General features: G+C 34.9%; 2 protein-coding genes and 4 non-coding genes across 6 annotated transcripts; 3 read left to right on the plus strand and 3 right to left on the minus strand.

Moving 5' to 3' along the window:
- The first annotated feature begins 20,872 nt into the window (after positions 1 to 20,872).
- Positions 20,873 to 20,946, plus strand: TRNAI-AAU (transfer RNA isoleucine (anticodon AAU)). Its single transcript has one exon. It is a non-coding gene; the product is annotated as a tRNA-Ile (tRNA).
- Positions 20,947 to 29,188: 8,242 nt separating this feature from the next.
- TRNAI-AAU (transfer RNA isoleucine (anticodon AAU)) lies at positions 29,189 to 29,262 on the minus strand. Its single transcript has one exon. It is a non-coding gene; the product is annotated as a tRNA-Ile (tRNA).
- A 3,600-nt stretch (positions 29,263 to 32,862) lies between these two features.
- On the minus strand, positions 32,863 to 33,492 carry LOC131805350 (cuticle protein 16.5-like). The gene is made up of 2 exons (XM_059128453.1): positions 33,368 to 33,492; positions 32,863 to 33,249 (listed from the first exon to the last, which is right to left on the minus strand). Exons 1-2 carry the CDS (start codon positions 33,371 to 33,373, stop codon positions 32,962 to 32,964), a joined length of 294 nt encoding a protein of 97 aa, XP_058984436.1. The 5' UTR covers positions 33,374 to 33,492; the 3' UTR covers positions 32,863 to 32,961.
- Positions 33,493 to 45,371: 11,879 nt separating this feature from the next.
- LOC101890094 (vitelline membrane protein Vm26Ab) lies at positions 45,372 to 45,925 on the plus strand. Its single transcript, XM_005185245.4, has 2 exons — positions 45,372 to 45,488; positions 45,557 to 45,925. The coding sequence occupies exons 1-2, from the start codon at positions 45,483 to 45,485 to the stop codon at positions 45,800 to 45,802; spliced, it is 252 nt and encodes an 83-aa protein (XP_005185302.1). The 5' UTR covers positions 45,372 to 45,482; the 3' UTR covers positions 45,803 to 45,925.
- An 8,984-nt stretch (positions 45,926 to 54,909) lies between these two features.
- TRNAV-AAC (transfer RNA valine (anticodon AAC)) lies at positions 54,910 to 54,982 on the plus strand. Its single transcript has one exon. It is a non-coding gene; the product is annotated as a tRNA-Val (tRNA).
- A 285-nt stretch (positions 54,983 to 55,267) lies between these two features.
- Positions 55,268 to 55,354, minus strand: TRNASTOP-UCA (transfer RNA opal suppressor (anticodon UCA)). The gene has a single exon. It is a non-coding gene; the product is annotated as a tRNA-Sec (tRNA).
- Positions 55,355 to 72,089: the final 16,735 nt, after the last annotated feature.

A 72,089-nucleotide genomic window follows, 5' to 3' on the forward strand; every position in this document is an offset into this window, starting at 1 on the left:
TACTAACATTTTGTAACTCCTCGAAATACTCATGACAGAGCCTATATAGTATATATATTCTGGATCAGTAGTAGTAGCGATGACAGTCTTTCTGTTGTGATCACGCTATCTTTCGAACAAATTGAGATGGTGACTAAAATTTTTCACACATGTGTATTTAAATTCGTAGTGTCCGGGTCTATGATATACCCGGTGACGATTGCTTCAACGACCAAGCCATCTCCGTAGAGACGACAGTACTACCGACGCTTGCCAAACCTGTAGTTCTGGGGATGGGTTTCCTGCTGAAGAGAGGTCTGGATATCGTCTTAGACGGGAAGGTCGTCCCCAAGGCAGCGATTGTCGATCTGCATTACCTAAACAGCATGTCAGAAAGGAAGTTGTTGTCCCGAAAGGAGAACAAGCTACCCGAGAATCAAGCAATACCTCACCGACGAGCCTATGAGATCTACAACGGTTTCCGTACCAGAGCTCGACGATCCTTTCGAAATCGGTGTCCCCGGTGGCAAGTTTATCGAAGAGCCAGGTGGCAACTGATTCAGCAATTAAACTTCTATGGAGAAATATGAAAAACGAAAAACGACCGAGACTGTCCATCACCGTGAATCATCCCTTTCCCAAGCAGGCGGGGATGTAACGTGATGATTTCATCACGTAGTGATAATAACAACAACGCCAACAACAAGAATTAAAGAAGTGCGACGTTAACAGCACCAACCAACCTCAACTACTATGTTCGCACAACAACTGCCACGCAACCACGGCCATAGCCTGCCCACAATACGGCAACAAAACCACCGCACTCGTTGGGCGCGTAGTGAACAAATTAGTTTTCGGTAGTATGACGTTCACAGTATAAGGCTAAGAATTCTCAATGACTTGGTAGCACCGGTCACATATAGTGTTCGATTTGTGGTACGAAAAGATGCTTGCCAACGTGTAGCTAGTGATTTTCTAAATGATCTATTCCTCCGACTAACAAAAGAGTTAGCTGGGAATACTTGTTTCAAAACTCTTATTAAGTTAAATGGTCGGTAATTCATTTACGCAGGGGGGTCGGCTCTTTGTTCCGTAGGAGTTACGGCTCGCTGTTCCGTCTCGTAGTCAAACATTGGTAGTGGAGTAGACATAGTTATAAACCCGATCCGAATCACTAAACCCGAGCTGTCGAACCCGAACGATTTTCGATACATCTACGAAGACCTAGACTTCGGTTGCCGAACTTACCCTCAATGAGCTGCCGAACCCAAATGTGTTTCGATCCATCTACAAAGCTCAATGTATCGGTTGCCGAATCCACCCTCCAAAAGCTGCCGAATCCAAACGAATCTCAATCCGCCTACGAAGACATGGGCAGCTGTTACCGAGGATTTTCCCTGTGAATTCCTAGCTTTTATACGATAGGTCTCTAATCTGCCCCAAAGCCCTGTACATTTTACCTAGCTAACCTCGATTGTTCACCGCTCGTTAGCCCGATGAAGTTCCCGATTAGCTCTACATCGACAACATCCCGAACGCCGACGTGACCGAGCGCAAACATCGTAATTCCTGACAACAGTCAAACCGTCGACCATAAGTTCCCTATTACCTTTAAATCGTCAACCCCCTGCATCAGCCGAATACGAACATCGTATTTCCTGATAACAGTCAACCGACAACAACGAATTCCCTATTACTTCAAATCGGCAACGCTAGCGATGTGGTGTCCGTTGGAATTGCAATTTTCGAATTTCGAAAAAAGGAAAGTTGTGCTGAATTGTGCTAGGTTTGTGCTCAATTGTGCCGAAATTCTTTTTTCGAAATTCGAAAAAATTTTTGAGATATTCGAAAAAAGATTTTTTTTCGAAAAAATCTGAGAGAATTGCAATTTTCGAATTTCGAAAAAATTAAAGTTGTGCTGAGTCGTACTCGGTTTGTGCCCATTTGTGCCGCTAAAATTTTTTCGATATCTCTTACCAATTTCGAAAAAAAACGATAATTTCGAAAGTATGTCAGAATTGCAATTTTCGAATTTCGAAAAAATTAAAGTTGTGCTGGGTCGCGCTTGATTTGTGCTAACTTGTGCCGTTTATTTTTTCTCAATATTTTCAACCGCTTTCAAGATATGGCAATTTCGAAAAAACCAGTATTTTTCAGTAAAATTGCTGTAATTTTTGTAAAAAATCAAATATCGAGATGCGGTAAATTGTGCTGAGTTGTGCTCACTTAGCACAATTTTTCGTCCATACATAACGAATTTCCACCTTTACTCGTTACTCGCTAAAAATTAAAAAAATGAATAACTTTTGTAATATGTGGAATTTTTGAAATCTGCAAGTTGTGCTGAATTGTGCTCACCTAGCACAATTTTTCGTCCAAACATTGGAAATTTGTATCTCTACTCGTTACTCGTTAAAATCGTAAAAATCAAAATCGCATATTTAGAAACAAGATATCGAAAAACTAAAAGTTGTGCTGATTTGTGCTAACCTAGCACAATTTTTCGTCCATACATTGAAAATTTGTATTTCCACTCGTTACTAGTTAAAATTGGAAAAAATACATATATAACGAAAAATTGCTGTAATTTTTGTAAAAATTCAAATATCGAGATGCGGTAAATTGTGCTGAGTTGTGCTCACTTAGCACAATTTTTCGTCCACACATAACGAATTTCCACCTCTACTCGTTACTCGCTAAAAATTAAAAAATGAATAACTTTTGTAATATGTGGAATTTTTGAAATCTGCAAGTTGTGCTGAATTGTGCTCACCTAACACAATTTTTCGTCCATACATTGGAAATTTGTATCTCTACTCGTTACTCGTTAAAATCGTAAAAATCAAAATCGCATTTTTAGAAACAAGATATCAAAAAACTAAAAGTTGTGCTGATTTGTGCTAACCTAGCACAATTCAGCACAATTTACCGCATCTCGATATTTGAATTTTTACAAAAATTACAGCAATTTTTCGTTATATATGTATTTTTTCCAATTTTAACTAGTAACGAGTGGAAATACAAATTTTCAATGAATGGACGAAAAATTGTGCTAGATTAGCACAAATCAGCACAACTTTTAGTTTTTCGATATCTTGTTTCTAAATATGCGATTTTGATTTTTACGATTTTAACGAGTAACGAGTAGAGATACAAATTTCCAATGTATGGACGAAAAATTGTGCTAGGTGAGCACAATTCAGCACAACTTGCAGATTTCAAAAATTCCACATATTACAAAAGTTATTCATTTTTTTAATTTTTAGCGAGTAACGAGTAAAGGTGGAAATTCGTTATGTATTGACGAAAAATTGTGCTAAGTGAGCACAACTCAGCACAATTTACCGCATCTCGATATTTGAATTTTTACAAAAATTACAGCAATTTTTCGTTATATATGTATTTTTTCCAATTTTAACTAGTAACGAGTGGAAATACAAATTTTCAATGTATGGACGAAAAATTGTGCTAGGTTAGCACAAATCAGCACAACTTTTAGTTTTTCGATATCTTGTTTCTAAATATGCGATTTTGATTTTTACGATTTTAACGAGTAACGAGTAGAGATACAAATTTCCAATGTATGGACGAAAAATTGTGCTAGGTGAGCACAATTCAGCACAACTTGCAGATTTCAAAAATTCCACATATTACAAAAGTTATTCATTTTTTTAATTTTTAGCGAGTAACGAGTAAAGGTGGAAATTCGTTATGTATGGACGAAAAATTGTGCTAAGTGAGCACAACTCAGCACAATTTACCGCATCTCGATATTTGATTTTTTACAAAAATTACAGCAATTTTACTGAAAAATACTGGTTTTTTCGAAATTGCCATATCTTGAAAACGGTTGAAAATATTGAGAAAAAATAAACGGCACAAGTTAGCACAAATCAAGCGCGACCCAGCACAACTTTAATTTTTTCGAAATTCGAAAATTGCAATTCTGACATACTTTCGAAATTATCGTTTTTTTTAAATTGGTAAGAGATATCGAAAAAAATTTAGCGGCACAAATGGGCACAAACCGAGTACGACTCAGCACAACTTTAATTTTTTCGAAATTCGAAAATTGCAATTCTCTCAGATTTTTTCGAAAAAAAATCTTTTTTCGAATATCTCAAAAATTTTTTCGAATTTCGAAAAAAGAATTTCGGCACAATTGAGCACAAACCTAGCACAATTCAGCACAACTTTCCTTTTTTCGAAATTCGAAAATTGCAATTCCAACGGACACCACATACGCTAGCGTCACCCGAACGCACCATAGTAATTGTCGACCTTCCCCCACCAATCAACATCCGACGACCATCTACGAGTATCCGATTCCCTTCGAACCTTCGGCTATCACACTTCACATAAACCACCCTAGTACCTGTTTTGAACAACCCGACCTCATCTTTCCCGATTGCCTACGAGTCGTTCACCTTCTTGCCTATGAGACGGGTAAAAGTCGAATTCCCGATCATCAATTAATCAACATCACTTTGAATTCCCGAATACGTCTTCATATAGGCCCCATATAACAGTTTTATTTTAAGCCGTATTTTGCCAAATTCCTTCCAAATGGGGGAGGATATAAAAATTTGCCCCTGCCGAGCTTAGTTAATTTTTTACATTTAGACATTTTTTAGCCTAAACAAACGACACATCTACTAAAAAATATAATTTTTATACCCTCCACTATAGTATGGAGTTCCGTTTGTAACACTTTGAAAATGGGCCAAGTAAGTCCACGATTTGGTATTGCCCCCATATAACGGTACCTCCCGATATTCGGTATTTAGATGATTTTAGCGACATTATTCACCGATATTGTTTCAAATTTGGTATTTGAAGTTCGTAATGGATACTACAGCCTAAGACAGAAAATTGTCTGTGCAGGTTCGCGTAAGGGTACCTCCCGATATTCGGTATTTTGATGATTTTAGCTACATTATTCACCGATTTTTTTCAGTTTTGCATTTGCATATTGTAATGGCTTATGACAAAAATTACCTATGTAGTTCCATGTCGTTGGATAGACCCTAATATAACAGCTAAATTCGGTATTTTAAAAGAAATTTTAACAGATATTATTTTTTTTTTTTCTGAGAATTGACAATATCTTTCCAAATGGTGGAGGGTATTCAAAGTTCGGCCCGGACAAACTTACAGCTTTTTTACTTGTACAGGAATATTTTAGTTATGTAAGATCTAAAATGGTTATGTCCCAAAGTTACAGACCAATCGCACAGAGTGAGTTTACGTTCTATACTATAATGTAGGGCATTCGAAACAGCAACAAAAATGTATAATTACGGTTACGACACAATGAAAATATGTAAAACAAATTGATGAATTATACACGCACATAAAAAATAAGTCATTAATAACAAGAAACACTTCCGAACATTGGAAAACATAATGATAGTTACATGCAATCAAAGGCGTTTTTTAATAGAAAAATACCCAAATTATTTTAAGTAGTCTTCGAGTTATTAAAATTTGACAGATTGAAATGGTTTTTGCCTTAAATTGCGAAATTGAAACAATCAAAATTTAAATAATATTTTTCCTATAAATATGTCCCGCAGTTTTAAGTTTTCTCCATACTGCAGCTAGGTTGCGATTATGCCAGTCAAGTGTTACAATTTACCAACTATAAATGATATAAATCATTCAATAAGTATTAACATTTTAATAGAATAAAACAACAATGGCACCGAATCTCCGCCAGTGACAGCATTCATTGATAACAAAAGTCCATATATTTTTATTTCAATATTGCAGTTATGTTTTTTTTTTCACGCTGGCTTATAATTGAAAACAATGGCATTTTAATCAGATTTCAGAGTGAAATAATAAATTATCTGCTTACAATGATGAAGATTCGTGTTAAAAAGATTGCAAAATTACATTTTTAATGAAAGTTTGAACAACAACAACAGCAGCAGCCATGGTCATATCCTTGGCCCGTCCCCATCGAACTGAATGAAATTGTTTTATTTTACCAACAATTAATTGCATGTCTATTTGTTGCAACTTATAGTTCACATGACCGCTTGCCTGTTGCCGTTATTGTCCTTTTTAATACAAATGATTTAATGCAGTTGAACATTCAACAAAATGTTAATAAATTATGATATATTGTTTTAATGCAAACTCACAATGAAGTTATGAACTTATGTGGAGAATATATGATTTATATTTGAGAAGGTCTCGCGTTCACTCCCAAAGTGAGCTCTTAATTATTAATTTGCTTCGGGGTAGCGTAACCGGTGAAAATTTCTGAAAAATAGTTGTGGATATCGTTTGAAAATTAGCCACAAAACTAGCAAAGCAAATAAAAAATGGAAAATTGCCCCTTAAGTGGCCTGTCACCCTGCCTGATTGGTGGTTTCGGGCGAATTAGTCTTATGTGACCTAATGTCTGGCCACATGAAGGTTACATTGTTAATGTTTTATGGAGTTGTGTTACGACTCCCTGTTTCATTTATTTCGTCATTCTTCCAATAAAGCTTTCTTCAAATCTTTTTTCCAAGATATTGTATGCTGGCGGATTTTTCCATCGAGATAGCTCCATAAATTTTCTATGCGGTTTATGTCTGGACTCTGGGCTGGTGTATACATGACGTGGGGACAATTATATAGCAGCCACGGCCGCACTTTATAAGCCTTGTGTTTCGGATCATTGTCTTGATAAAAATAATAATCTTCGCTGAGGTGAATCTTCCAGGTTCAGAGGCTAAGAATGAACCCCACACCATTACTGACCCACCACCGTGCTTCACTGTATGCTTCATATTTTTGGCAAGGAGCGCTTTCTTTGCCTTTCTGCAAAAGGTCGAATTTGTTCCCGTCCATGAACAGCATATTCTTCCAAAATGAAAAATTTTTTTATATGTGCTCGTTGGCAAATCGCAATCTTAATTCTTGATTTCGATTGCTGATTAGAGGTTTATATCTAGCTCTTCTTCCATTGTAATTCGATACTTCTTATTACTCAAGGTAAATATTTTACTATTTGCCATTTATTTACTTATTTTCTACGCATCCATCTGTTTGAACCATTTTAGGATGTAATTTCAGATAGGGTAAGTGTACCAGTAGTCGGCACTTTTAGGATTTTCAATTTTTCAATCTTTCAAAATTCTGAGTGAAATCTTTTAATTGCAGAAAAATAAAGTCGTTAAGATTTCAAATTTTGCTTAGTTTTCGAAATTATAAACAACAAATAAAAAAGCTGTAAGTTCGACCGGGCCGAACTTTTAATACCCTCCACCATTTGGTACAAATTTGGCAATTTCCAAAAAATAAAACCCGTTAAAAATTTTGTTAAAATCTTAAAAATACCTAATGTTTATACGACGACGTGGGCCTGCATAGGCAACTTTTGTCATAGATTATTACAATATTTAAATGCGAAACTTGAAGAAAAATCTGTTTATAATGTAGCTAAAATCGTCAAAATACCGAATATGGGGGGTACCGTTATATGGGGGCTATACGAAGACGTGGACTTGCACAGACAATTTTCTGGCATGGACTGAAGTATCCATTACGAACTTCACATACGAAATTTGAAACAATCCCGGTAAATAACGTCGCTAAAATCATTAAAATACCAAATATCGGGGGGTACCGTTATATGAGGGCTATATGAAGACGTGGACCTACATGACCCATTTTCTGTTTTATGCTGCAGTATCTATTACGAACTTCAAATACCAAATTTGGAACAATTCCGCTAAATAATGTCGCTAAAATCATCAAAATACCGAATATCGGGGGTTACGGTATATGGGCGCTATATGCAGACGTATACCTACATGGCTCATTTTTTGACTTAGGATGTAGTATCCATTACGAACTTCAAATACCAAATTTGAAACGATTCCGGTAAACAATGTCGCTAAAATCATCAAATAACCGAATATCGGGGGGTACCGTTATATGGGGCCTACAGGAAGACGTGAACCTGCAGAGATAATTTTCTGTTTTAGGCTGTAGTATCTATTACGAACTTCAAATGCCAAATTTGAAATAATTCCGGTGAATAATGTCGCTAAAATCATCAAAATACCGAATATCGGGAGGAACCGTTATATGGAGGCTATATGATAACTTGGACCTACATGGCCCATTTACGAACTTAACCTGCCTACTGGCGAAATATACATGTGTGCAAAATTTTAGCCTTCTATCTCAATTTGTTCGAAAGATAGTGTGATTACAACAGACAGACAAACAGACAGACAGACAGACAGACGGACATGGCTAAATCGTCTTAGAATTTTACGCTGATCAAGAATATATATACTTCGTTGGGTCTGACATGAATATTTCGAGGAGTTACAAACGGAATGACAAAATTAATATACCCTCCATAGTATGGTGGAGGGTATAAAAATTGAATTTGTTTTTATTAAATTGGCAAAATTTGCAATTTTACTAAAATAGTAGTTTTTTGCCAGTAGTCGGCATATGGTATTTCTGTAAAAAAATATATTATTTTGTATATTTTTATACCCTACAACACTATGTGTTGTGGGTATTATAAGTTTGATTGGGCCAGAATTTATGTAACACCTCGCAATATTGGTTTCCCATATAGGAAAGTATATATGGATCTTCCTAACTCGCCGAGCTGAGTCGATCTAGCTATGTATGTCCGTCCGTCCGTCTGTCCATGTTAATTTGTAATCACGCTACAGGTCGCAATTATGGCCCGATCCTCACGAAATTTCGCACGAAGGTGGGGTTAGGGTCAGAATAGAAGCCTATTTCTTTTGGAGATGATCGCCAAATGTTTAGGGGTTAAAATGGACCAAATAGTGAAAAAATATCGGATTTTGCAGTAGCTATACAGGTCGCAATTATAGACCAATCGACGCGGAATTTCGCATGTAGCTAGAGTTTAGGGCGGGGAAGAAGCCTACCAATTTGGGTGGTCATCGGATAATATTTAGCGGGTAAAATAGACCATATCTTTTTTGTTGAAAAAATTTAAAATTTTTCATTAAACTACGAATATTTTAAATCCCTTCGAAATCACAGAGCCATGACAAGGTTACTTCTGATCTTTACATTGATGTTAACATCCAACAAATCGGATATATAGCAAAATATGTGCGATATATATGTATATCAAAGAAGATATCCTTGAAAGATCTTATATATGTCGAGAACGGCTGAACTGATTTCGACAGTTCTCATTCATTCAGAATGGCCTCTTGACAGGAAAGAAAAAACGTCTAAAAAATCGCATAAAAATATCTCTCTAAACATGAAAATATTGATTTTGTAACATTTTTCATTTTTTTTCAATTTTGTCATATTTTCATTTTGAATGAAACATTTGGTAATATTTCTACAGCTAACAAAACTAAGTAGTTAGGATATCAGGATATCATATACAGATCGCATTTATGGCCCGATTCTTAAGAAATTTGGCATGGGGATAAGATGAGGGTCAGAATAGAAGCCTACTCTTTTTAGAGACCATATATTTAGGGGTTGAAATGGACCACAAATCTGCAAAATTGTCAGCAGGTCGTAATTATCGCCCGATCCTCACGCACATTTGAATGGGGGTTACCGGACATTGCAAAAGCCAATCAGTTTTGGATGGCCATCCAAAAATATTCAATGTGTAAAGGAGTTTGCCAACTTTGTAGACAAAATACGAAAATGTCCATTCCAGTGACTTTTTGGAGAATTGACAAATACAGGAGAGACGCACTTCTGACTATTTCGTTAACGCTGATTTTGTTGAAGAATATAGTCAAATGTCTGTATCTCATATAGATGCGTTTCAGTCAAAAACCAATAATAAATGTTAATCTTTTGCCATTTCTGAGAGATTATAGGTCTTTGGGAAATATTGGTTCCAGATCTAGGAAGACCATTTAAGTGCAACATCTACCAATAAATTAGAAATGAGCAAATTAGTTTAAGTTGCTATTATTCGGAAATTAGAGAACGAAACCTGATGGTTTCCTTTTATTATTTGTCACAATATCTTGTGAAATTCTTTCGAGTATCTCGCCTATATAAACTGTATCGTTTAGTGTTTTAGGGTATTCAACGGTCGGCCCCACTCGACTGTAGCCTTTGCTTACTTGTTTTATTTCAAATAGTATAAAACAATGCTATATTACTAATTCACAGAATTTGAAATTTATTTATTTTTAAAATAGTGTTTTATTTAATTACCATTCATATGGTTAACTTTAGTAAGGTATGGATTTTCAATTAAAATAAAAATGAAATGAAATAAAAAGAAGAAAAAAGTACCTTTCTTATATTTGGAATTTGTGAATTTTTCTTTTTCCTTTAGATAGCCAACATTTTTTTTTTCAAAAATGCCACCACTATCTAAAACGTCAAATAGCTTATTTAAAAAATTTATTTAATTTAAAAAAGTTGGCTGGCAACTGCCGACTCAAAACCATTTTTTATTTGAGTAGTGTTTGAATTATTTTTTAAAATTTTTCTCAAGTTTTGGTGAAATTGGTCAAAAATGATATTTTTCTAATAACCGGTACCCCCTGCCGACTACTGACAAATCTCTTTTTTTCTGTTCCTAATGTCGGAATTAAATAATATTACAAAAAAATGCTTGATTTGTATGTTTTAAAGTTATAAAATGATCTTTAGACTGTTATTTACTATTATAAAATATATCTGATTCCAAAAGTATTAAATTTAATTTACTTAAATCGATTTTTAAGTTGACGCCACCACTAAATTTTTCTTTTCAAACAAGTACTATCGCACGCGTTGGAAGACACTCACTGACGAGAACCGTTATTCTCTCGTAATAAATGATCGGAACCCAATTTGTTTACAGAAAGAGAGCACAGAACACTGTTGACGGTTTGTTTTGCATTTATTTCATTATTTGGTCTATTAACTTTGTCATTCCGTTTATAACTCCTCGAAGTACTCATGTCAGTCAAAACAAAGTATATATATTCTGGATCAGCGTAAAATTCTAAGTCGATTTAGTGATGTCCGTCTGTCTGTCAGTTATAATCACGCTATCTTTTGAACGAATTGAGATAGAAGGCTACAATTTTGCACACATGTTAATTTTTCTAGTAGGGAGGTTAAGTTCGAAAATGGGCTATGTAGGTTCACGTTTTATATAACCCCCATATAACGGTACCTCCAGATATTCGGAATATTGATGATTTTAGTGACATTATTCACCGGAATTGTTTTAAATTTGGTATTCGATGTTCGTAGTGGATACTACAGCCTATGACAGAAAATTGTCTGTGTCCCCACATAACGGTACCTCCCGATATTCGGTATTTTGATGATTTTAGCTACATTATTCACCGATTTTTTTTGTTAAGTTTCGCATTTGAATATTGTAATGGCTTATGACAAAAGTTATCTATACAGGTCAATGTCGTCGTATAGACCCTAATGTTAAAGCTCTATTCGGTATTTTTAAGATTTTTAAAGAATTTTATTGTTTTTGAGAGTTGCCAAATTCGTTCCAAATGGTGTTGGGTATTCAAAGTTCGGCCCGGCCGAACTTACAGCTTTTTTACTTGTAATTTTTATTTTATGTCACTTTTAATAAAAATATCTTCACACTCCGCAACAACAAATGAACAATATGTCAATTTTTTATAGCCACACCAGATACTCAACAAAATTTCCCGTTATGCTAAGAAACACAACAAAACAAGCAGTATTTAACAACTTATCTGTGCAAAATATGATTAAAAAATACATTAATATGATCACTTTTAAAACAGGTTCATGATCTCTTTAGGACTTATTTTTTAGACTTATGTGATCGCAATAGGAAATATGAGAAAAATCATTACATTTTACAGGCCTCAATGATTAATTTCTGATTCTCACACATTTTGTTATTGTATATTAAATTGAACTCTTTTTACTCGTTATGGGGAGTCATTTTAGAATCGCTTTTGGATCTATAAGAGAGTTAATCACTTTTTGATTGCCAAAATGACTCGAAGAAGACTCAGCAAAGTGATTTTCTCAAATTTTGCTGGGACAAGTTACATTTAAATAAGAGCAAGTTGAGTTTAGGGTGTATGTCCAACACCGGCAACGCAATCCATATTTTGTTAAACTTTTATAATAATAGAGGGTGTCTATTCTGATTAAAGTTATTTAAGATTTTTTATTTAATTCAGTTTTAATTCATAATACTAAAATACAAAAAATATTAACAAAAAAGAATAACAAAAACAATTGAAAATTAATTTAATTTATGAATGACAAAAAGAATAACAAAAGCATATAAAAAATATATATTTAACTTAAATTAAGTGCGCCTTCTTTTTTTGGGGGTGTGTCCTCATCCTCGGAGCTATCGGACTTCTCAGAAGCACTCACCTCCAATTCTTGAGAGGGTTGAGATAAATCAATTAATTCCTAAATCCAGGAATTCCTCAACTGGATTTTTCTGATTAGCGTTGCACCACATCAAGAATATAAATTTCTGTATATAACCGTTGAAAAATATTTTTCTACGGTAATATGCAGAAAGTGATATAGGCGTGGTGCCCGTTTCGGGATCCACAAAATGATCTGAATGGTTGATTTTTTGATGGATGTACCCCTCCTCATCCAAGGTATCATAAGCCTACAAAAAAGATAATATTTATTATAATACAAAATCGGAAATAATTACAGAACCGGATCATATATATTTTTTAGTGAGGGGCTGCAAGGTTTGTTTCGAACGGTCTTCAACGGGAACAATAAAAGATGTATTTCCCATCAACAGCATAGCCGCGGTGATACTTCCTCTTTTCAATTTTGGAGTCGTCGATCTCGAGAATTCACCAGGGCCGCCTATTTGCAAATGCGTCTGGAATTAACTGAAGACCACAACTTCTCTACAGAAGTTTTTCCAGTCCACCCCAGTCCGCTTAAAATTGTTTTATCTCGCGGTATGGCTTTAAGATAAAGCTAAAGACAATCATTTGACAAATATGGAGATGTGAGTTGTCAAAAAAGTTCATTTTCTTAAGGAACGTTTCAGATTACATCTCCCAGATCGACGGCCCCAAAGCTTCTTTTGACGCCTAAAAATAAATATTATTAGACCCTTGAAACATATAAAATATGATTTACTTACCTCCAAATCCACCCATCACAATAATTAACATACGAACACAACTACATGCAATGTCCGCGATTGCATTTCAATTTGCCAGCATTAGGAATTAGTCTCCACTCTTGTAATTGACGAAGGGCGACTTCTGATAAACCTCCACTACGTTTAAAATTAAAAATTTCGTAGATTTCAAAAAGTTCAACGCGATCCATTACAATGCAACATTGAATTAAAAAGGTGGTTAATTTTTATCGGCACTTTTTTTAGATATTCCCTTTCCTACTACATTCGTAGAAATTCTTTGTATCTTGATTCCCTTTCTATTCAGTTTAATCATTAAACGAAATTTTTGGGCAACACCGAATTCAAAACAAAGCAAATTAGGAACTGTGTGGGTCAAACTTTAAATCCGATATATAAACTTGGCTTTACTCAAACTGCTTTCATAAGTAACGACTTTAAAGCCAATATCTTCGGAAGCACAAGAGATATAAATACACATTTTGTAATGCAAAAATATAAAAAAGAAGATAAACGGGCCAAGCATTTAATACCTTCCAGGAAGAACAAAAAATCAGCTGAAAATGCTGCTATAATTTAAAAAATTCCGAATATCTGTAGGTTATATGGGGCTATACGAAAACGTGGGCCACTACAGCCAACTATCTGCCAGAGAAGATGGTAACTACTACGAACTCCTAACACCAAGTTTAAGATAATTCTGTTGAAGAACGTAGACATATGGTCCTGTACGTTGAAGATGTAGTCCTGTTTGGGCAATTTTCTGCCATAGGAGGTAGTGTCCTTTACAAACTCCAAATTTCTCGCAATTTCTGTAAAACAGCTCTGGGAACAAAAACGGACAATTTACAGCAAATTTGAGTTAAAATAGTGACTAAAACAACCAAAACCAATTATATTGGCCGTAAAGTTTTGCTTTTCTTGACTTAGAAATATGAACTTACCTCTGATCATTTTCAATAGACAATACTATTCTGCACTACGCTGGTCCACTTACAGCTGTATCGATAGGCTGAGTTGTTTAATAAAACTTTTAGAACTGAAGATCGAAGGAATTGTGGGTAGAGGGTATAAAAACGGCAAAATAAAATTTTCTGACTAAGGATAGGCAAAGTTGATCAACCGATCAGTGTTTACTTAGAAGTTGTTATGTTATTTGACGGTGTATTATTAAATTCGTGTGAGGTTAAATGGTTATTTTGCGACATTGCTGATTTGCGAAATATACATGTAGCTGTAGTCTAAAGCTCTAAGCAAGTGTACATTTTCAAACGATATTCCTGATTTACGGTATGAAGAGTCTGTAGAACTAATTAAACATATATATATTTTTTACTAATATCGTTAACGGTGAATTAAATTGCTTTATCAATGGTGATGTAAGCCAAACAAATATATGTATGTTTCATTTTTTAAATCAATTGAATGCAAAAAAGAGATTGCGCATTTCTTTGCCCGCAGTGGATAAGCCATTTCCTGTTTACTTGTATCCTTGATTTTAACAATTTTGTCCTGGTTGAGGCAAAAGTTAACAGGCTCTCGCATCGAAAATGTCGCCGTTAGCAGCTATTTTCAATTTTTTTCGTTTATTATCTCTTTTCATATTAATGCTGATTCCCACCTGTTTTTTAAAGAGGTAGACGCCAGTCTACTACGTTGCAACTTTTTGTAAACTTGAAATTGCTTATGTTGTCTAATAATCCATAAAGTTTTGCTTTTTGATGAACATGCAAAAATGTGTGGAAATTGTTGGTTAAAAAGCTGGACTCGTTCAATATCAAACAATTTAATTTTCAAAATTGTGTTCAGTTAAATCTTGAATTGGGTCAATATCTTCTGAAATATTTTCTTCATGTTCTCGGTTTCAGATTTTTATCTTTTTTTGCGAAGTAAAATTCTCTGTCTCTATTTTACATTTTATGATCACTGGATTTTATAAATGGTCCATAAAGGTAGGTGAAATTTTGGTTAAGACCCTACATAATGGTACCTCTGAAATTGCACCGAATTGTTCGATATTTGGTATTTGGAGTTCGTGATGGGTACTACCACCTATGACAGAAAATACATAACTGTACCAGTATTTACGCAATATTAGCCACATTTTTCATTTCAAAATTAGATCTTGGAGTTCGCAATGGTTACTATTCCTATGACAGAAAATTGTCTTACAGATCCATGTCTTCGCATAACCTTCATATAATTGTCCCTCTTCTGGATTTTAGCCACATCTTTTCCCCAAAATTGTTTGTTAGGTGGTATTTGATGTTGACAATAGGTGCTATAAGAAAATCAACTTAAATCTGGCGGTACAGTTTTTTGCCTTGTCGTTGTTGTATTTGCGATGACAGAAGTCTGAAGTAAAATATTTAAGTGTTTGTCCATTTTACTAATTCTTTATATTTGAATTGGAAATATGAACTTACTTTTGATTACCTTTACTATAAAGCTCTTTTCTGCACTAGGCCTTACACTGTATCGACAGGCTAAATTGTCCGAAAAAAGACTAACTTCAGCTCGTAACAATTTTGCGGGTCTTTCCCCGCTGATTTTTGTTATGAACTCTTTCTGGAAATAGGTTATCAAAAATTTATTTTAATATTCATAGTTAGATTGTTAAGTAGTTATCTAGATTTCCATACCTACTAATAATTTGTGTTGACAATAGTTACTTTAAGAATTTTATCTATACAGCCTCGCATTTTTGTATAGCCTACATATAACTCTCCCTCTCTAACGATTTATGATTTATGCCACATTTTTTGGCGGAATTGTTTCAAATTTGGAGTTTATAATGGGTACAACTTCTCATGATAGAAACATACTTCTACGGTTTCACTTTTTGTATATCCCCCATATAATTCAATTTTATGCACATTTTTAACCGACTTATTGCAAAATTTGTATTTGAAGTACGGGAATAGCATTCTCTGGCGTATAATGGGCGATACAAGCTTACACTTTCGTATAACACCCGATATTCTGGTTTTTACATTTTACAATATCTTCCAAACTTAGCTGCTTTTTTGCTTAATTATTTCAGATTTTTAATTGTTTTTTTTTTTTTTTTTTTTTTTGAAATTTGGTTTGGTTTATTTTCCTTTTTTAATTTTTTGAAACTATAGCTTTTTTTATTTATTCAATTTAAAACAGAAATATCTCGACACCTCCATGAAATTTTTATAAATTAACAAAAAGTCAACTTTTTGATAGGCACTCCCGAAACGCAACAAAATGTCCCGTTATGATTATAAGAAAAACAAAACAAGCTGTGTTCCCGCACCTATCTATGCAAAATCTTATCAGAAAATACATTGCTATGATCACCTCTCAAACAGCTGCATGATCTGCTACAGATTAACCTCATTTTCAATCTTTAAATAATGGGAATACAATAATAAATTAGAGGAAACGATTACGGAATTCAATATTTATTATACCCTACAATACTATGTGTTGGGGGTATTATATGTTTGATTAGGACAAACATTATGTAACACCTAGAAATATTGGTCCCCGACAAAGGAAACTATATATGGATTACGACGAAGTGAGTCCTTCTAGCTATGTATGTCCGTCCGTCTATCCATGTTAAATTGTAATCAAACTACAGGTCACAATTATAGACCTATCCTCACGAAATTGAGAATGACGGTGAGGTTAAGGTCAGAATAGTATTTGTGAATTTAAACAACCGGCTGATGTATAACTGTAGCTGGTTTCCCTAACGTACTAACCCTCCACAGTTCGGACTATACGTTCGGGTATACGCGCTCCCTACGTAATTGGGAGGTGGCCCCCTCGGTCGGCAGGGGCGGGTGAGAGTGGCGTTGGGACCGATCGAAGGTATGATTAGGGTCAGAATAGATGCCTATTGTTTTTAAGATGTATATATAGGGGTTCAAATGGACCAAAAAATTAAAAATGGTTTCGCAGTTGCTGTAATTGTTTTTATGGGAAATTGTTTTAAACACCAATCTGCACGACAGAGACGGATAAAAACCAAAAGGTAACATTTGTGCAGAATTGTATTGCATTATTTAAAAAAAATCGACAAAAAGGAGGTTTTCCCACATATTGTAGTGTTGTAGGGTATCACATGGTCGGCCCGCACGACTAAAGCCTTTGCTTACTTGTTTATTGTATATTGCATTTTTTATTGTACATATTTTAGATAACACACATTTTGCCACATAAAGAGTCCTTTTTCGATCGTGAAAGAGAGTTAATCAGTTTTCCTTTTTGTTACAAGAAAGACTCAAAAAAATTTAGCAAAAGATTTTTTTCTTTAAAAAAAAAAAATAAATAAATAATATAATATAAAGCAAGTAAAAAACAAGTAAGCAAAGGCTATAGTCGTGCGGGGCCGACTATGTGATACCCTACAACACTTCAATATGCTAGAAGCCCCCTTATGTCCAAATCCAAATTACAGAAGATATCGCTTTTGAAATAATGTCACGTAAAAAAACCAGAAGTTCGCCTTTGTGAATTTCGGATATCGCCTGTAGGTAATGCTGGTATTTATTCACACAAAAGTAATGGTCCATTCAACACGCTGTCCTAAACTCTAACTTCATGGGAGATTTCATCCCCTTTGGTTTAAATTTGTGACCTTTATAACGGCTGCAAAATCAGTAACATTTTTAGTTGTTGGTCCATTTCAACCCCCAAATATATTGCGGTCATCCTTAAAACCATTAGGCCTAGCCCTTTTGAGCCTAACCCTGCACTTATGAAAATTTTCATGAGGATTGGACGATAATTGCAATCTGTATATAATAACCCCAACCAGTGTTGTAAGCTGAAAAATTATTACAAAATATACATTCCAATATTATAAGTCAAATTGAAAAAATCGCATGCGATAAAAAATATGAAAAATAAAAAAATGTCACAAAATACTACAAAATCTATATTAACATCACAACTGGTATTTTTTTATGCGATTTTTTTAGATTTTATGCTTGTATGCCAAGAGGGCATTCTGAATTGGCAAAATTTGTCAAAATCGGTCCGGCCATTCTTGAGATATAAGCATTCTAGCTAACATCCCCTTCCTCTGTATATACACATTGTATATATTTCGCTATATATATCCGATATATTTACTATCGGCATCGACGTAACGGTCAGAATTGACCCGTTCGTCTATTTGTGATTTCGTCGGGATTAAAAATATTCGCGGTTCAATGGAAAATTTGACTTCTATTTAACACAAATGTTGTGGCCTATTTCACCCACTAAATATTACCCGATGACCATCAAAATTGGAAGGCTTCGGCCCAGCCCTAAGCTCTAGCCCCATGCTAACTTCCGCTTTGATTGGTCTATAATTGCGACCTGTAGAGCAACTGCAAAATCAGGAAATTTTTCAGTTTTTGGTCCATTTCAACCCCTAAATATTATGCGATCATCTCCAAAAGAAATAGGGTTCTATTCTGACCATAGCCCCACCTCCATTCTAAATTTCGTGAAGATCAGGCCATAATTGCGACCTGTAGAGTGATTACAAATTAACATGGACAGACGGACAGACGGACAGACGGACAGACGGACAGACGGACGGACGGACATACATAGCTAGATCGACTCAGCTCGACGAGCTAGGAAGATCCATACATACTTTCCTATATGGGAAATCAATATTTCGTGGTGTTACATAATTTTTGGCCCAATCAAACTTATAATACCCCAACACATAGTGTTGTAGGGTATAAACAGTAAGTTCGGCCGGGCCGAACTTTGAATGCCCTCCACCACTTGGAACGAATTAGAAAATTTTCAAAAAAATAAAATCCATTAAAAATTCTATTAAAATATTTAAAATACTTAATACCGGAATGTGCCGATATATGGGGGGATATACAATATTGTGGATCTATATAGACAAAGCTCTGTCTAGGGGTAAAGTATTCACAAAGAACACCCTGTGTAGAATTTCAGACAATTCCATTGAAAAATGTGGCTAAAATCATCAAAATACGGAATATTGGGGGGGGGGGGTACCGTTATATGGCGGCTATATGATATCGTGAACCTACATAGATAATTATATTATAAGGGATAAAGTACTCACAGGGAACTCCTTGTGTGAATTTTTAGACAATTCCGTTGAAAAAAATGTGGTTAAATCACCAAAATACCTCATATAGGGGGGACCGTATCGTGGACGCATATGGACAATTCTCTTTCAGGGTGCTCAAGTGCTCATAAATAACTCCTTGTGTAGAATTTCAGACAATTCTATTGAAAAATGTGGTTAAAATCATTAAAATACCGAATATCGGGAGGTACCGTGACAGGGGGGCTATGCGATATCGTGGACCTAAATAGATAATTCTCTTTCAGGGGATAAAGTGCTCACAAGGAACTCTTTGTGTAGAATTTCAGATAATTCTATTGAAAAATGTGGTTAAAATCATCAAAATACCGAATATCGGGGGGTACCGTTATGTGGGGGCTACGCGATATCGTGGACCTAAATAAATAATTCTCTTTCAAGAGATAAAGTATCCAAAAGGATCTCCTTGTGTGGATTTTTAGACAATTCCGTTGAAAAATGTGGCTAAAATCATCAAAATACTACCGGGCTACCGTTATATGGGGGCTATACGAAGACGTGGACCTGCACAGAAAATTTTCTGTCATAGGCTGTAGTATCCATTACGAACTTCAAATACAAAGTTTGAAACAATTCCGGTGAACAATGTCGCTAAAATCAACAAAGTACTGAATATCGGGAGGTATTGTTTTATGGTGGCTAAACGTGGACAAACCGGGCCCATTTTCAATGTCAAAAGTCCTGCAGACATAATATACATTTGAGTAAAATTTTATCAATCTACTTCATTTCGTTCGAATGACAAACTTAATATCAGAGATGGGCATAATGCACTGTATTTTTAGTGCACTAATAATTTCACTAAAATTTAGTGGTAGTGCAATTTTTTTTTAAATATCACTAAAGGGTTAGTGGTAGTGCAATTTATTTTTCACTACCACTAACCCTTTAGTGGTAGTGGAATTAAAAATTGCACTACCACTAATTATTTAATTCTTAGTGCACTAAAAATTTAGTGCAATATGCCCAACCCTGCTTAATATAACCTCCATACTATGGTGGAGGCATGGTAGAAGAATGCAGGTAGTCGCATCGACACAGCTGCTGGGACAACTGATTCTGGAATTGAAAATGTTGATTGAAAAATTATTGAAATTTGGAAAAATTGTTGAAAATGCATATCATAAGAACCTCCGATTGGCGTCGTATAGGAAAACATATACAAATCTACTCAGTTTTGAAGAATATTTAAAAAAAAAGTTGACATAAGTGTTCACATTTAATGGAGTTCAATAATTGATTTGCAATTCCCATACATTTTGTTATAGTATAAACTGAACTCTTTTTTTCTTTTTTTTATTAGGGAGAGTCACTTTCGAGTCGCTTTCCGATCGAAAAAGTGAGCTAACAATTCTTTGATTACCCAAAGACTGAATAAGAGTAAGCAAAATGATTTTTTCAAAAACAATCTTCCAAATACTACCTAGCTAGTAAGGTAGCAGTGATTTACAATTGACATTCATAGCATATGGTTTTGCAGTAATTTTGCATACCCATGTTAACAGCGCTGTTATTCATGTATACAAATAGTACATAACACTTAGCCAACAGAGTTGAATGGGGTTTACTCATTCAACAAAGTGGTGAGAACGCAAAAGCAGTAACTAACAGGGTGGTGCATTATGTATAGTGGGTTTATCACTCTGCCGTTAACTGGCCCATTAGCTCAGTTGGTTAGAGCGTCGTGCTAATAACGCGAAGGTCGCGGGTTCGATCCCCCCATGGGCCAATAAGTAAACTTTATGTTGACTATTTTATTATATTTAAAAAATATATTTTTTATAAAAACAAATTATTATTAAAAAAATTGTAATAACAAATCATGAAAACTTTCCATTCATTTACGAGCTTTGATGAATTTAATGGCTATAATAAATAAATCTATGCATCATAAATTATGACATTGTGAAAAGTTATTAAAACATATATTATGTATATAAATCAAAAGGATAAAATTGTTAAATAAAAACGAATACCTTTTGTATTGTAAATGACAACTTTGTCAAATGAGGGAGAATGAATGAAATGTGTTGCATTATTTATCGCTTTAGTTATAGATCTATAATAAATTGCAGCTATTATTTCAATAAACACTATTAACTGGGATATAAAAAGCAGGCATTTTCATTGGTTGAAAAATTATTAATGTGTATTTATTTATGATATAATATTTTTAATAATTTATTACTCATCAATTGATATAAATAAAATCAGTTTTAAATATTTAGTTTGCAAAAAGGGCGGAAATTGCAAATATCTGTCGATATTGAAATGTAATAAATGGAACATTAATGCATTGAAAAAGGGAACGTACCTTATGTTGTACAGGGTTGCCTTATTAGTGAACAAAACTCCAAACGTGAAATTTTGATTTTATATATGTTTATTTTTTATGAAAAAAAAAAAAATAAATAAATAATTAAAAAATTCTTAAAGAAGAGTCTTAACTACTAAGGGAAAATTTTTTTTTGTGGATTATCTATTAAGAAATTTTTCTTAAACACGATATTACTGAGACTCTTGAATGCAGTCCTAAAAGTGGCCTATAAAAGTTTAATCTTAACATATATTCTGGACAACAAGTGGTAATTTGTAGATTACTAGTATGCAATAGGAGAGAAAGTGTATAATTCTTAAGTTTTCGTTAAGGATATCTAAAAAGTGCCACCGTTTATCACATTGACACTATTTTTCCTTTTGTTTGAAATCCCTTCTAATAAATTTGTCTGCAGCCAAGTGAGATTTATCTATATTTTAAATTTATAGCAAATTATAAGTATTTTCTGGTACCCGTGGCACTAAAAATTTGTGATATTTCGTTGTTAAAACCCGTTATATCTGGTTAGTAACTTTTGTTTTAGGCCTAATATTAAGGGGTTAGTTCAGTATGTATATTTTTCATATTTCTTCTAGCGATAGATTTTTCTTCTTTTACTATCCAGATCGCTGTATTGTGTTCGAAATCTCCACCAAAGTATAAAATATTTTTATCGATACAACGACAATTTACAATAAAAGTTTCTGTAAAAGAGAGCAATACAAAGCCTAGCTAACGATAAAAAACCGTTTTTTTGACGAATTTCTGGAAAAATAAATGAAAAAGGTGATTTGTGTAAAGTATTTTGTGACACCTAAAACTTTTACAATTTCTTATACCCTCCACCTTCGTAGTAGACTACATAACGTATATATATATATATATATATATATATATATATATATATATATATATATATATATATATACTAGCTGGCCCGGTCCGCGTTGCCGGACCGTACTTTTAGTCTTTAAAGCATAATAAATCACAGATCTGACTTATGTATGTGGCACAATTTTGATTATAAGTAATGAATCCAATTTTGATTATAAGTAATGACTTGATTATGAGTAATGACTGCATGACTAAATATAAATTAATATTCATGGCAAAAATTATAATTACCGTCGGTTTCAGATATTTTGAATAGCCTGATCTTATTTTTCAGCTATATGCTTTAATTTGAGTGTTAAATACCTATATGATAAAGAACATCTATAATAGTCCCATGTGAAAATCAATCATCAGCTCAATTTTTGGTATTGTAAAAAGCAGTCAAATGAGCTATAAATTGAAATTTGTATTTCCAACGTTTAAAATCCCGTACTGCGTGGTATTTAGTTTTGTCCACTTCATACTTGAAGACAGTATGTTGTCAGAATAGCCAAAAAAATACTCTTTTGCTCCGATTACCGTAATATGGGCATTAATTGTTTGTCATTTAAATTGTGCGGTGGAGATCCAATAATGTTACTATATAATTTCGTATTTTTCATGTTTCTGCCACAATTTCTGACTGAATGAGTCCCAGATTGACATTTCGGAGTTTGTTACAAATTCAATAGAATACCAAATTTTCTTTTCTGACCACACATTGGTTGGGACAGTGGACTTGGGGGTATACAAATGTGGGGACTATACTTAAATCAATGCCTATGTGGATAATTATCTGTAAGATGATTTTCTACCCCAGGTAGCCTCAAGACTAAGATGCGCACTTTTCCGAAAAATAAAAATTTTATAAGAAGAGGTTTTCTTCCCCCTTAGAAACAAAGCTGTCAAATAAGGGCCAAAAAAATGAAAAAAGTGGCCAAGACCCCGAAGATACATTAAATGGTGATACCAAACGTGATCATTAAATTATCAACATTCGGTATTTGACTGATTGCAGTCCCAATGTATTTTGCATTTTATGTTCTCATTTGACAATTCATTGTCATATGAAAGAAGCAGGTCCACTTTTTGAAATTAGCCCCATAACGCTTCTTCGGTCATTTTTGTTTGTTTAAATGTGTTCGCATCTTCCAGCTGAAGCACGATGTAGGTCCTGGAGTAGAAAGCATTTAACATCGTATTGCGCTCTCATTTCATTTTTATATTATTCATTCAGAATTCAAACCAATAAAAAAATGTACACTTCAATATAGAAAAAAGAAAAAGAATCTTCAACTGGTTCGCTGATTTTTTTGCGGCAAATTTTTAAAGGTGATTACTAAGTTTGTCGGTAGAATGTACTATTATTTTTAAATTCGATTCCATTGAAAAATTGTCGATTTTTCCCAATTCTAGAATTTTCGTAAAAAGCGACAACGGATAAAATTGTTATTTATAGATTTTATGTATTTTTTGGGTATTACGAATAAATACATAAAATCTAAAAATAACAGTTTTATCCGTTGTGGCTTTATATTACCCAAAAAACCTACACATCATATTAGAATTCAAAAAAAAAAAAAAAAAAAAAAAAAAAAAAACACTACAAATGTACATTCGAAAATAGTAAGTCAAAATGGAAAAAAAATCATGCAAATAAAACATTACTATTGTACATTTTAAAAGTCAAAATGAAAATGTTCAAATTTCACATTTTTACGCGATTTTTTTGGATTTTATTCTTTTCTGCCAAGAGGTAATTCCGAATTTGTCTAAATCGTTAAAATCAGACCGGCGGTCTTTATGTTATAAGAGTAGTAACTAACACTACTTTCTTTTACATATAGAGAGATAGATTTAAAAGTAGGCGCGTTCCTCAGCCCCTAAATAAGTACTTAGGGTTGGATGGAAAGCCAACAGCATCTCGTGTAATAATTCTCAAACCGATATCTTCACTATTTTGGCAAATATAAAGATTTCAGATAAATCGTAATAGTGGGCGTAAAAGGAGGCGTGGTCAATATTTTTTTCTTTAAAAACCTAACTCGGGGTATGACAAACGTTTGTACAAAAAATTATGCAAATCGGTCCAGCCGTTTTCAATTGATTCCGTTACCAACAATTGATTTATATATATATATATATATATATATATATATATATATATATATACTAGCTGGCCCGGTCCGCGTTGCCGGCCCCTACTTTTAGTTTTTAATGCATATTTTTTAAGGCATTATAGAACACTGATCTGAATGATTTCAAAATAGTCAAAGATAATTGGTCTTTTACACCCATTACCTTAAGATAGGAATTAATTTATTTTTGTCATTTAAATTGTGTGTTGGAAAACCCATAAAGTCCATATTTTTCTTCATAGTATAATTCAATAACGATCCAAAAAATAATATTCGTGATTTGTTCATGTTTCTGCCACAATTTGATATTTCGGAGTTCAAAGCATGTAGACGTACATCCCACTTCTACGTTCCCAGCCAATATTCTCTTGAGAGTTAAAAATTCAATAGTATACCAAATTTTTTTTCTGACCAAACAATGGTTAGGAATGTGGATTTGCGGGTACACTAATGTGGGAACTATACTTAATAAAATGCCTATGTGGACAATTATCTGTAAGACGATTCTCTATCCCAGAGTAGCCTAAATACATTTTTTTTAGCCAAATCAATTGATGAATGTGATCAAGACCAAGATGGACTCTACTCCAAAAGTCAAAATATTATGAGAAGAGGTTTTTTACACCCGTAGAAACAAAGATGTCAAATAAAGACCTGAAAAATGAAAGAAAAATGTCGAAAACCCCGAATATAGCTTAAATTATATAATGGTTATACCAAAACGTGATCATTTTTTGCGAGGATGGTTTCTTCTCAAATTACCAACTTTTGCTAAAATGCGTATGAGTAAAATATGGTTAAAATGTAAACTATACTTGAAAAAGGAGTGTACCCTTATCCGGGGGTCATATAACGTGACCTGCAAAAGTGATTTAAGATATCTTGAAAGTTTTTTTTTCCTAAATGTCCAATTCGCTCTACCATTTTGCACCATTTTGCTCCAATGAATTGCATTTTGAGTTCTCATTGGGCGGATTACTGTAAAATGAAAGAAATAGGTTCACATATAAGGGTTATACCAAAGCATGGTCCTATTCTTATAATTATTTGAAAAAATGTGTTGTTCTTCTTAAAATCTCAAATTACCAACATTTGATATACATCTGATATATATTTTGAACAACTGCTTATTCATGTAACCCCTAGGAAAAATTTAAAACTCTATGGTAACTTTTGCGAAGTATAGAGCAAAATATTTGAGGCCCTTTGTGTTTGGTTAAACTATATAAAATGGACCCTAAAAACGTTTGATCCCCCCCTTTTTGGGATTGTTATGTACCAACCAAACTGACTACTGATGATAGCGCATAGTCACCGTATAACGTTTCATGGGAGTTAAGGTTACTTTTAAGGTTTCGGAAGAATTTTCAGAGGAAATGTATCCTTTTCTTTCCAAATTTTCAATTTGCTCCACTATTTTATATAGTTCGCATATAACAGTGCTCTTCATATTCGGTATTTCACTGGTTGCAGTCCCAATGAATTTTGCATTTTAAGTTCTCATTGGATGGATTATTTCCATATCTAGTCAATTTCCATTGAATTTTTTTTTCGATTTTTCCCGATTTGAGAATTTTTGCCATGAGATCTCTTTTATCGTGTTTTTTAGCGATTTTGAAAAAGTAATTATCTTTTAACATTGGTCTAACCGCGTTAAGTTATTTCGATATCATTTGACTGACTTCCATGCAACCCGCCATCAATTTCAGTTCTCAAGAAATCAAGTCAATTAAATAAATTGGTATTAATATTCGAATTAAAAAAAATATAAAAAAACACTACAAATGTACATTAGAAAAAAGTAAGTCAAAATGGAAAAAAAAATCATGCAAAAAAAACATTACTATTGTACATTTCAAAAGTCAAAATGAAAATGTTAATATATCACATTTTTACGCGATTTTTTTGAATATTATCCTTTTCGGAAAAGAGGCAATTCCGAATTTGTATGAATCGTTAAAATCGGATCAGCGGATCTTGAGTTATAAGCGTAGTAACTAACACAACTTACATTTATATATATAGATATATATATATATATATATATATATATATATATATATATATATATATATATATATATATATATATATATATATATCCACATTATTTGACGTAGAGCGTCAAAATTTAGCAGAACAGTTTGTGTTGTGTCTAGGATGGTTCGTATTGAAATAAGATATATCGGTCCCCGTTTTGGTATATTCCCCATATAACGGTACCTGCTGATATTCGGTATTTTTATACCCTACACCACAAGATGGTCAGTGTATTATGTCTTGTGCAAAAGGAAACGAGATAGACACATAGTTCCATTTGATGATCTGCATAGAATCACATTCTGAGTCGATTTATGCATGTCCGACCGTCCGTCTGTCCATCTGTCCGTCTGTCCATGTATTTTTGTAACCAAAGTACAGTTCGCATTTATGGCCCTATCCAGATGAAATTTTGCACAAATCATTTGTGTGGCTCAAGGACGAACCCTATTGAAATTGGAGATAATCGGTCAAATTTAGATATAGCTCCCATATATATCTCCGTCCGATTTGCCTTTTATTGTGCACCAAACGTGTAATATCAGTCCAAATAGTATGAAATTTTGTACATACGATCAGATTGGACCTCAAAATAAGTATGCCAAATTTGATCGAAATCGGTTAAGATATGGCAATAGCTGTTTGTTGGTCATAATGGGTTCTAGCTCCGGTAGAGAAACTTTGTATGTATAGATTCACGTTTTGGTATAGCTCATTTATAATGGTAACTCCCGATATTCGGTATTTTTATGGTTTTTTCCATATTTTTTCACGGATTTGTCTGAAAATTGGTATTTGTAGGTCATAATGAGTCCTAATTCGTGTAGCGAAACATTCTATGCATAGGCCCACGTTTTGGTATAGCCCCCAGATAACGGTACCTCCCGATATTCGGCATTTTGATGGCTTTTGTCACAAATTTTCACGGATTTGACTAAAAAGTGGTATTTGTTCACAGCGCACCTACATATAAGGAAAGTCCGTTTAAACCTCTCTTTATGAAGTGGTCAGTTACATTGAAGAAAACATGGAGAAAAATAAGTGCAGTGGCGGCTTTCCTTGGCATGGAAGTAGCCTTCATCACTTGCAAAAGCTGACGCGATCGGCAAGCAGATAACCCAACAAAGACAGAGTTGGTACTGCTCACACATAAGCGCAAGCCGGACAAAAACATTCCACCTTAAAGCTCTCTTCTGCAGTCAAATATCTTGGCAAGGCTTTGGACAGATGAAGAAAGATTTTATTAATAGAGCAGGGAATTCTTTTCCTCTAACATACTCTGGATACATAATGCTGTGATTTGGTCCCTCCTTTCCTATCGATGTCTTGTCTGGTGGCACGCTGCTGCTTCAATTCTAATCACAGGCGCTTAAAAAGAGCATTTCAAGCATCCTAATGCTTAACCTCTCTCCGATCGAACTTAAATTATGGTGCCAGCCTTAACGAAGTGGGATGAGGCTATCAGAACAGAATATGCTGCAGTCAGGGTCATGTCTCCCTGCTGGTTTTTCTTAGAGTTGAAGTAAACATCAACACTCACAAACGCAACAGCGATTACATATCTCCAGCCATAAGTTTCAATAAAATTTAAATACTGACTCCAATCAGGGATTATTGGAACGGTGCCAATCAATCTCTAATCGGTCTACCTATATATACAGACGGATCAAAGACAGAAGAAGAAGGCACGATAGCCGGAGCCTTGTGTAAGCTACTAACAATGGTCTACTCCTAAAAAATGGATGGAAATTGTAGTGTTGTTCAAGCAGAGATGTTTTCAATCATGAAGAATTGATTAAAACTATCGGAGATAAAATAACCGAACTCGTACCTATTTATTTGGATAATTAAGCGAATCTTAAAGTTATTGACTCTTTATTAGTGCAGCTAAAGACAACCACTGCCCAAGGTATCAAAAAAAATTTGGACAGATATCTGCTTACGTGGAACGCTGTCTCTATTAAGTATGAACAAATCACCGTTAGGCATAATGATGGGTATATACTTCCACAATTTTCGACCAATGTACTTTCATGTATAGTTCACGTTCGCAGTGGATATTAATTAAACCTTTGTGGTAATGGCATTAAAATATGTGGGCCTACTTTGTCTATTAAAGCCAATCAAAATATTATACCAATGCATCAACGTCCATAATTTGGACTTAAACTTCGGTAGGGGTAAGACAGAAAATAATAACATTTCAGAAAGACAGCTTTTATTTCAGCTTTTATTTTAATCAAAAACTGACCGCCCGTTTGTTTTTATCATGTTAGCATCCTAACTAAACCAGATAGGAAAATGAAATTTTCCAAGTTCGAAGATGGGCCCGATGTCCGATTTAAGATCGAGGGCAGGCGTTGGTCTCTTCTTTATATTAAATTGATAAAAAAAAAAATTCAGATTAAAAAATCTCCGTTTTCCTAAAGATTTGAATGATGTTTGCACTTTTAGATAGACCTCGCTGGCATAATAAATCTCAGTACTGTTTTTTACAAAGATTTTCTTATTCCTCAACATATTTCATTTCATAATTTGAAAAGTTCATCAACAGTCGCAGCAAACAAATAATTTTTTTAAGAAATTTGTAAAATAATTTCATATTGGCCCATGAGGGGATCGAACCCGCGACCTTCGCGTTATTAGCACGACGCTCTAACCAACTGAGCTAATGGGCCGGATGAAATGTTCTGAAATTTGTCAACACCCAAGATAAGACATTTCAGATTATTAAAAATTTTAATCTCTATGTTTTACCATATGATTACATTTCCTGCTCCACTTAATACTGTGATTTATTTAAACAACTTATTATCACAATCTAAAGTAGATGTGGTTTAAACAAATAGACAAATTATGATGAGATAAGAGATTACATACATTGGGTGTGCACGGTAACTTTCTTAGTAATAAACAATATATTAAAGTATAGTCAAACAACAAAGAAACTGTTTACCCCTCGCAATAACTAAAATCTAGGGGTATCTTTGAAGATCTGCACCGAAAAGTAGACCTGAGAACTCAAAGTACCAAAATTAAATAGAAACCGGTAAGGAAAAGTTAAAACGTTGGGAGGGGCCGACTATAGGATACCCTACAGCACTATGTATATTTAGTAGAGATCCCATAACAAAATAATGTATTTGAAATAGATCATACCACCTATCAACATTTGTTTTTAGAGCAGAGTGCTTAATATCACTTGGAGTTGGATTATATTTAAAAAAATTCGGAGCCGAGTTCCACAAAATAAACGTACGTCCCGAAATGCAATCCATTTGGACTGATATTAGCCATTATTTGCACAAGAAACCTGAAATCAGACTAAGGATATGTATAGGAGCCATATCCAATTCTTAAAAGTTATCGACAAAATTTGGCAAAGTTATTTCCGAGCTTTCTAAGATATCTGGTACCAAATATTATTGTTGTCAAATGCATATTACGAATGTGAGGGAGATAAACACCAAATCGCATGAAATATATATATATATATATATATATATATATATATATATATATATATATATATATATATATATATATATATATATATATATATATATATATATATATATATATATGGGAGCTATAGCTATACCTGAACCGATTTTCTCCAAATTTGATGTACTTGCTTCTAGACTGAATTCGGTAGGATGTACCAAAATTCAGGACCTTTTGACAGATATTGGCCATTACCGATACCAATTAACCTGAAAGCGTATATATGGGAGCTATATCCAAATCTGAACCGATCTTGACAAAATTGCATGCACTTATTTCACAGCTGTATTTGATATCTGGTACTAAAGATCATTGATGTGGAATGCATATTACGCTTGTAAGGGACTTTAAACCCCGAAATGGATAGAACACATATAGGAGAGCTATAGCTATATCGGAATCGATTTACACCAAATTTGAAGTACTGTTTTATAGGATGAATTCAGTCGTAATTTCCAAAATTCAGGCCATTTGGACCGCTATTGGTCATTTGGTGAACAATAAACCTGATATTGGATAAAAATATATATGGGAGCTATATCCTAATCTGAACCGATCTCCATAAAATTTGACAGAGGTATTTTCGAACAGTATCTGATGTCCTGTACCAAATATCATTCTTCTGGAGTGAATATGACCCATGTGAGAAACTTCAAACCCCAAGTCGCATGAAATACAGGGTGAGATAAAAAAAACTGCAACCAACTTCAGACTGCTGTCATTTCTAAGCCACTCGTCCGACAGCTGTTTAAATTATTCCAGTGACGGCTCATTATTTTGTTTACAAGCGTTCAAAAGAATTTTTCTTAAGAATTTTCCAGAAAAAAAAAAAAAAAAACAGAAAACAGCATGAAATGGTTCGAAAAGTAAAGAAGCAACTTGATCGAAACCCGCGTCGCAGTGACCGAAAAATGGCTCGTGAGCTGAACATATCGCAATATTCCATTCGGGAAATATTGAAAAATAAGCTCGGGGTAAAGCCATTGAAATTCCAAAAAGTGCAGGAATTTACGCCGCAACAGAAAAAATAGACTCGCTTGGCCGAAAGTGGTGAACTGCCGAATTTGGTTTTCTTGGGCTTGGGCACGCAAACATTTTGGCCGCAGACCTTGGACATTCCAACAGGACTCAGCACAATCGCACTCAGAACGCGCCAAGAATGGTTACAAAATGAGGTTCCTCGCTTCATATCCACGCACAATGGCCACCAGGATCTCCGGATACGAATCCGTTGGACTATTGTGTCTATATTATTTTGGAAAGCAAGGTTGGCACTAAAAATACCAAAGTGTCGATCACCTCAAGCAAGCGCTTCGCCGGGAATGGGACAAAATACTGCAGAACAACATTCGGGCAGCGTGTGACGGTTTCATTTTCCATTTGACCATGGCCGTGACCAATTCGAACAAATCTAAACTTATTCTAAAATTTGATGCTATTTCCGAAATTTTTTGCTTTCAGTCAATAAAATTAAAAAATAAAAATGTAAAAATTATGGCGTTTGACTTTGTTGTAGTTTTTATCTCACCTTGTATAAACATATATATGGGAGCTATGGCTATATCTGAACCGATATTCTTTTCTATTTTCCATTTTTTTCCAAATTTGATTTACATGATTCTACACTGATTTCAGTACATCCCGGTCATTTGCACTTTTATTAGCCATTTTGTTCATAAATAACCCGAAATCTGTTGAAGATATGGAAGTTACATCTAAATCTGATCCGATTATCACCAATTTCAATAGGGTTCGTCCTTGGGCTAAACAATTATGGTTTGCAAAGTTTCGAATAATAAATGCGACCTGTATTTTCTTCACAAGAATACATGGACAGACGGACTGACATGCATCAATCGACTCAGAAAGTGATTCTGTGAATATTCTCAAAAGTAACTATTGATCTCCATGTTACAAACAAATGCACAAAGACATAATACCCTTACCACTGTGTGGTGTAGGGTATAAATATGACTAAAACGTAAAAAATAATTGAAATTAGGTAAATAAGGATTTATTTAGGAACTATACCTAAAGGTGAACTGGCATGGTCCATTTTTTAAACCAATTATGTTTTTGAAGCAATCCAAAGATCTCTATAATTCGATCTAGAGTATTTCTTCCTTTGACACTTTCCCGAAAAGTATGAAGTGTTTAGTGAGATTTAGACTTAGAATGGAAACGTTTTAAATTGGCTTTAACGTACTTAACATCTATTAAATTTAGATATGTAGTTTATATCGAGATTTGTAGAAAAATTTCATGCAGAATATTTTTTTTTTAACACTTGTTCTGCCTTAGCCGAAGTTTATTATTACTTTCATGCAAACAGAGTAGAAATTCATCAAAAAATTACAAAATATTTTTTGCAACATTGATGCAAATATTTTCTTGCTATATATAGAAATAGAGATTTTTTGGTAACTTATAATGAAAATGATTTGAAAAAAAAATTATTTTGTCTTTGGTGTTCTTCTGAAAATATGATTTTAATATTAATGAATTCCTGGGACTTAGACAAAATTATGATGTCTTCTGGGACCTGTATAATTTTATGACATATATATTTGTAGAATATTTTGACATGCTAGGACCCCACCTTAAGCAGTTTTTAATCATGTTTTGGAAAAAGTACCCAAAACACCTTTAATGATACACTTGAGCGTAAAAATTTCTCATCCAACATAAATTTTTGTGAAAATAAAGTAGAAGTTCAAAACTATTAAATTATTGAAACTAAAATAGTAAAACCCCTTCTCATTACTTTACGCTATTTTTTTTTTTTTTTTCATTTTATTAAAAAAATCTTTTCTATCAAAACTCATCGACATCAATTCAAACAATCCAATCTCAAAGAATCTTCCCTTTCAAATTTACTTCTTTTTCAACAAAGTCGAGTAGACAGCGGGAGCACTATAGGCTACAGCAGGGGCAGCAGCATAGGTGGTGTAGGCTGGGGCAGCACTGTAAACCGACGAAGTGTAGGCAGGGACAGCGCTGTACACAGAGTGGGTGTAGGCGGGAGCGGCAGCATAGGCTGTGTAAGCAGGGGCGGCGGCATATGTGGCAACAGCAGGCACAGCAGCACTATAAGTGGTGGTGAGGGGGGCAACTACACCGGCGGAAGCGGCAGCCACGAACAAAGCCAAGCACACGAGGAACTTTTAAGGATAATGGAAAAATAAAATAGAAAAAGAGAATAAAAGTCAATTAAAATGATGTTCCTTGCTTTGGCAAACAATTAATCAAAAGCTAAACAAAAAACACAACAAAACTTACTTTCATTTTGTTGTTGTTAGAAGACTGTTCTTTGCAATGGAGCTTAATGAACTGATATCGATTACCAGACAAGGCAGTGCTTTTTATACTCTAGTATGCCAGAGACAGAAGCAGAACAACAGCACAAGGAAGGGAAAGAATTTTGGTCACAACCAAGATCAGACCTAAGGCATCAATACTTACCTTCACACATACATCATCTGTATGTATGTAAGCATGTAGAGTGTCAAAAGCTTATGTCTAGAATTCGTCACGCCCTTGTTATGCCGTTCTCACTGTCAACACGACACCATTTGCCATCGATATTCTTTTACAATTGGGGGCTGTAGTTCATGTGGCTTCTGAAAAAAAAACAAGAAATAGACAGAAAAACATGATGAAATGACGAAATTTTTTCGATTTCATTCAAAATATTTCTTCTTGTCTTCTCCGGCGCAAACAATCAAAAACCAGCAGCTGACCATAAATTGAAGTTATTGTTATTGGTTATTTACCTGTCTTTAAACTTTTTTCTGCCGCAATTGATTATTTATTTATTTTTTTTTTTTTTTTGATGGTTTGATGGATTATTTACACTGGACATCGTATTTTTGAAAAATAAAAACAAGTTTGAAAATATTAGTCGATTTGCCTACATATACATATTCTCAAAATACCACTAAGTGCAAAGTTTGGACTAAATCGTCTACTCCGTTCAGTTTTATGTCATTAATGAATATTCAAAATTCTTAACTTTGGCTCCACGACATTGCAACATGGTGGGGAATGAGGTGGCTGATGCATTAGGTCGAGGAGGTTTCCAGTCGACCGATGTACCAATTTATGAGACTGTTAAATAAGCAATTATGCCAACTGCTTCAAAAAATCTATATATATAAATGTAAGTTGTGTTAGTTACTACGCTTATAACTCAAGATCCGCTGATCCGATTTTAACGATTCATACAAATTCGGAATTGCCTCTTTTCCGAAAAGGATAATATTCAAAAAAATCGCGTAAAAATGTGATATATTAACATTTTCATTTTGACTTTTGAAATGTACAATAGTAATGTTTTTTTTGCATGATTTTTTTTTTCCATTTTGACTTACTTTTTTCTAATGTACATTTGTAGTGTTTTTTTATATTTTTTTTAATTCGAATATTAATACCAATTTATTTAATTGACTTGATTTCTTGAGAACTGAAATTGATGGCGGGTTGCATGGAAGTCAGTCAAATGATATCGAAATAACTTAACGCGGTTAGACCAATGTTAAAAGATAATTACTTTTTCAAAATCGCTAAAAAACACGATAAAAGAGATCTCATGGCAAAAATTCTCAAATCGGGAAAAATCGAAAAAAAAAATTCAATGGAAATTGACTAGATATGGAAATAATCCATCCAATGAGAACTTAAAATGCAAAATTCATTGGGACTGCAACCAGTGAAATACCGAATATGAAGAGCACTGTTATATGCGAACTATATAAAATAGTGGAGCAAATTGAAAATTTGGAAAGAAAAGGATACATTTCCTCTGAAAATTCTTCCGAAACCTTAAAAGTAACCTTAACTCCCATGAAACGTTATACGGTGACTATGCGCTATCATCAGTAGTCAGTTTGGTTGGTACATAACAATCCCAAAAAGGGGGGGATCAAACGTTTTTAGGGTCCATTTTATATAGTTTAACCAAACACAAAGGGCCTCAAATATTTTGCTCTATACTTCGCAAAAGTTACCATAGAGTTTTAAATTTTTCCTAGGGGTTACATGAATAAGCAGTTGTTCAAAATATATATCAGATGTATATCAAATGTTGGTAATTTGAGATTTTAAGAAGAACAACACATTTTTTCAAATAATTATAAGAATAGGACCATGCTTTGGTATAACCCTTATATGTGAACCTATTTCTTTCATTTTACAGTAATCCGCCCAATGAGAACTCAAAATGCAATTCATTGGAGCAAAATGGTGCAAAATGGTAGAGCGAATTGGACATTTAGGAAAAAAAAACTTTCAAGATATCTTAAATCACTTTTGCAGGTCACGTTATATGACCCCCGGATAAGGGTACACTCCTTTTTCAAGTATAGTTTACATTTTAACCATATTTTACTCATACGCATTTTAGCAAAAGTTGGTAATTTGAGAAGAAACCATCCTCGCAAAAAATGATCACGTTTTGGTATAACCATTATATAATTTAAGCTATATTCGGGGTTTTCGACATTTTTCTTTCATTTTTCAGGTCTTTATTTGACATCTTTGTTTCTACGGGTGTAAAAAACCTCTTCTCATAATATTTTGACTTTTGGAGTAGAGTCCATCTTGGTCTTGATCACATTCATCAATTGATTTGGCTAAAAAAAATGTATTTAGGCTACTCTGGGATAGAGAATCGTCTTACAGATAATTGTCCACATAGGCATTTTATTAAGTATAGTTCCCACATTAGTGTACCCGCAAATCCACATTCCTAACCATTGTTTGGTCAGAAAAAAAAATTTGGTATACTATTGAATTTTTAACTCTCAAGAGAATATTGGCTGGGAACGTAGAAGTGGGATGTACGTCTACATGCTTTGAACTCCGAAATATCAAATTGTGGCAGAAACATGAACAAATCACGAATATTATTTTTTGGATCGTTATTGAATTATACTATGAAGAAAAATATGGACTTTATGGGTTTTCCAACACACAATTTAAATGACAAAAATAAATTAATTCCTATCTTAAGGTAATGGGTGTAAAAGACCAATTATCTTTGACTATTTTGAAATCATTCAGATCAGTGTTCTATAATGCCTTAAAAAATATGCATTAAAAACTAAAAGTAGGGGCCGGCAACGCGGACCGGGCCAGCTAGTATTTCATAAAAAAAGCTGGAAGAAGATGACACTTAGACACCGGTTGCTAGGTATCTAAGGACATATGGCCGGTATCTCGTGGAGAAGAAAAAGCGTACTTCTACCATTTCGTAGATCCGATCTAAGAATCGCAGTAGGCATAATGACTGGCCACTGCAGTATCAGGTATCTGACTTCAACATGGGATAACAGTTTTACTGATTGCTGTGGACTATGTGAAGATGATGAAGAGATAGAGACCATTGAACAAGTATCCCTCGCTATCCAACAAGAGGTATATGCTATTAGGCAGGTGAGAGATTGAAACTCGAACGTTCTCGTTAAACATACATAGATCCTACTTACTACACGTCTTTCTATAAATCCTTTAAACTCTTTCTATATCTTTCCTATCAATAACAACTTTAATCTTCCCAGGAAAAAAACATAATGGACGAAAGTTTTCGACTCCCGACATCCTTTAGCCAAACCAAAACTAAAATTTTGACCTATGTAGGAGATGTTCCAATTGAAAATTTCTTAGATGTGAGAGTACCTAAAATAATTTTTTTCTGGCTTTTGTCATCTGCTGGCTTCTTCGTAAAATAATGAAACAGTTTTCGGTTGACTTACGTTTTATGTATTCTTACCTTAAGAGCTATAGTATCTCTATCTATCTACATTCAAACACGATGTTTGCTGTATAAACTGCCATATTTATATCCTCCAGGCAGGGACGTTCTATTGTGGGGCCCTTTCTTGTATATTATATATGAAAAAGTTAATTTTTGTTGGGTAGTTGGCCCAGCCCGGGAATGGTTCCGAAAAGCATTTCCATAAACGTCCCTTTCTCCACCATAAGCTGGAGAGTATATTAACTTTGTCATTTCGTTTGCAACACTTTGAAATATTCAACGATGATTCCATAACGTCTGTTGAAATCAAGATAGAGATTACAGGTTTCCAAAATAAATGAATAAAATGTGATATAGTAGTTTGTAGTTCTTTTACAGTATTGATATTGGACCATATTAAGCACAGCAACACACTACTTCCAGATTTGCGGCATTTCGAGGGTTTGGTTCCAATTTACAACTAAATCAGTTGTAGTCCTCGTAAAAATATTCAATGTAGGGTCATTTATTGGTTTACCTTCTGATTTTCAATGTTTCAAAAGTGTTTGCCCCAATTTTATGTTTATACCCTACACCACAAGGTGGTCAGGGTATTATGTCTTTGTGCATTTGTTTGTAACAGGCAAAACGAAACGAGATAGACCCATAGTTCCTTTTGATGATCTGCATAGAATCACTTTCTGAGTTGATTTATGCATGTCAGTCCGTCCGTCCGTCTGTCCATGTATTCTTGTGAACAAAATGCAGGTCGCATTTATTATCCGATTGAGATGAAATTTTGCAAACAACATTTGTATGGCCCAAGGACGAACCCTATTGGAATTGGAGATAATCGGTAAAAATTTAGATATAGCTCCCATATATATCTTCGTTCGATTTGCCTTTTATTGTGCACCAAACGTGTAATATCAGCCTGAATAGTATGAAATTTTGCACACACAACAAATTAGGCCCGAAAATAAGTATGCCAAATTTTATCGAAATCGGTTCAGATATAGCTATAGCTCCCATATATATTGTTCATCCGATTTGTTATTTTTGTCCTCCGCAGCCGTAATATGCACTCCGTAACAACGATATTCAGGGAAATATATCAAATACAGCTCAGAAATATCTTTGCCAAATTTTATCGAGATCGGTTCAGATTTGGATATAGTTCTCATATATATTTTTATCCGATTTCAAATTAATTTCGCACCAAATGGGCAATACAAGTCCGAATTTAAAAGATACAAATGCTTCGGCATATTTAGTCCTTTGAATTTTAAATTATAATTATAATCATAGCGTGTATGATTGAATTCTCCCATAAAAACTTTTAATTATTAAGTGGAGCTCAACTAAATTAGCAAAGTGGTGTAGGGTATCATAAAATCGGCCCGCCCGACTTTAGGACTTTCTTTACTGGTTTTTTACTTTTGGTTATCCGGGCGTAGTTTGAAACTTCACAGAAAAAAATGAAGGGCTTAATAAAAAAAATATTCAAAAACAAAAAAATCTACTTTGGTTCATTATTACTCTGAATAAAATTACAAGGTTTCACAGCTAAAGCGAACCAAGTCAAAAAAAAAAAAAATAAAATAAAGTGTTCGTTTTATGACTAAATATAGTTGACTTTAGCGATTAATTTCCCACTAGTTTGCGGGTGCTTCTATTGTAATTGACAATCATTGTGATTTTTAGGAAAATAAAATAAATTAATTATTTTTATAAAAATAAATTAATGTTAACAAGGACAAAGGAAAATTAAAGGTTTCAACTATGGTAAAAATAAGAGGGTAAAGTCATGCAATTATATGTTTACATTTTTATACTCTCCACCATAGTATGGAGGCTATATTACGTTTGTAATTCCGTTTGTAACACCTCGAAATATACATTTTAGAACCCATAATATACTCTTGATTAGCATAAAATTCTATGTCGATTTAGCGAGGTACGTCCGGCTGTCCGTCTGTCTGTTCGTCTGTGGAAGTAAGTTGATAAAAATTTACTCAAATGTGTATTATGTCTGCAGGACTTTTGGTATTGAAAATGAGCCATGTAGGTCCACGTTCGGTATGTTTAAGATTTTATCAGAATTTTTAATGGATTTTAATTTGTTGAAAATTTCCAAATTTGTACCAAATGGTGGAGGGTATTCAAAGTTCGGCCCGGCCGAACTTACAGCTTTTTTACTTGTTTTTTTTTCAAAGTTATGCATTTGACAACATCTCATTGTCAAAATGTATATTTATAAATCCTCTAATTTCGGCATTTTTTTCATGACTTGGTTCGGTATTTTTGTTCAGCCCTCATATAAAGGTACCTCCTGATTTCCCGTATTTAAGGTTTCGACCTGGATTTCGAAACAAATAGGACAATTTTTAGCCTCAGCCGAACTTAACATCTTGTTTTACCTTTTGTCATTCCATTTGCAACACCTCGAAATGTACATTTTAGATCCTACAAAGTATATATTTTCTTGATCAGCATAAAATCCTATGTCGATTTAGTGATGTACGTCCGTGTGTCTGTCTGTCCGTCAGCGGAAATCACCGCTCTAGCTTCCGAACGAAATGAAGTAGTTTGATAAAATTTAACTGAAATGTGTCTTATGATATTGAAAATAGGCTCCATAGGCTACCGAAATTACCGACATTTTTCACCGAAATTGTTTAAAATATTTCACATTTTTACTTCTTTCTGGTTTAACAGCACAATATTTAAGATAAATTAATAAAACAGATTGGTATTGGTATTTAAGATGATTGGTATTGAAATTGCAGTAGTCCCCTTTACAAAAATGTCGACATGTCCTATTTTGATATAGGTGCTATAAAATAATATGGGTCGCATTTATTAATAAATAGAGTCGCAAAATTTCATCCTACGTTTTTTTTCGAATTTTGTTGACTAAATAAAAAGTAAAGAAGTAGTTAAGTTCCGGGCCGAACTTTTTATATCCTTCACAGTATAGAAAGTAACTCTTAAAAATATGTCTGTAAGTACCGAAATTCCAGTATTTGAGGGGTATGCGGCACTTCTGTTATTAGGAAAATCCAATTCACATTTCATAAAATTCTGTAAAAACAGTTGGATTTAGTTATTATAATAACGAATATCAGGAAGATAGGGCTATAGAAAACCTTTGACTTATATAGAAATTGTTCAATTGAGGTGCAATAGGAAAACGTGGACTTATATAGACAGTGATCAGCTACAGGATATAAAATCCAATATAAACTTTAAATATCGAATTTTAAGATATTCCGCTAAAAACTGAGTCAAAATGCCGGAATGGGAAGGTACAATTATAGGAAAACATGGACCAATATAGGCAATGATCTGCCGCAGTAGGTGGAACATATTATGAACTCTAAATACCAAATTGTTAACTAAATATACCTTTTAAATGGAGCCTATATTAGAAAGTGTGGCTAAACCGCGAATGGGGAGGTACACTAATATGGGGGCTATTCGAAAACGTTGACCAACATAGTTCATCTTCGAACTTGACCTGACTGCAGCCAAAAGACAAATCTAGGCAAAATTTTAGCTTACTCGAAATAATCGTTTCAGATATATATTGTTGATCAGGTCTATATAGGTCCCCGATATCGTATGTCTCATATATAACCCGATATTCGGTATTTTCGCCATATTTTTCAATGGAATTTTCTAAAAATCCATACTAGATGTTCTTTTTAAGTACTTTACTCCCCTCGGAGAGAAATGTCTATATAGGTCCACGGAGTTGTTTTCTGCCTATGACAGAAAATTGCTTATGCAGTTCCAGGTCTTCCTATAGCCTCCATATATCATTATCATATAGTTTTAGCTGCAATATTCACCGATTTGCATGGCCCCGATATTACGGTACCTCCCTATATTCGGTATTTTGATGATTCTAGCTACATTATTCACAGGATTATTTCTAAGTTTCGTATTTGAATATTGGCTTATGACAAAAGTGGCCTATGCAGGTCCACGTCTTCGACCCCAATATAAGGGCTATATTCGATATTTTTAAGATTTCAACAGAATTTTTAATGGATTTTATATTTTTGATTATTTGATTATTCAAAGTTTCGCCTTGCCGAACTTACTGGTTCTTTACTTGTTACATATAGATATATTCAATAGGTGTTGTCTCACAGTGTGATTTGTTGATGAGTAACGAAACGACATATCGAAAAAAAAACTTACAGGCAATTGATAACAATGCTCACGGAATTTGTTGGACTACTTCAAATACGGATATTTTTTTTTTTTTTGTTTTCTTTTGCTTCCACACCACAATAACATTGCCAACAGCCAAACTGTCAGACGTTGAATTCCCTATAATCCGATTAATACTTATTCAAATACCAACTTCCAAACATTGATTTTTTTGTTGGAAAACGTTTGTTATGACAGAAATATGGCTGGTTTTAGAATCAACAATTTATTTGTTTAATAAAATTGCGATTTTTTTAGTTATTTATTTATTTTGTTTAAAGCACAATGAAAATAGTAGCCAAATAAAAATATTTTCCAGTAATTATGTTTAATTTGTTGTTATTTTAGCAAAGTGTGTCTTTGTTCAATGGATAATTTTTGCCAAATTATTTTGATTAATTGGTTAAATGATATGTCTCGCTTGTCAAGGTTGCGACAGCAGCTTTAACACCCCCACTTATCAATTATTGTTGAAGTCATGTATAAATTGCTGTTTTTCTTTTTGGATTTATCTCATTTGCATGTGTCAGAATATAGATTTAGAATCTGAAGAAATTTTGACAAATTAAAGTGACAAATTTAGAGCATGACATGTTTCTGATACAATCTCTCAATACAACGTTCTTTGGATTAGAGTCGATCAATATTATTTCGAATCCTATTGCAACCCAGATTTTTTTATTGATTGATTTCTATCTTCTGCTAAAGCAGATTTGAACCATTCCTGAATATTGTATTCTATTTAATTTTTAAAATTAATGGTATAGTGGTGAGTATTTCTGCATTGTTCTGATTTTTTATATATATTTTTGTTTTTTAATTTTTCGATTTTATATCCATACGTATATTTTAAAGCTGTTAGGCATTTGAAATAGATAATATTTAGGGCAACCGTTCAATTGTTATATTGAAGAATATAAGTGGGACCAAGCTATAATGAACTGAGAAATTGATTTAAGTGCTTTTATGAAAGGGTTCCCAATGAAAATCAATGAATAAATGAAAATATTTTAATATTCGTTTATATTAAAAAAATGGTTACTAAAATTGCAATTTATTTTAATTTATGAAAAAACAAGAAAAAAAGGTGTAAGTTCGGCTTTGAACTTTTGGAACTTTGAATACCCTCCACCATTTGGTAAAAATTTGGCAATTTTCAAAAAAATAAAATCCGTTAAAAATTCTGTTAAAATCTTAAAAATACCGAATATAGCCATATATTAGGGTCTATAAGACGGCGTGACCTGCATAGGCAACTTTTGTCAAAAGCTAATGCAATATTCAAATGTGAAACTTGAAAAAAAATCTGTTTATAATGTGGCTAAAATCATCAAAATACCGAATATAGGGAGGTACCATGGGAAAATTCAGGTAAATAACGTCGCTAACATCATCAAAATATCGCATATCGGGAGGTACCGTTATATGGGGGCTATACGAAGACGTGGACCTACATAGCCCATTTTCTGTCTTAAGCCGTAGTACCTATAACTAACTTTTAATACCAATTTTAAAACAATTACGGTAAATAATGTCGCTAAAATCATCAAAATACCGTTTATCGGGAGGTACCGTTTTATGGGGGCTATGCGAAGACGTGGACCTACATGGCCCATTTTTAGTGCGAAAAGTCCTGCAGACATAATACACATTTGAGTAAAAATCTATCAACATACTTCATTTCGTTCGGAAGCTAGAGCGATTTCCACAGACGGACGCACATCGCTAAATCGACATAGAATTTTATGCTGATCAAGAATATATATACTTTGTGGGGTCTAAAATGTATATTTCGAGGTGTTACAAACGTAATGACAAACTTAATGTACCCTCCATACTATGGTGGATGGTATAAAAATATTCATATTTTAAGTATTTTGACGGTTGCAGTAATTTAACGATTCAAGTCCAAAGAGGGTTAAACTCTTCCTGCACTAAATGTTCGGTGTGGGTCCATCCACCCACAGTGGAGTGAGATCAATTCAGGGAATCATTCTATGGCTTTGAAAGCTCATGTCCATATCAGTCTTCGTTTGACCACAATTATAAAATAATTCATGTGTACCTTGACATATGGATTCCTCATGATATAGGCTCAATATTACTGTACCTCCTAATATTCGGTATTGAAGGTTTCAAGGTGAAGATATGTCCACTATTGTCAATAGCTTTTTTTAGCTTTAGCTTTATTTCTCAGTGGATAAAAATTACCAAAGTTGCTAATATAGAGCCATCCCTAAACGTAGTTTTCTGTAGATCCCTATAAACAGAGATAATTCAAAGGAAGCATTTAGTTTAGTAAAAAAAATTTAGTTGAAATCCAGAAAACATAATTTATTCCTTTGGAACCTCTTAAAGTTGAAGATTGGCTGGAACTTAAGCCCTCATATCTGAAACTGCAAACCGAGTTTTATGTTGATTATGAAAGATAATAATTCCATAGTAAAATACAAGATTAAAATTTTAGGACCTTCTCGATATTATTTTAAACCCTCCACCATACTATGGTGGGTATATTAACTATGTCATTCCATTTGTAACTCCTCGAAATACTCATGTCGGACCCAACAAAGTTTATATATTCTTGATCAGCGTAAAATTCTAAGTCGATTTAGCGATGTCCGTTTGTCTGTCCGTCTGTCTGTTGTAACCACACTATCTTTCAAACAAATTGAGATAGAAGGCTAAAATTTTGCACACATGTTTATTTTCCAGTAGGCAGGTTAAGTTCATAAATCAGCCATGTAGGCCTACGTCTTCGTATAGCCCCCATATAACTGTACCTCCCTATATTCGGTATTTTGATGATTTTAGCGACATTATTCAACGGAATTGTTTCAAATTTTGAAATTTGAAGTTCCAAAGGGATAGTACGACAGAAAAATTACTGTGCAGGTCCAGGTCTTCGTATAACCCCCATATAAAGGTACCTCCCAATATTCGGTATTTTGATGATTTTGGCGACATTACTCACCGGAATTCTTTCAAATTTGGTACCATATGACAGAAAATTGTCTATGCAGGTCCACGTCTTCGTATAGCCCCCACATAGCGTTACCTCCAAATATTCGGTATTTTGATGATTTTAGCGTCATTAGTTTCAAATTACGTATGTAGAGTTCGTAATGGGAACTACAGTCTGTGACAGAAAATTGTCTATGCAGGTCCAGGTCTTCATATAGCTCCGATATAACCTCCCTATATACTGATGATTTTAGCTACATTATCCACTTCATTATTTACTTCAAGTTTCGAATTTGAATATGGTAATAGCTTATGACAAACAAGGCATATATAGGTGCACGTCGTATAAACCGAAATATGAGGCATTATTCGGTATTTTTAAGATTTTAAAAGGATATTTAACGGATTTTATTTTTTTGAAAATTTCCAAATTTGTTCCAAATGGTGGAGAGTATTTTTTTGGCCAATACCTAATGGGTTAAGTTGTGGGAAGACTTCTTTTGGTAGTAATGCGATATCCTTGATTGCCCTTAAATATTTTCATATTCCTTGTGTGTGCGCTATTCGAAAGGATTGAGTACTAAGAGTACACTAGCATCCTATCAAGCCAGAAGCGAATGCACATATTGGAAGCAAGTGTCGAAAATTCAGATTAAATTCATCGAAAAATTATTCATCTTAATCTTGAGTGATTCCTTCAGTCCTATACGATAAAAAATAACTAAATCTTCAGAAATATTGGGATTTCGAAATTCCCGTTTACCGGATAGGAAGGGTAAAGCATCCAAAAACTCAACACGGGCTTTTTAAGAATATATTTTGAAGGGAGAATATATTTTGAAGGAGAATATGACGATTGGTGGCTATTTCCGAAATCTAGGTATTCCCTGCGAAACCCCCTGGTAAACATTACCATCCTTCTCCACTAATAAACAAATGTTGTTTTTATAGAAACAACAATAATGGGATTAAGCCTCTCTATTTTGCAACATCATATTTTGACTTTTCAAAATAGTAAAGAGCAGTGAAGGATTGTTTTAATCAATAAACCAACAATGCTGTATTTTTCATTGATTTTTTATTAAACAACCGTCGTTGATTTTTAATAATATTGTTAAAGGACCAAATAATGATGTTCTTACGAATATTTATGTAGGATCCAATAAACAACCTTTGTGGATTTTGTTAAATTTATAAATAAATGTATTCATAAATATTTTGAATACCAATTTGTCATACATAAATATTAGCTGTTTTTTCATAATGTATCGGTTGGTTTAGAATAATTAGCTTAAGAGAGAAAAAAATGCATAAATGCAAGTCATTTCACACAGAATATATATCAAACACTAACACAAATGTTAATAATGTTGTCACCAATATTTGCACTATAAATAGCCAATAAAAATTGTTGCTTGTCATCAGTTCATTCGGCTCCATTGCAAAGAACACATTCAAAAAAACACCAAAAACAAAATGAAAGTAAGTTATTGTCCTTTAAATGGTCCTCAAATATTGATTCGGAATAATATCCTTTTATCATTTTTCAGTTCCTGATTTGCTTGGCTCTCTTCATTGCTGCCGCCTCAGCTGGTGTTGTAGCTCCACTCACCTCCACTTATAGCGCTGCAGCTTTGCCAGCTGTTGCTACCTATTCGGCTGCTCCAGCTTATACTACCTATTCAGCTGCTGTCCCAGCTTACTCTTCTGTGTACTCTGCTGTTCCCGCCTACACTTCATACCCTTCGGCCTATTCTGCTCCCGTTGTATACTCCAGCTCGTTTTTGAATAAGTAATAAGGTGAATTGTTGCTTTGTTGACTTGGATTTTGGATTCTTTGAGATTGGAATAATTCGGAACTTGTTCATATAATAAAAAAAAATTGAAAATGTGAATAAAAATTAAAAGCAAAATAGAAACATATATATTTTCATTTATGGCGAAAAGAAAATGGTTATAGGCTGCTGGGTTGGTAAAGAGAAAAATAATTTCGGGACATAGTTAAAACCCTAATCAAAAACGACAGGCTAACGACAGGGTTTAAAATTTTTTATCAGAAGTAAAATCTAATATGTCGAAATATTGGACACAGCAATAGTACTCATTACATATCTAGTTACCAGCCCATTATTTTTACAAGTAAAAGTCGGTAATGTAATGGTTTTTATATAATTATTTTTAATGTCCAAACATATGTACTTATTAATTAACTTTTAGTCGTTGACATGCATCACGTCTCTGGTAAAATAATGGGTTGGTAACCAGATTTGTAATCCGTATTTTTAATGGGACACCTAATGAAAAATGAGACCGATATATAACCATGGACGGATATAAAATTATATGTGAACTCCTAGGGTTTCTATCTTTGTAATTCCATTTGTAACTTCTCGAAATACTAATGTCAGACCCAACAAAAATATATATTCTTGATCAATGTAAAATTCTATGTCGATTTAGAGATATCCGACTGTATGTTAGAAAACAGCAACATCAGCAGAAATGGTTCGAAAAGTAAAGAAGAAAAATGGCTCGTGAGCTGAACATATCGCAATATTCCATTCGGCAAATATTGAAAATTGAGCCCGGGTAAAGCCATTGAAATTCCAAAAAGTTCAAGAACCTACAAAGCAACAGAAAGAAAATAGACTTAAAAGGGCTAAAGAGTTGCTTCGCTTGGCCGAAAGTGGTGAACTGCCGAATTTGGTTTTCTCCGATGAGAAAACATTCGTTGTCCAGCCGTTTGTAAACAAACGAAATCACCGTGTTTACTTGTCAAAGAGGTCAGCTTAAAATATGCACCTTCGGTTGGTCACCAGAACTTAAGCGCCGGCCATGGTAATTGTGTGGGCCGCCATAAATGCCGAATATTATCGCAAAAATATCCTGGAGGGTGTATTAAAGCCTAGGGCATGCAAACATTTTGGCCGCAGACCTAAGACATTCCAACAGGACTCAGCACGTGCCACCCAAGAATGGTTACAAAACGAGGTTCCTCGCTTCATTTCCAGCGCACAATGGCACCCAAAATCTCCGGATACCATTCCGTTGGACTATTGTGCCTGGAGTATTTTGGCATGCAAGGTTGGCACTAAAAAATATCAAAGTGTCGATCACCTCAAGCAAGAGCTTCGCCGCAGATCAACATTCGGGCAGCGTGTGGCGGTTTCATTGGCCGTGTGAAGGCCATAATTCGTGCCAAAGGTGACCAATTCGAACAAATCTAATCTTATTCTAAAATTTAATGCTATTCCCCAGTCTTTGCTTTTATTCGATAACATTTAAAATATATAAAAATTATGGCGTTTGACTTTGTTGCAGATTTTTATCTCACCCTGTATTCAATAGAATTGTTTCAAATTTCATATTTGAAGGTCCAAATGGATTCTAGTCTTTTATCGCAAGCAACAGCGATGACCAATGGGATCAGCTGTATAAAAAAAATTTAATGTTTCTGATATTCAATTAGACGAGAGAGTCCTTACCATGTGGAGAGAGGGTGTGACTGCCCTGCTGGCTTCTTTCTTTCCAAGAATACATTACCTCCTCCCAGTGTCATATTTAATTGTCGGGTCTTAAATATAAAATAAATTATATTTCATCCCCCACCTAGATCGCTTAAAGGAGAAAATGTGCAGTACTGTGGGTCAAGTTCATTGTCGATCGTGTCTCTTTATAGCGTCGTATACCCATATGGTATACGACGAATTTAGGCTGGAGTGTCGAAAGACACTCATGTTCTCATGTCCTTTTTACGACGACTTCCGGCATCTAGATGTGGTGTTCTCTCCGCTAGCTCTACGCGTGTTAGCTTTGGAGAGATTCAATATATCAACTCTCTGTCTCGCCATCATAGATACTTCAGATCTTATAGGAGCACCTTTTTACTTAATCGGTTGCCTTTCGCCAGCATAAGAGCAGCGGAGCGGTCCCGCAGTGAGAAAGCTACGTCCATGTAAGCTTCGTTATTAGACTTGTGTTGCACTCGTCCTGTTTCCTGATCGTATCTTAAATATTCTCTAATTTCGGGTATTCAGTCCCGTGCTGTATGGAGCAAAAACCGGTAGTGGTTTGGATTAAGAAGTCTGACCGTGGACTCTAATGGTGCCACATGTGTCCGGAGCCCCCAGAGCCCCGGAGGCCCCGGAGGCAACGCGGTGGTTCTGGTTAATACCCATTTCACAAGTAGAGTATGGCGGATCTTCGAATTAGTACCTACGAAATATACTCGCTTTATCCTACAAAGTATATACATGTACAGGGTGAGATAAAAAACTACAACAAAGTCAAAGGCCATAATTTTTACATTTTTTTTATTTTATTCAATGAAAGCAAACAATGTCGGAAATAGCATAAAATTTTAGAATAAGTTTAGATTTGTTCGAATTGGTCACCTGTGGCACGAATTATGGCCTTTAAACGGCCAATGAAACCGTCACACGATGCCTTAATGCTGCTCTGCGTTATTTTGGCCCATTCCCGGCGAAGCGCTTGCTTGAGGTGATCGACACTTAGGTATTTTTAGTGCCAACCTTGCTTTCCAAAATACTAAAGACACAATAGTCCAACAGATTGGATATTTGGAAGTCCAAGGTCTGCGGCCAAAACGTATGCGTGCCCAAGGCTTTACAACACCCTCCAGAATATTTTCCCGATTATATTCGTTATTTATTCTGATGTCACGGTCGACTAATACGAGCGGAGAGCTACCATCGGCTGTTATGGCGGTCCACACCATCACCATGGCCGGCGCCTGAGTTCTGGCGGCCAACCAAAGGTACACATTTTCAGCTGACCTCTTTGGCAAGTAAACACAATCATTTTGTTTGTTTAAAAACTGCTGGACAACGAATGTTTTCTCATCGAAGATAACCAAATTCGGCAGTTCGCCACTTTCTTTTACTCTTTTGAGTCTATTTTCTGTTGCGGTGTAAGTTCTTGCACTTTTTGGAATTTCAATGGCTTTACCCCGAGCTGATTTTTCAATATTTGCTGAATGGAATATTGCGACGTGTTAAGCTCAGGAGCCATTTTCGGGCCACTGCGACACGGATTTTGATCAAGGCGCTTCTTTACTTTTCGAACCATTTCAGCTGATGTTGCTGTTTTCTTCCGTCCACTTCCTTGACATCGGGCTACGCTAGCCGTAGTACGGATACAAAAGATTTATTCACATTGAAGTACTGAAGTGCTCTAACGATAGCCACATGTGGTTTTCCAGCCAAATATTAAGATGTCACCCTATCACTCTTAAGTTTTATCAAGAATAACTTTTTTTCTGGAAATTTTTCACCATAATGCTTATGTATGCTTGTAAACAATATAATGAGCTGTCGGACGAGTGGCTTAGAAATGACAGCAGTCTGAAGTTGGTTGCAGTTTTTTCATCCCACCCTATATATTCCTGATCATCGTAAAAGTCAAAGCGATGTTCTTTCGAACAATGATGATTAAAGCCAAATTTGCAACGTATATTTGGCAGATTTGGATTTTAAATTTGATTTCTATCTCTAGTGGTAGAATATTGCCTACACAGGTCCACGTTTTCCGGCACATCTGCATATTCGGTATTTCGATGGTTAAACCCAAATTTTATAAAGGTTTTGTTCATTTCTTTCATTTTCCAATCACATTGATAAAATCTCCAATAACGATATGATACCTGCGAGATGGTTGCATTATCTGCCTATTATATATCTAGCTCTATATACTTTAATGTTGGCAACACTATTTTTTTTTTTTTTTTTTTGATTTTGAGGTATTATTTCTTTGGCCACACTAGTTTGGACAGCTCACGCACGTCTCGTGTTCCGCTAATAAGCGGAATTGTTGGAGTGAAGACTTGATTTTGTTTGCTTATGACCACGATGCCGCCTTACAATCTGTACGTACCCCCAGTTATAAGATATCCTGCAACATATCCACATTGAAGGCATCAACATTTTTGGGAGGTCTTACATCTGAAAACCAACAGAGGATCTATTTTTCGCAGAGTACGTAGTCACAACAATTTCAAAACTCAGTATTTTCCTCTCTAAAATGTCTCATTAATTTTTGATGATTTCATCTTTGCATTAATTTTCAATATTAATTAAACCGAATTAAATTTTATACCTTGTATGTAAGTTTGTGTACACTTTGAAATCTATAGAATCTAATTACAAATACGACGACTTTGCGGTCGGTTTTTGTTTGGCTTGGCTTACTTGATGCGGTTTACCTATTTTCACGTGAATTGCGGTAAGAAATTAACATTTCTTTGCTCTCGGATGCGAAAATTCTTGCGGTTTGTCACAAAGTTTGCATTGTTTGTGTTTTTGGTGAATTGTTTCGCATTCTCCCGCCACCGCCACCGCCGCCATTCCTGTAATCTGATAACGACCGCGTGCGAGTGTGTGTATGGACGTTTGTCGTTAGCGTTGTTAACCACCACGCAGCGCCGGGGAAAGGCTTGACTACGGGCTAAACTGTAATTAAAAATTTTAATTATTAATTTAAAAAGAAAACCAATACTAATTGATATTGAATTCCTCGCCGACAGTTAGTAGCCGTGACTGCGATTGTGAATCTTTTAAAATATTTATTATGTTTTTGTTTAGAGATTGTGACGGTTGTTGTTTTGACTTTAATTTTTAATGCAAATTAAAATTTCAATAAAACTTTTTTTGGAATACATCAAATATACAAAAAGGGGAGAAGTTAGGAAAACCATTCATTTTATTTTATACCAAACGACTGCAAATATTCAGTCGATTTACAGTAGTCGGGTTTGCCGACAGATGTTCGTCGGTTTTGCCGACAGCCAATGTTCGATTATATGGTTAAAGAGGGTATATGTTATTTTATACGGTCGAAATAACGGGTTTTTACCCTAGATCTCTTTGGATTAAATCTGTTTCAGGACATTTGGAGTCGATCTAGCCATGTCCGTCCGTCTGTCTGTCTGGCTGGTGCGCACGATACTTCTTGAAGGGAGTGTCCGAATTAGGACCAAACTTGGTACATCGTAATATTATTATTAACTCTTATAAAATGCAAAGTAAGCATCCGACTCTCTTCAATTATCGCACATCACAATATTTTCATTAACCCATGGAATCTGGGTCAAAATGTTGAATAACTAAGAAGATCATAAAACGCGAAATGAGCATCCGATTATTTTCAAACTTTGCACTTCCTAATATTTCTGCTAACACAAGGTCTGGTGTGAAGATGGAATATATCGGTCCACTCTTTCTGGTACCTCCCCCATAGATGATTTGTTTCGTAAGTTATGACAGAGAAATGTATAGAAAATTGAGACCCTTTGTGGGTGAGGCACCAGAAGGGGTCCGTGGATATATATCATCTTCACAACAGATCTTGTATTAACAAAAATGTGTGAAATTTGAAGAGAGTTGGATGCTTATTTCGCTTTTTATGAGCGTTTTGTTTTTCAAAACCTTGAACCCTATGTGAGAGAATGAAAATTATGAGATGTAAGAAGTCTGAATGGAATCAGATGTTAAATGTGCGTTTTATGATCTTAATGGTTTATCAAAATTTTGACCCTTTGTGAGGGTGGTATAAGAATGAGTGGACCGATATATTCCATCTGCACATCAGATCTAGTGTGTGAAATATGAAGAGAACCGGATACTTATCTCGGGTGTTATAATCGTTTTGGTTATTCAAAAGTTTGACCCTTTGTCGGGGAGGTACTAGAAGTGGCGGACCGATATATTCCATCTTCACACCAGACCCTGGGTTAATAGAAATATTGCGATGTGTGTAATTTGAAGGCAATCTGACTCTTAGATCAAATATTATAATATTTATAATTATTCAAAATGTTGACCCTTTGTGGGGGAGGTACTTGATTGAGTGGACTGATATTGTCCTTTTTTGCAAATATTAGGATTATTCTTTCTCTTTTTGTAGAGTTAAGGGGTGGACCGATTTCGTCCATCTCAGAACTCGATATAAAGACATAGAGTGAGATAACGACAACTGCAACAAACGCCATAATTTTTACATTTTTTTTTTTTAATTTTAGATTTTTAGAAAAAGTTTAGATTTGTTCGAATTGGTCACGTTTAACATGAATTATAGCCTTCAAACTGGCAATGAAACCGTCGAACTCTGCCCGAATTTGCTCTGCGGTATTTTGGGCCATTCCCGGCGAAGCGCTTGCTTGAGGTGATCGACACTTTGATATTTTTCAGTTTCAACCTTGCTTTCCAAAATACTCCAGACACAATAGTCAAACGGATTGGTATCCGGAGATTTTGGTGGCCGTCGTGCGAAAGGAATGAAGGAAGGAAGGATTAACCCCGAGCTCATTTTTCAATATTTGCCGAATGGAATATTTCAATATATTCAGCTCACCAGCCATTTTCCGCCACTACAACGCGGGTTTCGATCGAGTCGCTTCTTTACTTTTCGAACCATTTCTGCTGATGTAGCTATTTTCTTCCGTCCACTTCCTTGACGTCGGGCTACTACACTACGCTACCACTATCACGGTAACGAGCAGTGGTACGAGACACAAAAGATTTATTCACATTTAAATGCTGAAGTGCTCTAACGATGGCCACTTGTGGTTTTCCAGCCAAATATAAAGAAATCACACTATCACGCTTGAATTCCATCACGAATAACTTTTTTGTGTTAAAATTTAAAAAAAAAATGCTTTTGTACGCTTGAAAAAAATATAATGAGCTGTCACAGGAATAATTTTAACAGCTGTCGGACGAGTGGCTTAAAAATGACAGCAGTCTGAAGTTGGTTGCTGTTTGAACATTTTGTTAAAAAATGTAAAATTTTTATAAAAAAATGTTTCTTGAAATTGAGCAATCTTACTGATTGAGCCATGACTGAACCTAATGATATTCGGTATATTGATTATTTATATATTTTATATTTTTCAACAGAATTTTTGCAAAATTGGTATTTTGTGTTCGTAATGGGTACCACTTACTATGGCAGAAGATTCGTATATACCCCATATTATGGTACCTCTAGATATTCGGTATTTTTCCAATTTTAGACACATTTTTCAATGGAATTGGTATTTTGAGTTATGCAGATATTTCATAAAAAACGCGCAACCGAAATGACTGCGTCGGTTTTTTGTATTACCGTTTTTAGTAGATATTTCCAAGTTTCACACCTTATCAAATGTCTCCCACTTCTACCGTCCTACATTTTGTGAGTAGAATTTAAGCCCAGAAACATTGATTTTATTACTACTTAGTACCATTCGTAGTATGCATTTCTAAAAATCCCGCAGATTATTACATCCATTTCTTTTTATACCCTACACCATACATAGTATGGAGGGTATAGTAAGTTCGTCATTCCGTTTGTAACTCATCGATATAATCATTTTAGACATAACAAAGTATATATATTCTAAGATGATTTAGCCCTGTCCGTCCGTCCGTCTGTTGTAATTACGCGAGAGTCAAAACGAATAAAGATAGGAAGCTAAAATTTTGCACAGATCAGTCTTTTGTCTGCAGGCAAGTTCGATAGACTATATCGGTACACGATATCGTATATCCCCATACAACGAAACCCCCTCCTTGATATTCATGATTTAAGCCACATTTTCTAATGGAAGTGTCTGAAAATCTACACAAAAAATTATTTTTGAGTACTTTACTCTTTGGAAGAAAATTGTTTATATAAGTCTACGATATCGTATAGCCCCCTTACAACGGTACCCCCGATATTCGGTATTTTGATGATTGTAGATAAATTTCTCAATAAAATTGTCTGAAAATCCACATAAGGATTTCCTTCTGAGTACTTCATCCCTTGGAAGATTATTGTCTACATAGGTCCACGATATCATTTATCCCAAATGTAAGGGTAGCTCCCTATATTCGGTATTTTGATGATTTTAGCAACATTTTTGGGCGGAATTTTCAAAAAATTCCTTACTAGAAGTTCTTTCCAAGCACGTTACTCCCTGGAAGAGAAATATCAATATAGGTTCAGGATATCGTATAGACCACATACAATGGAACCCCCCGATATTAGATATTTGGCTATTTTGAGGACGTCATTCACCGGAGTTGTTTGAAATTGCGTAGAATTCGTAATTCGTTACTAAAGCCTATGACAAAAAATTGTTTATGCAGACCCACGTCTTCGTATAGCCTCCACATAATGGAATATCCCAATATTCGGTATTTTGATAATATTGGCGACATCAGTCCCCGGTGTTGTTTCAAATTTCGTATTTAGAGTTCGTAATGGGAAGTCTATGACAGAAAATTCTCTATGCAGGTCCAAGCCTTCAGTACCTCCCTATATTCGGTATTTATTTTAGCTAGATTATTCACGGATTTTTTTTTTAAGTTTCGTATTTCAATATTGCAATGGCTTATGACAAAATTTGCTTGTTGAGGTCCACGTCTACGTTTAGACCTCAATATGTTCCGTTTCTTTTTTAAGCTTTTAACACAATTTTGGGCGAATGTTACTTTTTTTACGAAAATTTCCAAATTCGTTCCAAATGGTAAATGGTAATCAAAGTTCGGCCCTTCCGAACATACTGGTTGTTTACTTGTTTCAATTCACATGCATCACTACACCCCTTAACCTCTTGTATAAAACGTTTCCCATTGGCGTAAAACTGTTAATTTGCTCTAGAAGTTAACAACTTTGCTTTGCAGCAAATCGCCGCCATAGTCACCACTTTGTTTTGTTGCCAATTGTAACGTAAGTGTTAACGAATTCAATTTTAAGCCAACCCAAAGCAATGAATAGCTTGAAAAACCCACCACCAATCCAAGCACACGCATTGAAACCCACCACCAAATAACAGCGGCGTTAAATAACAACTGTTTAGGGTGTTTAGTGGGAAGGGAGAGATAACGGAATAAAACTGTTATTTTTGAAGCATATCTTAACTGTTTCCGTGGTGTAGTGGTTATCACATCCGCCTAACACGCGGAAGGCCCCCGGTTCAATCCCGGGCGGAAACATTCACTAGGTGAATTGTTTTCGTTTTATTTTCGCTTTATTTAAAATTTATTTATTTATAACACAAAAAAATATAATAAAAACCAATTCCAAATAAAATATATAATGATAAGGAAAGACACAAAACCCGTATTAGTAAACAAGAATTTATTGTGAACTAAACATATATAAGGTAATTTTTGTGCATTATTGCATATTTCGAAAAAATTTGATTGCAAAAACATAAACACTCAAAAAAACATTTTTTAGGTAATTCGCGTAAAATAATGGAGATTTTAATCAACAAACGCCCCCCAGGTGGAATCGAACCACTTCGACGCTAATCGACTACAGGTTTGAAGCCTGCACCCCGGACCACCGAAGCTCAGTGGGGCACTAGCATTGGCAATATTCAAGTATTTGTACTTAGAACAAAGTGAAAAGGCATATGTGAATTATAATGACGAAATAGATGTTTAACATTCTAGAGGGCTTTTAGGCGCTTAATTAAATTAAAAGGCAACGAACAATAGATTCTTTTAACAAAGAACAATTGAATAATACTTATTTGCAAACAAAAGGCATAGGGTGGGAAAATTAGAATGTTCTTTCTTTCCGTCTTTTTTCTTACTTTACACCATGAGAAGTACATATATTCGTGGTCAGTAGGTAACAAGTCGATTGACCTATGTCTGTCTGTTGAAATCAATATATAGGTTTCAATTGTCAATATAATTGGATTCCATTTTACCTATATGTTTCATATTTCAAAGGTATTGGAAAATTTCAATATATTTCGGGTCCTCAGTGGGTATTTAAATCTTCGCAAAAATTATTCAATGTGGGTACATTTGTATGTGGTACCACCTAAGTTTTGTCACTTTGAAAGTCTCGGCTTCTATTTCCAATCAGCTGATTTTTAAGGATTTTTGGGATATAAAACTAAAATAACTTCGGTATTGCATGTCTCCTTATTCAGATCTAATTGAAAACATTTTTGAAATTATTCCACTTTGAAAGTTTCCATTTATTCCCTATTGAAATTCGAATAAAATTAGCCGTAATTTAATTTTTCTTATTTTTAATTCGCAAAAGTAAATACGAAGTCAATTCAAACAAAAATTTGATAATTTCGACCCGATCTACACGTTATTCGAATCATACGAAAACAATTTGAAAAAAAAAAACAAAAGTTTTTAATAGGATTATTCAAATTATTTATAAAAAATCGAATTTCAAATGGAATAATCTGGTTTATAAAAGGAAAAATTAAATAAATTAAAAAATAAAATTCTCAAATAAAAAAACCAGTAAAGAAAGCCTTAAAGTCGGGCGGGCCGACTTTATGATACCCTAAACCACTTATACATACAAGTTTTTGTGGGGAATTTGTGAGAATTGAATCATACGTACTATGATTATAGTACGTATTTAAAGTCCAAAGTAACTAATACATGAGAGGAATATCATCCTCTAGATCGATTTCTTTCAAATTTGCCGATACATTTATGCCTTTTCAATTTGCGCTGATATTACCCATTTAGTGCACAATTAACTTGAAATCGGATAAAGATATATATGGGAACTATATCCATATCTGAGCCGATCTCGATAAAAATTGCAAAGGTATTTCTGAGCTGCATTTGATATATTTCCACGAATATAGTTTCTGCGGAGTGCATATTGCGGATGTGCAGAACTAATTCAACAAATCAGATGGACAATATATATATGGGAGCTATAGCTATATCGGAACCGATTTCGATAAAATTTGGCATACTCAGTTTCAGGCCTAATCTGGTGCACAATTTCATACTATTTGATCTGATATTCTACGTTTGGTGCACAATAAAAGGCAAATCGGACCAAGATATATATGGGAGTTATATCTAAATTTTAACCGATTATCTCCAATTTCAATGGGGTTAGTCCTTGGGTCAAACAAATTATTTGTGCGAAATTTCATCTGGACCGGGCAATAAATACTTTGTTTACAAAAATGCATGGACAGACGGACGAATGTGATTCTATGCAAATCATCCAAAGGAACTATGGGTCTATCTCATTTCCTTTTGCTTGTTACAAACAAATGCACAAAGCCATAATACCCTGACCACCTTGTGGTACAGGGTATAATGAAATGTTAGGAAGGACCTCTGTATGGAGCTATACCTACTAGTGATCGTCTAGCGACTGGAACTCATGTTAGACTCAACATATTCTTGATCAGCGTAAAATTGTAAGTCGATTTAGCGATGTCCATCTGTTGTAATCTCGCTTTCTTTTAAACGAATTGAGATAGAGGGCTAAAATTTTTTCGTATAAGCCCCCATATAACATTACCTCCTGATATTCGGTATTTTGATGATTTAGATCACAGTTTCTAACAGAATTGTTTTAAATTTAGTATATAAAGATTGTAGCGGGTCTTACCTCCTGTGGCGAAACATTGACTATACAGGTATACATTTTCTTATAGCTTCCATATAATTGTATTTTCCGATATTGGGTGTTATGACGGTTTATATCATATCTTTTAACTTAATTGCCACTTTTTTCCGAAAGAATAATAGAAAAATGTTTACCTTTTACACCAAAAAGTCCTCAAAATCGTTCGTTTGAAGTTTACAGAGGAGAGCATAAGTAAATCCATTGGACCTAATTTTTCTGTCCAAAACTATTTCAACGTCTCCATATGAAACATCAGGATTTCAGCTTTTTTACTTTCCCTCATTACAAATTAAGAACTATTATCCAAACCAGACATACTCTCAACCACAGAGACCAATAGTGACATTCATCTCCAATATCAGAATTCCAGGTCAATTCCTTCACTCAATACTTAATTTAGTACTTTTTGTGCAGACATTGTATTTATTCGCAAAATCACATCCCTATATCAATTCCATAAAAAATAGACCTCAAAATCAAATTTTATGGTTCCAGTCCTCAAAACCCTTCATTCAATACCATAAATTGTACCATTAAGCTTTTCGTACAAAAATCTCCTCTATATGTCCAGGTTGCATACGAACACCGATCCTTAAACACTTGTAGTACACATAGTAAATAGTGGCATTGCATGGATTTCATTTTGTAGTCAAATCATAATAAAATCAACTGAATTTAGCACTTGAATCAAGATAACCTTGATACTGATGTCATAAAACATAAACGTACTTTAATATTGTTAGTATTGGAAATTTGCATCATCACCCCACGTTTTAATATAACCACGATATAACGGAAATTCCTGATTTTGGCAATTTGATAATCGGTATAAGTCTATATGTACCTATATTCGATTTTTGACGATTTTAACCACAGAGAATTTGTAACAGATTCTACCTCTTGTGGCTTATATTGGTACACGTTTTCCTATGTCCCCCATTTACGGTACCCGGGGATTTTGTTTCGTTTTTGGGTATATCGACGATTTTAGTCAAGCTTTCCATAGGTTATTTAAAAAATAATACTTAAAGTTCATAATGGGTTCTACCTCTGATGGTACAACATAGACTATATTGGCCCATGTTTTCATGTAGTCCACATCAGGGACGTATACAGGAATGTCTTTCTGTAACCATTTCGAGAAAAGCCACCGGTGTCCGATCTGTATTCGATATTCCGTATTTTGATAGTCTCTTTTTTTCAAATTATTATTTTAAAATATTTGTAAATGCATGCTTAAACCAGTAAAGAAAGGCTAAAGTCGGGCTGGGCCGACATTATAATACCCTACACCACTGTGCATATACAGTAGAGCTACATATAACTAATAAATGTTTTTATGGGCAATTTATGAGAATTGAAACATACCAACTATGATCGTTAAAGCAGATATAATTTAATGCCGAATGAAAATAATATATGGCAGGATTTTATTGTATTCCACTAAATTTGACAGACACCGGAGCCAGAACAGATATTCATCAAAATCCATCCTATTTGAGCTGATATTAAACTTCTTAGGGACAATAAACGTGAGACCGGATGAAGTTATAGTTGCTGTACCCAAATCTGAACCGATGTCTTTAAAGTTTAGCAAAGGTATTTCCATGTTGATACCAAATATCGTTGTGTGGAGAGTATTTTAAGGGTGTGAGGAAGTAAAACACAAAATAGGATGAAACATATGCATGGGACCTATAGCTAGCTACTTTCACCAAATTTAATACACTTTCTTCCAGGTTAAAGTGGTCGCCTCTGTCAAAATCCATTAAATTCGGGCTTATATTAACCATTTGGTGGACAATAAACTTGAAAACGAGTAAATATATAAGGTGAGATGAAATAACTGCAACCAACTACAGACCGCTGTCATTTCTAAGCCACTCGTCCGACAGCTATTAAAATTATTCCAGTAACAGCTTATTATATTGCTTACAAGCGCACAGAAGCATTTTTGGTGAGAATTTTCCAAAGAAAAAAGTGTGATTTCTTTATGTGAATAATCTAAATGTGAATAAATCTTTTGCGTCTCGTACCATCGCTCGTTACCGTGATACTGGTAGCGTAGCCCGACGTCAAGGAAATGGACGGAAGAAAACAGAAACGTCAGCAGAAATGGTTTGAAAAGTAAATAAGCGACTTGATCGAAACCCGCGTTGCAGTGGCCGAAAAATGGCCAATATTACATTCGGCAAATAGTAAAAAAATGAGCTCGAGAAAAGCCATTGAAATTCCAAAAAGTGGAAGAACTTACACCGCAACAGAAAGAAACTAGACTCAAAAGAGTTAAAGAGTTACTTCGCCTTGCCGAAAGTGGTGAACCGCCGAATTTGGCCGAATTTGGTTTTTTTCTGATGAGAAAACATTCGTTGTGTAGTAGTTTGTAAACAAACGAAATGATCGTGTTTATTTACCAAAGAGGTCAACTGAAAATGTGCACCTTCGTTTCGCCACCAGAACTCAAGCGCCGGTGATGGTGTGGGCCGCCATAACAGCCGATGGTCGCTCTCCGCTCGTATTAATCGACCGTGGCATCAGAATAAATACCGAATATTGTCGCATTTGGCCTCAGGCCTTGGACATTTCAACAGGATTCAGCAACATCGCACTCAAAACGCGTCACCCAATAATGGTTACAAAATGAGGTTCCTCGCTTAATTTCCAGCGCACAATGGCCACCAAAATCTCTGGACTATTGTGTCTTGAATATTTTGGAAAGCAAGGTTGGAACTAAAAAAAAAAACAAAGTGTCGATCACCTCAAGCAAACGCTTCGCCGGGAATGGGCCAAAATACCACAAAGCAACATTCGGGCAGCGTCTGACGGTTTTATTGGCCGTTTGAAGGCCATAATTCTTGGCAAAGGTGACCAATTCGAGCAAATCTAAACTTATTCTAAAATTTGATGCTATTTCCAACATTTTCTGTTTTCATTCCATACAATTAAAAAAATTAAAAATTTCAGAGTTTGACTTTGTTGTTTTTATATCTCAGCCTGTATATAGGAGCTTTATCTAAATTTTGACCGATTACCTATAATTTCGTCCTTGGACCCAAAAAATATTTTGTGCAATATTTCATCTTTCATCATTTATTGTCCAAATAAATGCGTCCTGTTCTTTGTTTACAAAATACATGGACAGACGGACCGACATGAAAATATCGACTCATAATGTTGATCTATGCAGATCATCAAAACAATCTATGGGTCTAACTCGCTTCTTTATCTTTGTTACAAACAAATGCACAATGACATAATACTCGGACCACAGTGCGGTGAAGGGTATAAGAACTGATCACAAAACAAAACGATGACAAGTCAATATTTAAGGAGTTATAACCATTTTATTTTTATTCGACTTCGAATTGTGTTCTACTTATATGAATGATGTGGAATTGGTTAGTTGTTGGTCATAAAGACAACTAAATGCATTAATAAAAGCGGATATTCATATTGTGAAGCATACTTTTAGGAGCAATAGAATTTTTTATGATATGTTTAATAATAACACTGTACCACAAAATTACTCTTTATCCCCCAAAATAACAAGAACGAAACAATTGTTTATGGAAGAGTAGCTAAATTAGTTAGAACGTGGTGCAATTTTAGAACTTTGAAGAATACGACTTACGTTTTCGGGAAATTTTGACTGTAGTTGTAAAAGGTACCACACAGAGTGGAGATACATATCCTATTTTCACTCTAGATCTGATGTTGGTAGATATATTAGAAAATTCCAATAATGGGGAGAGTTATAAGCAATTTGAGAGAATATCCAAATTTTTTATTCTTTGTGTGGGAGGTGTCAGACGGATATCGAAACTTTCAATTGTCATAGAATCCAACAAACAATACTTTCAAAATTGATTGAAGAAGAGGTCTTTCTCGTTTTAATATCGATTTCGAAAATATTTCAAATAAATTGTAATGATCTTAAATTTCACAACAAATAGTGTTAAACTAGTTTTCCCTAAAAAAAGTGAATAAATAAAACATGCATGTAATTACAATTCGCAATTCTATTTCGCCGAGTTCGTGTCCCAATGCTCATTTTCACATCAAATCATTTAGCATGAAATGAAAAATGCAAAGTGCAACAACTTTGCCATGAAATACGCGGGGGCAATGTGAACTTCTTGCGAACAAGCAAAGTGCAGACAACAACGAGAACAGCAGCAGCAACAACAACGATGACGAAAAAAGCGAATCATCTCTTTAGGATGTTCTTGGCAGTTTTTCGCTAATTGTTTGCAATTTGCCGTGCAGCGCTTGGTTGGCGTTGTTGATATTGTTGGTGCTCCCCCGATACCTAACACAAGTTTTATGAAACAAAATTGCATATTTTTTATATTCTTGCCCCCAAAGTGTCGTCAACATTTAAATATTTTTCATAGTTTTTTTTTCTTGCGTTGTTGCGTTTCTACTTTTCCCCCAAAGAATATCCTTGTAATATAAAATATTGTTGTGGAGAAGAATGCGTTGGAGAAGAATGCGTTGGAACGCATTTGAAATGAGTGGAAAATGGATCTCGACTTAAATGCCTAACAATTGTGACCAGGGAGGAATGGAATAGGGGCTCATCATATAACAATAACATATCAAAAGATGACCCCATTTGCCCATAAATTGAATACCTTTTTATACTAGGCATTTCTGATAAATAAGACTTAATTTTAAATACAATATTATTAGCTGAAGTTTCTTATCAGACTGAGCCTGATGTCTCAATATCAGATTCAGAGTTTCGTAGTCTGTGAGTAGAATAATTTTTTTGGAGTTGGAGCCTGAGTCGTAGCCGCAAGAATTATTTATTCTTGATCACTGTAGGATTCTAAAATGGTTGAACGATGCCTGTCTCTCTGTCCATTGTCTGCATGTCGGTTGTCCTGCTGAAATCGAGGTAGAGTTCACAATATTTTATGTTGAGCTCTGAAATTAGGCATAGTAGGTGTATTGTCTATAGATGATCGGAGTTGTGTGATAAACTGTCCTGTTTAGTTATAGATTCCAAAAAACTCTACCTCTCCATATTTTGAAGCTTTCAGCATCAGTTTTTAACTAAATCAGCTAAAATTTGACATTTAGGCTTACCAATAGGTCGAATTCCTCCTCTATAACGGAAGCTCCCATTATTCGGTTTTTTATGATTTTAGAGACATTATAGTCCGGAATTATTTCAAATTTCGTATTTGAAGTTCGGAATCGGTACTACAGCCAATGACAAAAATTTACTTATGCAGGTCCACGTCTTCGTATAGCCCACATATAACGGTACTTCACTTTATTCGGCATTTTGATGATATTAGCCAGAGTAAACCAGAATTGTTTCAAATTTTATATTTAAAATCCGAAATCGGTACTACATTCTTTGAAATGGAGGTCCACGTGTTTGTATAGCCTCCCAACATACTCTTGGCTCTGAAAAGACAATGTTATGCCAAAGCACGTGGAATCCACTGCCAGTTCTTAAACAATCCTGTGTAAAAATGTGGTCAAAATTATCAAAATACGGAATATTGAAAGGTAGCTTTAATTAGGAGTTATAGGAAAACGTGGATTTATAACCTACGTGGTCCGATGGCCGAGTTTTTGGAAATTTGTATGAAAATAGTACTAAATATTTGACTCTTTGACCCATTGTATTTGACAAAACCAGCAGAGCTAGAAGTAGAACTTAAATTTGGAATGAGGGTCAGTGATGAAGTGTTTTTGCACTATAAGTGTACTAAAATGTACTACATTCTGTACTATTTTGTATCATGTTAACAGTAAAAGCTAAAAACTTGAAATTTGAGAAGTAGGGTCGCTGTAAGGAGGTAGTTTAGGAAGTGTGTACTCACGAAAAGTACGAAACGGTACTAAATTTGATACAATTAAAATTTAGGGGAACGGATAGAGGTGGAATCCTGAAATTTGAAAATAAAATTGCTGGCGTAGTGTATGATTTAGATATGGAGGAAGTTTTCCAATTTTGTACTCACAGGGTGAGATGAAAAACTCCAAACAACTTCAGATCGCTGTCATTTCTAAGCCACTCGTCCCACAGCTTCTAAAATTGTTCCAGTGACAGCTCATTATATTGTTTACAAGCGAACAAAAACATTTCGGTGGGAATCTTCCAGAAAAATGTTATTCGTAATGGAATTCAAGCGCGATAGTGTAATTTCTTTATATTTGGCTGGAAAGCCACAAGTGGCTATCGTTAGAGCACTCCCGCATTTAAATGTAAATAAATCTTTTGTGTCTCGTACCATCGCTCGTTACCGTGATGCTGGTAGTTTAGCCCAACGTCTAGGAAGTGGACGGAAGAAAACAGCAACATCCGCAAAATTGTTCGAAAAGTAAAAAAAAACGCCTTGATCGAAACCAGAGTCGCAGTGGCCAAAAAATTGCTCTTGAGCTGAACATATCGCAATATTCCATTCGGCAAATATTGAAAAATGAGCTCGGGGTAAAACCATGGAAATTCCAAAAAGTGCAAGAATTTACATCGCAACAGAAACAAGTAAAAAAGCTGAATACCCTCCACCATTTGGGACGTATTGACGATTGTGAAAAACAATAACATCCGTTAAAACTTCAGTTAAATCTTAAAAATACCGAATGTAGCTATTATATTAGGGTCTATACGATGACTTGAACCTGCGTAGGTAATATTTGTCATAAGCCTATACAAAGACGTGGACCTGCATAACCCATTTCCTGTCTAAGGCTGTAGTATCCATTACGAACTTTATATACCAAATTTGAAACAATTCCGGTGACTAAATTCGCTAAAATCATCAAAATACCGAATATCGGGAGGTACCGTCATACGAAGACGTGGACCTGCACAGACAATTTTCTGTCTTAGGCTGTAGCATTCATTACGAACTTCAAATACCAAATTTGAAATTATTTCGGTGAAAAATGTCGCTAAAATTATCAAAATACCGAATATCGGGGGGTAAAGTTATATGGGGGCTATACCAAAACATGGGCCTACATAGCTCATTTTCAATACCAAAAGTCCTGCAGACATAACATACATTTGAGCAAAATGTTATCAATCTACTTCAATTCGTTCGGAAGCTAGAGTGATTACCACAGATGGACAGAGGAACGGACATAGCTAAATCGACAGAGAATTTTATGCTGATCAAAAATATATATGTGTATTTCGATGTGTTACAAACGGAATGACAATCCTATACCCTCCATACTATGGTGGAGGGTATAAAAAATAGACTCAAAAGACCTAAAGAGTTGCTTCGCCTGGCCGAAAGTGGTGAACTGCCGAATTTGGTTTTCTCCGATGAGAAAACATTCGATGTCCAGCCGTTTGTCTAAGGCTGTGTAGTTGTAAACAAACAAAATGATCGTGTTTACTTGCCGAAGAGGCCAGTTGACAATGTGCACCTTCGGTTGGCCACCAAAACTCAAGCGCAGGCCATGGTGATGGTGTGGGCACTATAACAGCCGATGGTCACTCTCCGCTCGTATTAATCTACCGGGACATCAGAACAAATGCCGAATATTATCGCGAAAATATTCTGGAGGGTGTATTAAAGCCTTGGGCACGCAAACATTTTGACCGCAGACCTTGGACATTCCAACAGGACTCAGCACGCGCCACCCAAGAATGGTTACAAAATAAGGTTCCTCGCCTTATTTCCAGCGCCAATGGCAGCCAAAATCTCCGGATACCAATCCGTTGGATTATTGTGTCTGAATATTTTTGAAAACAAAAAATACCAAAATGTCAATCACCTCAAGCAAGCGCTTCGCCGGGAATGGGCCAAAATACCACAGAGCACCATTCGGGCAACGTGTGACGGTTTCATTTGCCGTTTGAAGGCCATAATTCATGCCAAACGTGACCATTTCGCACAAATCTAAACTTATTCTAAAACTTGATGCCATATCCGACATTTTTTGCTCTTATTCAATAAAATTAAGAAAAATGTAAAAACTGTGGCGTTGGACTTTGTTGCAGTTTTTTTTACCTCACCCTGCATCTCTTCTCTTCCAGGGGATAAAGTACTCACAGAAAACTCCTTGTGTAGAATTTTAGACAATTCCATTAAAAAATGTGGTTAAAGGGAGGTACACTTATATGGGAGTTATACGTTATAGTGAACTTATACAGACAATTCTTTTTCAGAGGCTAAAGTAGTCACGAAGAACTCCTTGTGTAGAATTTCAGACAATTCCATTGAAAAATGTGGTTAAAATCATCAAAATACCGAATATCGGGGGTACTATTATTTGAGGGACGTACGAAAACGTGGGCCGAATCGGCCCATTTACGAACTTAACCTGCCTACTGGTAAGCTATGTATGTATGCAAAATTCTAGCCTCCTAGCAAGTCGTTCTAAAGTTAGCGGGATTACAACGGACAGGCGGACGGAAATTGCTAGATCTTCTTAGAATTTTACGCTGATCCCGAATATATAAACATTGTAGGGTCTATTATGAATATTTCGAGGAGTTACAAACGGAATGACAAATGTAATATACCCTCCATAGAATGGTGGAGGGCATTAAAAAGTCTGCTTGTCTACCTGTGCGCACGATAAGTCGGTAACCGATTTTGTCCAAACATGGTACATCGTAATATTTTTACCGGAAGGAGGTACTAGATTCCAAAAATATTAAAATTTTGCGAAAAAAAAAATTAAATTTTATATTGAGCGGAGTACCCGATATATTCCGTTCTTGGCGCATCGTTTAAATTTGGATATGAATTATGTCAGGTACGGAAATTGACAATATTTACCCACTTCTTCATCGGACAGAAGAATTCAACTAAAGGATACAAATCGCAACCAAATAGATAACTCATAAACATGCAACCCAGGTCGAGAAAATTAGAATCCTACGCGTCTAAATTCTGCGTATTTGTTACCACAACTTGATTCGCCACGAAAGGCTATCCTTCCCCACATCGTCAACTAATAACAACTATTTCTTTTTTTAGTTACTTGAACACATAACTTTTGTAGTTCTAATTGTTGGCTAATGATAAACTTGTCCTTCCCAACATGACAAGTTGAGAGAAAAAAAGGTTTGAAAGTGTTTTAAATATTGCAATGGCAAGAAGGACAAGAATTTTTACAGTTTCTTGTATTTCTTCTTCCCCTTCATCTACTTCGCTGAAAAAAAGAAACAAAGTTCCGCTGTAATAAAATTGTACAAAACTCACAAGAGTTAAATGTCATGCATAAATTCAGCGAAATCACAGCTGACACTTGCATAAAACTCCTCCCAAAGGGTAGTGCAAATAAGAACCGAAAAAAAACAAAAACAATAACAGCTTTCATATATCCTTCACTCTCCTTAACCTTTGGTAGCAGCTCCTAAACAAACTTCAATTGTTATTGTTGTTGTTTTGTTTGCCTTTGTTCCAAGCAAACAACATAAGAATAAGCTGACACTTTGAAGTTAGTTTTGACATTTTGAGTTTGCGTCAGTAATAAACCGGAGAGGTTTTTTATTTCGGAAATCTGTCCCTACATTTTCCCACATGCAGTCGGGAAATTCGCACATGAAATAGACATGGATATGAGTTCCTTTGATTTTTCCTTTGTTTTTCTTTTTTTGGCTTAAATAGAACATCGTTTGTTTGATTTTCATTCGGCGAACGACAAGAAATTCTCTGTTCCGAAAACAACTGACACTCTCACAATTGTTTGCTGTTCATGAGTTATGGCAGTTCAGTGACATTCATAATAGCAAAAGCTTAGCTTTTGACCTACAAAAAATCCCGCTCTCTGTGCAAGAAGTTAAGCAACCAAATAATAAATACCAACAACAACAACGACACACAAGCACACAAAAATCATCCGGATGTTTGCTATAGGATGTGTGTTCCAGTTGACTAAAATATATACCACAACCATACTACCGCAAAGATTTGCAAATCTGCCCATCACCACCACTACCACCCAATTGGACTCGTCGATGGCGATGATGAGGATGCTGATGGTGTTGATATGGGCGGGGTGAACGAAATTTTCTAAAAACAATCCGAAAAAGGACAACCACATTGCCACTGCTAATACATTGAGTGTGTTCAATTTTGGTTAGAAGAGTCATACAAATTCAAGATCTATACCTTGTTATACCCTCCACCATATATACAGAGTGAGATGAAAAAACTGCAACCAACTTCAGACTGCTGTCATAACTAAACCACTCGTCCGACAGCTGGTAAAATTATTCCAGTGACAGCTCATTATATTGTTTACAAGCATACAGAATCATTTTGGTGAGAATTTTCAGAAAAAAAGTTATTCGTGATGGAATTCAAGCGTGATAGTGTGATTTCTTTATATTTGGCTGGAAAACCAAAAGTGGCTATCGTTAGAGCACTCCAGCATTTAAATGTGAATAAATCTTTTGTGTCTCGTACCATCACTCGTTACCGTGATACTGGTAGCATATCGCGACGTCAAGGAAGTAGACGGAAGAAAACAGCAACATCAGCAGAAATGGTTCGAAAGGTAATAAAGCGACTTGATCGCAGTGGCCGAAAAATGGCTCGTGTGCTGAATATATTGCAATATTGCATTCGGCAAATATTGGAAAATGAGCTCGGGATAAAGCCATTGAAATTCCAAAAAGTGCAAGAACTTACACCGCAACAGAAAGAAATTTTGCTTGGCCCAAATTGGTGAACTGCCGATGAGAAAACATTCGTTGTTAAGCAATTTGTAAACATCGTGTTTACTTTCCAAAGAGGTCAGTTGAAAATGTGCACCTTGGGTTAGCCACCAGAACTCAAGCGCCGGCCATGGTGATGGTGTGGGCCGCCATAACAGCCGGTGGTCGCTCTCAGCTCGTATTAATCGACCGTGGCATCAGAAAAAATTCCGAATATTATCGCGAAAATATTTTGGAGGGTGTATTTAAGTCTTGGGCACGCAAACATTTTGGCCGCAGACCTTGGATTTTCTATCAGGACACAGAATGGTTGCAAAATTAATGAAGGAAAATCTCTGGATACCAATCCGTTGGACTATTGTGTCTCGAGTATTTTGGAAAGCAAGGCTGGCATTAAAAATACCAAAGTGTCGATCACCTCAACCAAGCGTTTTTCCAGGAATGGGCCTAAATAACTCTCAGCAACATTCGGGCAGCGTGTGACGGTTTCATTCGCTGTTGAAGGCCATAATTCACGCTAAAGGTGACCAATTCAAACAAATCTAAACTTATTCTAAAATTTGAAGTTGTTTTCGATATTTTTTGCATTCATTCAATAAAATTTAACAAGTAAAGAAGTATCGGTCAGCCAATGTTCGATTATTTAAAAATATTTAGACTTCTGTTATGATTATTCAAACGTTTAAATCCCTTATGCAGTGGGTTCCAAAGGAATGGGTCAATATTGGCCACTTTGTATCGGACTTAAATAAATATGATATCAATATTGCGACGTGCTTGGCTTGGACTGTGTTGTGTTAATGGAAATTTTGGGATGTACCAAAAAAGTCTTGAATGGAATCGGAGTCAATTTCGCTTTTTACGAGCTTCATAGGTATTCAAAAATTTGAGCCTTTGAGGGAGAGGTACCAGAAGAAATGAACCGATATATCCCATCTTCACAACGGATATTTTGTTAGTAGAAATAATGGGAAATGTGAAATATAAAGAGAACCTGATGCTTGTTTCGGATTTTATAAAAGTTTTGGTTATTCAAAACTTTGACCTTTGTGGGTGAGGTACCAAGAGGAATGGTCCGATATCTGCAATATATAAAGAAGAGTAGTGGACCGATATATTTCATCTTAACATCAGACCTTGGGTTAACATATATAATGGGATGTGCGAAATTTCAAGACAATCGGACCCTTAAATCACTTTTTATGAGACTTGTAATTATTCAAAATTTTGACCATTTATGGGCGAGGTACCAGAATGAGTGGACCGATATTATCAATTTTCGCACAAGGCCTAGCACTGATGCAAATATTAGGATTTGCAAAGTTGGAGTAAAATCGGTTTATCCTTTCTTTTTCTGTGCAAAAAATATATCTTTTGAAAATTTCGACCTTTTGTGGGGAAGATACCAGAAGGAGTGGACCGATATTGCCAATCTCCGAACTCGATCAAAGTTTGACAAAAATATTACGATGCACCAAGTATCCACCAAAAAGATACTCCCTTCGAGAGTTATCGTGCGCACCAGACAGCCAGACGGGCGGACATAGCTAGATTGACCCCAAATGTTCTGAAACGAATTTGGTCTAAAGAGCCTAGAGTCTAAAACCCTTATTTCGACTAGGCACGTTTTGACCGTATTAAATGATATACACCCTCTGTAGCTAAGGGTATAAAAAAATGTAAAAATGATGGCGTTTGACTTTTTTTGCAATTTTTTTATTTCACTCTTTAGTATGGAGGCCATATTAAATTCGAAATAATAATTTTAGACCTAGGAAAGTATATACATTCTTGATCAGCGTAAAATTCTAAGACGATTTGCCGTCCGTCCTTCTATCCGTCTGTTGTAATCACGCTAGAGTCAAAACGATTTAAGATTGGAAGCAAAAATTTTGCACAAATCAGTCTTTTGCCTTCAGGCAGGTCAAGTTCGAAGATGGTACCGCCCGATATTCGGTAATTCATGATTTTAGTCAAATTTTTTAATGGAATTGTCAAAAAATTCTAAAAAAGGAGTTCTTTGTGAGTACTTTATCCCCTTGAAGGTAATTGTCTATATTTCTACCGGAATTGTTTAAAATGTCGTATTGTAAGTTCGTAATGGTACTACAGTCTATGACAAAAAATTGCGTATGTAGGTTTACGTCTTCGTATAGCTCCCGCATACCTCCCGATATTCGTTTTTCTAATTTTTTAGAGACATTATCACCTGAATTGTTTAAAATTTCGTATTTACAGCTCGTAAGGGTACTTCAACCTATGACAGAAAATAGTAGTTGTACGTCTTCATATATCCCACATATAGGGTCCACGATATTGTATATTTCTCATATAACGGTACGTCCTGATATTCGATCCATTATGCAATGGAATTGTCTGAAAATCGACACAAGGTGTTCCTTCTGAGTACTTTACCCTCTGGAAAAGGATTGTCTATTTAGGACAACGTTATTTGCCATTTAGATGATTTTAACGACAGACAAAAAGTGGTGTATGCCGGTCCAAATCTTCGGTATTTTTCAATTGAATTTCTTGGAAATTTTTCAAGCTCCTCCAAAATGGTACTATCTTAGCTTCTTTTTTACTACGATTCGAAATATTTTATTTGTAGTTTTAGAATTTTATTTAGAGTTTCAAATTGAAAAATTGGCATAAAAAATGAAAACAAGTAAAAAATCAGCTAAGTTCCGGAATTTTTAATACCATCCACAATTTGGAACAAATTAAAAAAAAAAAAATAATAATCCGAAAAATACCGCTTGATGGAAACCTTTATATGGGTGTTATACGATGACGTGAACCTGCATATATAATTTGTTTGTCACATGCTGAATCCCGGTGAATAATGTCGCTAAAATTAGCAAAATATTTGGAGGTAGCTTTTTATGGGGCCTGTATGAAAACGTGAACCTGCATACGTATTTTTTTCATGGGCTCCAATACCCATTATGAGCTTCAAATACGAAATTTGAAACAATTCCGTTGAATGATATCGCTAATATCATACAAATACCGAATAAAGGAACGGTACGTACCTTGCGTGGGCCGTACGAAGACGTGGACCTGCATAGACAATTTTCTGTTGCAAGTTGTAATATAGTGTCGGTGATGGGGGATATAGGAACCTAACCTGCCTCTTGACAAATTACACACGTTTGCAAAATTTTACCCTTCTATCTCGATTCGTTCGAAAGCTAGCGTGTCTTAACCAGAGAAACAAATAGTGACATATATATCAGAATTTTATCCCTATCCCTTCACCTAATACCAAAGTGTACCAAATTAGTACCAGTACCGAGTTAAGTACCATTTTAAAACTTGTCGTAACCTAAAAGTTCCAAAAACCCTTCCTTTCTTTTCAAATTTCAGAATTCTAACTCATTCCGTTTGTGCAATGCAAAGTATTTAATTTTTATAACCTCAGCCATATGGCTAGAGAGGGTGTATATCATTTGATACGGCCAAAAAGTGTCTCATCGAAATAACGGTTTTAGACCCTAGGTCTCTTGGGGCCAAATCCGTTTCAGGACATTTGAAGTAGATTTAGCGAGGTCCGTCCGTTCGTCTGTCTGGCCAGTTGGTGCGTACGATAACTCTCGTAGGGAGTATCCGATCTGATACAAACTAGGTACATCGTAATATTATTGTCAAACTTAGATCGACTTGGGAGATGGGTAATATGGGTCCACTCCTTCTGGTACCCAACCCACAGAATGTCAACATTTTCAAAGAAAATTATTTACTGCACAAAAAGAGAAAGGATGATCCGATTTTGCTGGAACTTTCCAAATCCTAATAATGGCATCAATGCTAGGTCAGGTGCAAAAATTGACAATATCGGTCCACTCCATCAATTACCTCGCCCACAAAGTGTAATAATTTTTAAATATTTATAACTCTTATAAAATGTAATTTAAGAGTTCGGTTGTCTTCAAGTTACACGCATCATAATATTTTATATTAACCCAAGGTCAGCTATGAAGATGAAATATATCGGTCTACTCCCTCTGGTAACTCCCCCACAAAGGGTCAAA

Source organism: Musca domestica, unplaced genomic scaffold, assembly GCF_030504385.1.
Source record: "Musca domestica strain aabys unplaced genomic scaffold, Musca_domestica.polishedcontigs.V.1.1 50, whole genome shotgun sequence".
Lineage (NCBI taxonomy): Eukaryota > Metazoa > Arthropoda > Insecta > Diptera > Muscidae > Musca > Musca domestica.